Below are 72,089 nucleotides of genomic sequence, written 5' to 3'. Positions count from 1 at the left end.
AAAGTGAAGTCTTCTTATGTCCCGACGAGATTAGATTGTGTGATTGTTGTATCGAACGCTTACGCTGAAAATAATATTTACTTATTATCAATATTTTAGTATGGTTTCATACAATTGGTCTTGTCAGTACATATTAGATTGCAGCAGCATACTCTTGCTGACTTTTTTTTTCTTAATTTATATAGCTGAAAGAGAACTCGTGCAAGTTTGTTAACTAAGTAATTTATATGTCCATCCCAAGATAGTCTTTTACCAACCATAATTCCAAGTAATTTTACACTCGGACCGCAGAGACAGGTACCTTAGTGTCCAGTAATGACTGGTGTGTAGAATGACTGAATTTCGAACTTAAAAAGAAAAATATGAGGCATTGTTGAAGAAAAATCGTCGACCGGAGATGAAATACGAGGGGAAGTGGATTTCTCAATGTAATCTTAACCAAAGGTTAGTGTCTTGACGCATCTAAAGATTTTGGCTGCTGAGTGCTTCTTCTCACCGAGTACGAACAACCGACGCACTTCAGCTGGGTCAGAAGTACATCAATTTCTGCTTGAGATTCACAATAACCACGCAATTGCCCGTCGTCATCGATGCTGAACCCTTTCAGCTTTTCTCTCATTAGTCTTTCGAATGCTGAACACATAATTAGAGACGAGCAAACGAAAAACAACGCACAGGACACAAACACAGTACAATACACTTTTTAAACGCAAGGAACGCAAAACACATCTAAACGAATGGCGCAGAGCACAGCGTTACCCTGTCACAACCTCTCGAAAGTTCACAAAAGTCGATATACGGTTTCTACCGTTTTCGATGTAGCGTGTATACGTCATAATGACGTCACATCGTATCCAAGTCCGGTGAACTTAGCATCCTCCGTGCTCGCACGTCTGTAGTCTGTTGCGGCAGGTTGAGCCGCTTTGATGGTTGCGGTGTAGCTAGGGGCAGGCAGGCTCGCTAGGAGCAGAATTTGTTCACCTCTGGTCGAGTCGTTTATGCAGACGCAGTTCGCGCTGACGGCTTAATAGACGAAATTGTCATAGTTATCAACCTCTCTGTATAAGGACTTGGTCTTTCGTGGACGCAAACTCACTTACAGCAAATGTACGAGGTGTGATAAAAAAGTAATAGCAATTTTTTAATTTCGCGTGATTTTTTTTTCTATATTTCCGCTTAGTTTTATTTTGTTGCTAGACATTCTAACAATCCTACCACAACAAAGGTCAAAAATTAATTATGATCGCAGTGTTGCTCACGCTGCTAAATATTGCATTTCCAGCCAACAACAAAGTTATATTATGTGGCAGGTGTCATTGGTGCACAGTTAATAAAGTCATTTCTTGAAATGACGAATAAACTAGGCACTCATCTTTTCGTGTTTCCCACGCTGGTCTCGTTGTGAACTCGTGGCTTAATCGTCGAAAATCTAGATAGTGATGATTCCAAGCAAAGAGGCCTAGGTGTTATTCTGCGATATTCTAAAGTTTTATAGATGCGCTTCACAAACCATTCTTGAAGATTAAACTTTTGCAAGTTAGGACAATGGTGATGTAAAAAAGTAATCAGCACACCGAATTTAAGTTACACTTCTTTTTTATTACTTTTGTTGCAATATTACGTGACTGACAAAACATCACTTCGCAATATAAAACATACTTGGAAATATCTTCCTCGCTGTTAAAGTTCACATTTCATAAACTGACTACAATCTTTTCAGCATGACGGCCGAGACTTGACTCTCTCTAAAAACCGCTTACACGCCCAAAAATCAAGTACGTCAAAGATCATAGTGACAAAAGAAAGAATACACATAAGAATAATATCATTTGCAATATAAACATATCGATGTATCAAAGTACCTCTACATTAATGAAATCAAATCTGAATGTTGTCTCAAAAATATGTTAACTACTTTACAGAAACACAGTAGAATATTGCTGGTATCGAGAGGTTCAGTTGAGGTGCCGTAACGGTTACGTAATTCAAGTACCATTACAACATCCACCTGATGTAAATTTGCATATTCAGCTCTTTTGAATATATAGTTTTATGTTGACAGTCGAAAAGGTTATACGCGTTTTCGAGTGCTCTGCGGTCTTTTACTTTGGAAAAAGACGGATCAAAAAACTTGCGGTAAATTGTACTTGAGAAAAAAGAATAATGTGCAACACCGCATTCCAAATGTTGACTTTGGCTTGAGACAAGAGTTTACCGGTGGTATAAACGTTTGGAAAAGGGTAGAGAAGTTGTCGAGGACGACGGCCACTCTTGACGTCATAGCTCATTAACTACTGAGGATAATGTGGAACAATTAGAAAAAATATTTCTGGAAAATCTCCGAATCAGTTTCTTTTTCGGGCATGAAACGCGTAGCAGCAAAGTTTATTCCCAGGCCTCCTCTCTCCCTCCATTTTCCGTCTTCGTCGTTCTTACTTTGCATTTCGTTTGCCTTGTTGTTTGTCTTCTCGCCTTGTCTTTTAGGCTGGCGATTTGAATACGTTGCAGAGTGGCTGGCTCATCCTTTTATATCCTTGTGATCAGCCAGCCCAATCCATCTGGTATATCATTTTAATACCTTCCTGTACATTTCCTTTTAGTGTATGTTTCCCTCTTTGGTTCGCCGGCCTTGTGGCCGAGCGGTTCTAGGCGCATCAGTCTGGAACCGTGTGCCCGCTACCGTCACAGGTTCGAATCCTGCCTCGGGCATGGATGTGTGTGATGTCCTTAGGTTAGTTAGGTTTAAGTAGTTCTAAGTTCTAGGGGACTGATGACCTCAGAAGTTAAGTCCCATAGTGCTCAGAGCCATTTGAACCTTTGGTTCACCTCTTTCGGAGTGGTTCGCCGTTAGTTTTACACCCTTTTACTTTCCTCAACTCCTTTGTTTTTAATTGTTTTACCTCGAGATTTGTTTGCTTGAGGAACAAGTGACTGATGACCTCGTAGTTTGGTCCCTTTATAACCCAAACCAACCAACTGCTGAATAAAGTCGAGAATGGTCCAGGACTTCTGAGGAAGGTTACAGCAGGTGACGGAATATGGGTATACGGGTATGGCGTCGAAGCCGAGACACGATCGTACCAGTGGAGACTGTCTGAAGAGCTACGGCTAGGAAAAAAAATGAAAAAAAATTCGTCAAGTTCGACCACATATCAAGGTTCTTCTCACTGTTTTCTCCAATTATAATGGGATAGTGGTCACGATTTCCTGGATTATGGCCGTACAGTCAATAAGGAGTACCACCTGTGCGGCTGGTCCAGGCGGAGGTTCGAGTCCTCCCTCGGACATGGGTGTGTGTGTTTGTCCTTAGGATAATTTAGGTTAAGTAGTGTGTAAGCTTAGGGACTGATGACCTTAGCAGTTCAGTCCCATAAGATTTCACAGACTACCTGGAGGCAGGCGCCGTTTGCTTGAAGCAATCAGAGAAAAAGGACCAGAGTCGTGGCAAAACTACTCGTGGAAATTGCGTGACGATAGTGTAGTAATCAAATAGGGGTCAGCTATAGGGAGAGACGGGTAATATACACCAAGAGGCAAGATGGAATAATAATGGCGGACAACCGAGAACGAAGTGCTCGGATTCAAAAAAAAAAAAAAAAATGGTTCAAATGGCTCTGAGCAGTATGGGACTTAACATCTATGGTCATCAGTCCCCTAGAACTTAGAACTACTTAAACCTGACTAACCTAAGGACAGCACACAACACCCAGTCATCACGAGGCACAGAAAATCACTGACCACGCCGGGAATCGAACCCGGGAACCCGTGCGTGGGAAGCGAGAACGCTACCGCACGACCACGAGCTGCGGACGTGCTCGGATTAAAACGGATGTAAGACAGGTATGTAGTCTTTCGCCCCTACTGTTTAATATGCACATCGAAGAAGCAATGAGGCAAATAAAAGAAAGGTTCAGGAGTGGGACTAAAATTCAAGGTGAAAGGCTACCAATGACACGATTTGCTGATGACATTGCTATCCTGAGTGAAAGCGAGGAAGAATTACGTGATCTGCTCAACTGAATGAACAGTCTAATGAGTACAGAATATGGACTGAGAGTAAATCGAGGAAACACGAAAGGTATGGGAAGTAGCAGAAATGACAACAGCGAGAAAACATCGGGACTGATGGTCACGAAGCAGATGAAGCTAAGGAATTCTGCTACCTAGGCGGCAAAATAATCTATGACGGACGGAGCAAGGAGGACATGAAAAGCAGGCTAGCACTGGCAAAAAGGGCATTCCTGGTCGGGAGAGGACTACTGGTATCAAACATACGCCTTAATTTGAGGAAGAAATTTCTGAGGATGTACGTCTGGAGTACAGCATTGTATGGTAGTGAAACATGGACTGTGGGAAAACCGGAACAGAAGAGAATCGAAGCATTTGAGATGTGGTGCTATAGACGAATGTTGAAAATTAGGTGGACTGATAAGGTAAGGAATGAGGAGGTTCTACGCAGAATAGGAGAGGAAAGGAATATGTGGAAAACACTGATAAGGAGAAGGGACAGCATGATAGGACATCTTCTAAGACATGAGGGAATGACTTCCATGGTACTAGAGGGAGCTGCCGGCCGAAGTGGCCGTGCGGTTAAAGGCGCTGCAGTCTGGAACCGCAAGACCGCTACGGTCGCAGGTTCGAATCCTGCCTCGGGCATGGATGTTTGTGTTGTCCTTAGGTTAGTTAGGTTTAACTAGTTCTAAGTTCTAGGGGACTAATGACCTCAGCAGTTGAGTCCCATAGTGCTCAGAGCCATTTGAACCATTTTTGAACTAGAGGGAGCTGTAGAGGACAAAAACTGCAGAGCAAGACAGAGATTGGAATACGTCAAGCAAATAAGTGAGGACGTAGGTTGCAAGTGCTACTCTGAGATGAAGAGGTTAGCACAGGAAAGGAATTCGTGGCGGGCCGCACCAAACCAGTCAGAAGACCGGTGGAAAAAAAAAAAGGCTTTCATTCAAACCTCAACTCCCGTCCGTAATTTTTCTTGGTAAGAAACAAAACCGTTAAGTTGGCTCAGCCACAGTATTCGCCAGACATGGCCGAAGAGAAGCAGGAAAGGACATAGTTTTACCACCACTGATGAAATAAAAACTGAATCGCTGAAAGAGCTGAACACCATAACGAAAAGTGAATTCCAAAAGTTCTTCCAAGATTGGAAAAAGCTGTGGCACAAGTGTATTATAACAGAGGGGGATTACTTTTAAGGCAACAAAACTGATGTTGATGAATAAATAAGTAACCCTAAAGATAAACAAATATCCCGTTATTTTTTTTATCACATCTGGTATACTAGGCTGAGGCTGTTGTTTGAATAAAGTCATAGTTCGTCATTCAGTATTAATTCCAATCCTCAGCTCTTGTAAAATGGGAATTTTAACAACATATTCTGGTCAAGACTCCCCCTCACTTAAGCCGTCCGTCTATTCCCGTTTCTCCCCGATCCCTGTCGCCCAGTCCCGACCAACTCTCATGTCTGGAACACGACAACATTGGCAACACTTTGGCAATACTTCGGCAACACCCAGACACAGCCTGCTACATCGCGTACGACGTGCATTCAACTTCTGAGGCCTCCGATTTTTTTTATCCGGACTGGAAAGAGAAGAAACATGCGCATTGTTTTAAAATGAGGCCGCGTTCATTGTCAATACGTCCCAGAGATGGCAGCACCGTACGGCAGATGGAATTTTACCGCCAGCGGCGAGATTGAGAACTGTTTTAAATACTTAAATGGCGACGTTTTCCTTACTTGAACAGGGTGAAATTATTCGTTTTCTGAATTTTCGTGGTGTGAAACCAATTGAAATTCATCGACAGTTGAAGGAGACATGTGGTGATGGAGTTATGGATGTCTCGAAAGTGCGTTCGTGGGTGCGACAGTTTAATGAAGGCAAAACATCGTGTGACAACAAACCGAAACAACCTCGGGCTCGCACAAGCCGGTCTGACGACATGCTCGAGAAAGTGGAGAGAATTGTTTTGGGGGATCGCCGAATGACTGTTGAACAGATCGCCTCCAGAGTTGGCATTTCTGTGGGTTCTGTGCACACAATCCTGCACGACGACCTGAAAATGCGAAAAGTGTCATCCAGGTGGGTGCCACGAAGACGGACGACCACACGGCTGCCCGTGTGGCATGTTGCCGAGCAATGTTGACGCGCAACGACAGCACGAATGGGACTTTCTTTTCGTCGGTTGTGACAATGGATGAGACGTGGATGCCATTTTTCAATCCGGAAACAAAGCGCCAGTCAGCTCAATGGAAGCACACAGATTCACCGCCACCAAAAAAATTTCGGGTAACCGCCAGTGCTGAAAAAATGATGGTGTCCATGTTCTGGGACAGCGAGGGCGTAATCCTTACCCATTGCGTTCCAAAGGGCACTACGGTAACAGGTGCATCCTACGAAAATGTTTTGAAGAACAAATTCCTTCCTGCACTGCAACAAAAAGGTCCGGGAAGGGCTGCGCGTGTGCTGTTTCACCGAGACAACGCACCCGCACATCGACCTAACGTTACGCAACAGTTTCTTCGTGATAACAACTTTGAAGTGATTCCTCGTGCTCCCTAATCACCTGACCTGGCTCCTAGTGACTTTTGGCTTTTTCCAACAATGAAAGACACTCTCCGTGGCCGCACATTCACCAGCCGTGCTGCTATTGCCTCAGCGATTTTGCAGTGGTCAAAACAGACTCCTAAAGAAACCTTCGCCGCTGCCACGGAATCGTGGCGTCAGCGTTGTGAAAAATGTGTATATGTCTGCAGGGCGATTACGTCGAGAAGTAACGCCAGTTTCATCGATTTCGGGTGAGTAGTTAATTAGAAAAAAAATCGGAGGCCTTAGAACTTGAATGCACCTCGTATATTGCTTGACCATAACGCAGTACTGTCGAGTACTGCAGGCACATTGCAGCAATGTTTATGGCAACACCATCACGACCACATACTGCCTCAAAATGCTGCCCATGTGAACGCAATTAACATGGGCGGCTTTTACGACAAAGTGTGGCCGGAATACTTTTCCATTAATATTGCTGCAACGTAGCTGCAATGAACATTAATTCTGCGGTACGGTAGGGCAATATTGGCAATTTCGCAGGCGGTCTGAGGTAGTTGCCGTCGTATTGCCGAGGTGTTGCCGTAGTTGTCCAGCAAGGGTAGACAATACTTCGCCGGCTGGTGTGGCCGAGCGGTTCTAGGCGCTTCTGTCTGGAAATGCGCGACCGTGACGATCGCAGGTTCGAATACTGCCTCGGGCATGGATGTGTGTGATGTCTTTAGGTTAGTTAGGTTTAAGTAGTTCTAAGTTCTAGGGGAGTGATGACTCAGAAGTTAAGCCCCATACTGCTCAGAGCCATTTGAACCAATTTAGACAATACTTCGTGTTGCTAGCCCGTATCTACCTCCGTTCTTGTCTGTAAGGTTCTGTTTGCACGGGCTGTATTCTAGAATAATGTGCAACCGCAATAGCTTTTTGCCATCATCATCGCGGAAACATCTGTGAATAGTAGAGATGGCAGTTATCACTGAAACAACCTGTTTTTGGTTATATCGTTTTTTTTATTCAACGGCAGGTTAAAAGGGACAATTAAACCCTCTCAAAAGAACCGGTTTCTGAAACAAACGTTTTTCGGTTCTCTTATTCCTATTTCTCGTAATAGATGTAGAAACTGAACAAAGACTGACCTAATTTCAAGATGCAGAGAATAAAAGTACTAAATTATGTAGCCAAATGTAGGAAAGGTTAGTCCATCTGCTGTTCGCTGCTTTCCGCGAAAAGTGTTAAGTGCCTGACTACTACGAAACAATATCAGTATTAAAACTTCCTGGCAGGTTAAAACTGTGTGCCGGACAGAGACTCGAACTAGGGACCGTTGCCTTTCGCGGGCAAGTGGTCTACAAACTGAGCTACCCAAGCTGTGAGGACGGGCGTGAGTCGGGCTTGGGTAGCTCAGTTGGTAGAGCACTTGCCCGCGGAAGGCAAAGGTCCCGAGTTCGAGTCTTGTTCCAGCACACAGTTTTAATCTTCCAGGAAGCTTCATATCAGCGCACACTCCGTTGCAGAGTGAAAATCTCATTCTGGAATATCAGTATTCTCCTACTGCTTCTAATTTTTTTTTTTTAACTCTGCTCAAAAATCAAAAGTGTTAAGTGCCTGACGACTACAAAACATCATGAGTATTCTCGTACTGCTTCCATCCTTTTTTTTTTTTTTTTTTTTTTGAAACTCTGCTCAAAAATCATACCACAAATTGGTCACCATGGGTGGAGAGTGTTTTGTATGGCCAGCTCGTATTTACGTCTGTCCTTGTGTCTATGGGAGCGTAAGCGGCTGTTTTGCCTGCATGGAATTCTTGCACATGCGCGCCATTCAAACTTGTAGCACCTACGTGTGTGGTCCGCCTCAGCGCGCAGGTGCGACTAGGAGAGGAGGAGGCGGTGTCTGATGCGTTGCCATGGCAACGGGACGCTGCGCGGGTGCCGCCGGGACGGGCGGGGCGTGGCCTGCGCCGCTGCCGTCGGCCAATCGCGCGACGCGGAGAGCGCCGCTGCGCCGCCACTGAGAAGGAACAAAAAAGCGAAGGGCGGGCGTTGCGAAATGAAAAACAAAAGACTGGCGAGCGAGTTCTCTGCGCACGCGCACGGTCGCCCAGCTCTCCCCTCCACCACCGTGCCCCATTCTACCGCGCCAGACAGCTGACACTCGTGTGGAGAGTGAGAGAGAGAGAGAGAGAGAGGGGGAAAAAAAAGAGACAAGCGACTAACAAAAGAGCGTCGCGTCTGCATTTTCTGCCCCCCCCCCCCCCCGCCGCGCCTCCTCCCCGCTCGCTCTGGCGTAGAAGATGCTGGCGTAGACGTCGCGAGCGGAGGCGGAGATGTGCCGATCGATTCAGTCGTTCGCCGGCGTGCGTGCAGGGCGTCCGCGGAAAAAGGCACGGAGGGGAATCGACGATAAACATTTCGACGCCGCGCGCCCGTGTCGTGTCGCGCGTGTGTGAGTGTATAAGCGTATGCGCGTGTGTGTGTGTACACATTCGGCCGTCGCCCAGCTGCGGTGGGCCCCCCTGTTTTGACAACACGCGTCCGCCAGTCAAATGCCGCACCGGAATTTCGAGTCGAGTGTTTGGGTTCGCCGGTGACTCGGCCCGTAACAACAGACACAAATCTACAAGCCTTCTTGCACATCCGTGCTGTTCACCGAATCAAAATATCGCCATATTTCTCTTGTTATGCTCTGTCTGAAACTTCCCCCGTGTGTTTGACCGTGCGTGCGGCATTATCCATTACGCACCTCGATCTCTACTTTTTTGCTTTGCCCTTCCTAAAAGCAAATAAAGCTCCTTCGGCGAAGTAAGAAGCTATTCGCTCGATTAATCCCCTCTCGCAAGTGACGCTAAAGTAATTATTTACTTGAAACAGCACTCCGGAAAGCTTCCTCACAGTCAGAAGAATAAAATGTAGCTATCGCCCTACAAAGTATTTGGCCCTATCAAGTCGCTACTTCCACCGTTGCACATCGCGGACTAAATACGCAAAGAGAGAACATTTTCTACGTGTTTGTGTGTGTGTGTCTGCGAAAGAATTTTCAAAATCACTTACCGTTCAATAACTAGACTCTGGAGCGAATGTAGAAACACTGATATACTTGTGTATTCGATGTGCCAGTATATCGATGCATAGTCGAGCCATATTGGCCAAAAGAAAGTGATCGGCGATGCACTTTCTTCTCTTCGGTGAGGCTTTTGTTTTAAATTCCCGATAAGCTAAACAGAAACGATAGACACACTGTTGTGAGCGAGTGTTTTGGTGTTCTGAAGACGGCACTACTGAGAACCAGCCGAAACGTTAAAAGTTCACCTGCTGCTTCTTACGACGAATCTTCGCGGATCATCTGGTGAGAAAGCAATTACATATTTTTCTTCTTTGTCCATTTTAACTTTTTTGACTGGGACTCTTCGTGGAACATAATACATAATTGCACGAAATATACATACTTTATTGCCTGTTTTACACAGATCTTAGTTTTGGACAAATCATTATTACGAAACTATAGCTGTATGGTAGTTTCTTAAAAATAACAGTTTAGGTCAAATAAAAGAGTATTCTGACGCACCTCCTCGCAATGTAAAATGCCGTCATTGATGAGAATGATCGAAAACGAAACACAATCACCAAATATCCATGAAATATCCGTCCAATGAGCTACACTGACAAAAAGCGACATTAATTACGGAATAGGCGCCCGATCACCTTCATTTGGAGAATGGAAATGTCAAATGTTCTAAGTGCCAAATGAAAGAAAGCTTAGTCCATCTGCTGTTCGCTGCTTTTCGCGATAACTGTTAAGTGCCTGACTACTACGAAACAATATCAGTATTGAAACTTCCTGGCAGATTAAAACTGTGTGCCGGACAGAGACTCGAACTCGGGACCTTTGCCTTTCGCGGGCAAGTGCTCTACCAACTGAGCTACCCAAGCCCGACTCACGCCACGTCCTCACAGCTTGGGTAGCTCAGTTTGCACTTGCCCGCGAAAGGCAAAGGTCCCGAGTTCGAGTCTCTGTCCGGCACACAGTTTTAATCTGCCAGGAAGTTTCAATACTGATATTGTTTCGTAGTAGTCAGGCACTTAACACTTTTCGCGAAAAGCAGCGAACAGTAGATGGACTAAGCTTTCTTTTTTCATTTGGCTACTTAATTTAGTACTTTTATTCTCTGCATCTTGAAACTAAGTCAGTCTTTGTTCAGTTTCTACGTCTATTACGAGAAATAACAGGAATAAGAGGACCGAAAAACGTTTATTTCAGAAACCGGTTCTTTTGAGCGGGTTTAATAGTCCCTTTTAACCTGCGGTTGAATAAAAAAAAACGATATAACCAAAAACAGGTTGTTTCAGTGATAACTGCCATCCCTACTATTCACAGATGTTTCAGCGATGATTTTTCGGGAGTATTAAAATGTATCTGTTTTTGTACGTAATTTATTCGCATCCAAAGAAGTTGAGAAGGTGTTCAGGTTCCTCACGTCATTAATGTAAAAACCAGTGAGACAAATTAGAAAATAAATGGTTTGTTGAGAATGTACTAGGTGCCATAGGAGGGAAGTAACTGTTTCGAAGTGCCAAGAAGGAAGTTTTTGTTTCAAGTGTCGCTAATAACGAGACACTATTGATACTACGAGTACAGAAATACAGCAGTAATTTTGTTTAACTAGTAGAGTTGTAGCCAACAAGACATTTTCATACATTTTAAATTTATTAGAAGACAAGAACAAAATAAAATTAAAAAAAAAAAAGTTTTCCAGTACTGACTTTTGTTTCTCACACCGTCTTGGGATCGGGTGTTGCAAAGTTCACTGCGGAAATCCCGATGCTGTTGAGCAAGAAATTGTAACAACTTCAACAGGTCTGCTCCATCTTTTGAATACACTGACATTTTTCCGTTCTTCGGTTTCAGAGTTAAGGATTTTTTTATGTAGCTGTTTCAGACAGATGTATGAGACTGTCGGATCAATTTGCGTTTGGAGGTTTTACGCGCCTCGTTTGACAACAATGTTTCGGGAGCATCTCCAAAGTGAAGGAAGTCTGGTGTGTGCGTTGGAATTACACGGAATGGATTTTCATGGCTTTAGCTGACTCAATCACCTTCATACGTAGCAAAGTGTTGGGCAAAGTGCTGTTTGGCAGACAGACCATGCATGCATCTTGTAGTAATAAATGTTTAACATATTTTGTCTATGATTTGACTCTCGAAGCAGGTCTACCGACATTCAACAGAGCACCGAGAACAAAACAGCGCAGGAAACGCGTTTTGTGGAAAACGGCACTTGGAACGATTGCCGTTTTCAGTCTTCACTTGTTATACAGTAACTGCATCAAAACTGTGGAATTCGGCACGACGTAGTTTCTGGAATTCTGTAAGTGTCAAACCGTTAATGTAGGCCGTTGATCTAGATATGATACAAATGACGATCGGGGGCATGTACCTTAATTAACGTTGTGGTTTTACTAGTGTAGCCTATTTAACGTATATAATATATTAATGGTGATTCTCTTTTCTTGTGACCAGCGTGGTTAATTACGAGCTTTCCCGCTAAACGTAGATTCGCGAGGTTAGTCTGTTGTTTGCCCGAAACCGTTGTTTCCGCTAAAGACATGCACAGACGTTGTGCCGAATCACAAGTTTTGAAAAATTTTTTAAATCTATATCTCACAAAATTCTTAGATCAAAATTTATTCCCGTTACGCATAACCGAGTTTCCGTTTGTGAAAACTAGAAAACGGGCATGTATCCGCCAAACCTGGCGTCGCATAAATTTCAACAAAATTTTGTGAAACACGACGCAAAAACTGTGTTTTCTTGTGTAGTTTAATTCTGTTTTCTTCCTTCGATGCTCATATTAGTGATTAATTTTGTAATTTTTAGGATTAAAAAACTTTTTGACGCGATGGCAGCAGAACTATGGCGCTTTCCCTGTCACGGTTAGCAGGAAACTGACATATATGAAGTCCCCTAGAGCCCTTTTAACGAAAGCGAAAAAAAAAAGATTCTTCGGTTTTCGTGCAAAGATACCCGTGTACATTGCCAAAGCAGTTGTCGATAACCTAGCACGCGTGCCAAATTTTGAATTATTTGGGATATTAGACAATTGTATCTCAAAGTTATAAACATATTTTTGCTTGGTTGTTTCATGTACCTCACCGAGAGATTTTGCAATAGACAATGGTTTCTATGGCTTTCAGTTATCCATTTAAACATAGTATGAGTGTGTAACCGTAAAATCGCTTTTTGTCTACACAGATAATCAGGAAATTTTGCCTTCTGTTCATATATATGTGACGTAGGAAAATATCTGTATGCCTCTGAGTGCGGGGTGGTAAGGCAATGTTTAATATTTATGTTTATATTTAAGCCACTAGAATCCTATGTGTATTACAATTGGACAAGTTCGTGTGTGAGTATGTTTGTTTGTTACTTCTTCCCGCTGAAACGGCCGGACCGATCTGGAAGGATTTTGCAACGGAAGTAGCATATGCCTTGATTTTAAGAAACAGACTACTTTTAAAAATGTGTTGTACAAGGTATTTATTGGTTTGAAGAATATAACGCCAAACGTCGAACAATACCTACTCTTAAAAAAAAAGTTATTTACTCTTTGACTTCTGAGCTGTATAGTACAGGGTGTTTCAAAAAGAACGATCTCATTTCAAAACTCCATATTTATTGATAAAAACATGGGTTGGATTGCAAAATACTCTCAAAATCGTAAAGTTTTGGCTATGCTGTTAAAAATGGTCTGTGTGTCCAGAACAACATCCTCACGATACCCAAATTTGTCATAGGGAAGTTATGGTCGCTGTTATTCTGTTCTTCAGTTCTTTACATTATTGAGCATGAACGACATGCACCTAAAGTGAATGTTTTTCGTGCCATTTCTCGTGAAGAAGTGTACCTCGACACACACTGCCCTGCATTCTTGGCTTTCGAGATCGCCAGACATGACCCTACGCGATTTTTTTTTCTTGTGGGGATATATCTCTCCTTTAGCTCGTGACACAGGCGTGAAGAACAGATTAACTGCCGCCGTTACTTCTGTGAAACCAGATGTAAAGCTTATGAGGAATTTAGCTATCATCTCTACGTTTTTCGTGCTGACGCTTGTGGACACAGAGACCATTTGTAGTACCACACCCAGAACTTTAAGATATTGTGAGTATTGTGCATTGCTTCCCATATCTGTAGCATGTTTTTAGTAATAAATATGGAATTTTGAAATGATGTCATTCTGTCTGAAACACGCCGTATTTGTGCAAATGCTTTCGTTGTTTAATATGACCAACATAATACGATTCATCTTAATGAATACAATCCTCAACGTGTTTAAACCATACAGCACGCAGGTCCGTTGCGTGTAGAAGGCTGGATTTTATTATAATTTTTTATGATAATTATATATATATATAATTATTATAATTTATTTTATTATAATACATGACTGCACCCGCTGGTAACAGGCCCACACGTGAGTGCAGATGAAGCCGTTACACGTACAAATATTATAAAAATTTGCGCTCCACCGAACTAGAAATTATTTATTTTCTGCAATTTTGTCATATGATGACGTGATGGAGACCGTGGCTGTTGGTTGAAGACAAATGTCGATGGTGTTAGGACAGCAACCAGCCACAAATTTACTTTCAGTTCGTTTACTCAAAGGGTACCGTTACTGGTTTCGAATCGTTGTGACTCATCCTCAGACGGTTTACACGCTTTCTTTATGACATGTGGTGTGTTTTTTACAGATTAATTGTCCTGAAATGTAAATAAAACGTAATTATAAACACGCCACACACAGATTGTTGCGTTACAGATTTTCGTTGCATGTGACTTAACGTGAAACGTCTGTTTGGAGTGTTTGTTTTCATAACATTCGTCCGACAGATGTAACTGCATTCCCACTACATTCTTACTGTTGCACACGTAAATTGTTCTCACTGAACACTTTAGATTTGTCATTGAGAGGATTTCTACCACGTACCACATGTTTTGATACGGTGTTACAAAAAGGTACGGCCAAACTTTCAGGAAACATTCCTCACACACAAATAAAGAAAAGATGTTATGTGGACATGTGTCCGGAAACGCTTAATTTCCATTTTAGTTTCGTCAGTATGTACTTCCTCCATTCACCACCATGATTTCATACGGGATACTCTACCTGTGCTTCTAGAACATGTGCCTATACAAGTACGACACAACATGTGGTTCGTGCACGATGGAGCTCCTGCACATTTTAGTCGAAGTGTTCGTACGCTTCTCAACAACAGATTAGGTGACCGACGGATTGGTAGAGGCGGACCAATTCCGTGGCCTCCACGCTCTCCTGACCTCAACCCTCTTGATTTTCATTTATGGGGGCATTTGAAAGCTCTCGTCTACGCAACCCCGGTACCAAATGTAGAGACTCTTCGTGCTCGTATTGTGGACGGCTGTGATACAACACGCCATTCTCCAGGGCTGCATCAGCGCATCAGGGATTCCGTGCGACGGAGGGTGGATGCATGTATCCTCGCTAACGGAGGACATTTTGAACATTTCCTGTAACAAAGTGTTTGAAGTCACGGTGGTACGTTCTGTGGCTGTGTGTTTCCATTCCGTGATTAATGTGATTTGAAGAGAAGTAATACAATGAGCTCTAACATGGAAAGTAAGCGTTTCCGGACACATGTCCACATAACATATTTTCTTTCTTTGTCTGTAAGGAATGTTTCCTGAAAGTTTGGCTGTACCTGTTTGTAACACCCTGTATTTCCACAAATTACTTTCCAGCCTGCAAAGCAAATAATATTAGTACACCTATCTGCAGATCAAGTAGCAAATTTATATGTTACTATAAATCTCATGATGCTAAATGTAATTAAATAATATACTATTTTACCTGTACAGTTCTATATATACAGGGTGATTCAAAAATGCATGTAAATATTTTAAGGGTGTATTTGTGAGGTAAATATAAGACAAAAATGTTCTAAAATGTTTTTCCATAAACGTTTAATTCCAGAGTTATCGTTAAATACGAAAGTCATGTCCGTATCAAAACGACGGCAGTGCAAGCAGCAGGATGCCATATTCTGGTACGTAATTCACATACGTATCTCCCAACAGTTGATTCGAAACTGCGTGAATAGTGTTTGTTTTTGTTTGCACGTGATGTTTACTCCTACTGTACGGAAGATGGCGCTGATGTTGTTGGTAACGGAAAAGTACGTCCTGTCGTTCATTCATCGTCGGAAGGCCAAAGGTTTCGTGCACATGATGTACTCAAACAGTGAGTATGCTGATATGCACCTTGTGTATGGTGCAGCAGATGGAAATGCACTTGCAGCAAGACGAAGGTACAGTGAGCTGTTTCCAGGAAGACGGTTACCAAGTCATCAGACGTTTGTATCTGTGGACAGACGTATTCGTCCTGGGCCGCATTCAGGTCGACCACTTGAGCATGCAGTGAACGTCGAGGAACATGTTTTGGACCTGGTAGACCAAGATCCATCTATCAGTACGAGACAAATTAGTGCAGCTGTACGACTTCCACAATCTACTGTATGGCGGCTGCTTCGGAGACAACAGTTGCATCCATTTCACCTGCAAAAAGTGCACGAATTGACACCTGAAGACTATCCTCGCCGTCAGCAATTCTGCCAGTGGTTACAAGAGCGTCATTTGAATGATCCAATGTTCATTCGGCGGATATTATTCACAGATGAGGCCATGTTTACTCGTGCGGGTGTAATCAATTCGCATAATATGCACCAGTGGGCTGTCGAGAATCCTGGCGCGAGAATTGTGCGTGGATATCAACATCAATTCTCCATAAACATTTGGTGTGGTATTGTGGGGAATTACTTACTCGGACCTCATGTTCTGCCTCCAAGGCTGAATGGGCACGCGTACTGCGAATTTGTGGAGGGAGAATTGCCTGGATTGTTACAGGATGTCCCTCTTGCAACACGAGCCACCATGTGGTTTATGCACGATGGTGCTCCCGCCCATTACAGCCGCAACGTAAGGGCGTACCTCAATTCTGCGTATCCACATCGATGGATAGGTCGCGGAGGACCAATTGCTTGGCCAGCCAGATCACCTGACCTGAACCCTTTAGACTTTTATTTATGGGGCCGACTAAAGACATTGGTGTATTCTTCTGCAGTACCGAACAGAGAAGTGCTACAACAAAGAATTGAAGGTGGTTGTGAAATTATTCGTGGAGAGTTGAACGGACTGTGTAATGTGCAGAGATCATTGATGCGACGAGCACGGGTCTGTCTGCAAGTTCAGGGACAGCATTTTGAACATGCATTGCATTAAGATTTGTGCAAATACAGTACAGTACAGTACAGTCTGTAAAATGCTTCAATTTTCCTTAGTTATTGTGCATTGCTGTAGTTCAATCAACAGGACCTAAATTAATACAGTGTTCGCGAGGAATTGTTTCAGTTTGTTACGTCACGTTTATTTATCAGTTTGCGTTGTTAGTCCAAATGCACTGTAATTAAACTGTGAACTCTGGGAATTAAATACCTTACGTTGTATTGAATGTATTATCCTGTTTTGTTCATAACTCTGTAATAAGCCAAGTATGGAAAAAATTGTATAGAACATTTTTGTCTTATATTTACCTCACAAATACACCCTTGAAATATTTACATGCATTTTTGAATCACCCTGTATATATATATATATATATATATATATATATATATATATATATATATATATATATATGTAAAACTTTATAATTAATTTAACAATATCAACTCAGAAATTCAATGTCTCTGTACTAGTGTAAAAGGCATTACAGTTGCGTGAATGAATATATGATCCTTTCCAAACATAGGACATCATCGTCAAATGTTACGATATATCATAGCATCTGTGATACTCATATGTTTGTAAGCTTTTTGTATGTATCAAAACACGTTGTATGTGGTAGAAATCTTCTCAGTGACAAATCTAAAGTGTTCAGTGAGAACAATTTACGTGTGCGACAATAAGAATGCAGTGGGAATGCAGTTGCATCTGTTGGACGAATGTTATGAAAACAAACACTCCTAACAGACGTTTCACGTTAAGTCACATGCAACGAAAATCTGCAACGCAACAATCTGTGTGTGGCGAGTTAATAATTACGTTTTATTTATATTTTAGGACAATTAATCTGCAAAAAAAGACACCACATGTCATAAAGAAAGCGTGTAAACCATCTGAGGATGAGTCACAACGATTCGAAACCGGTAACGGTACCCTTTGAGTAAAGGAACTGGAAGTTAATTTGTGGCTGGTTGCTGCCCTAACACCATCAGTACTTATTTTCTTTGTAGGTCGACTTAGTATGTTTGTTACTTGTTTACGCTGAAGCGGCTGGACGAATTTGGATGAACTACGGAATGGAGATAGCCTGTCTGCCCTGAATTAACACAAAGGCTACCTTTTCATTTAGCTACAAAATAGCAGGTCAGCAACTGGAAGCAGTTAATTCCATAAATTATCTGGGAGTACGCATTAGGAGTGATTTAAAATGGAATGACCATATAAAGTCGATCGTCGGTAAAGCAGATGCCAGACTGAGATTCATTGGAAGACTCCTAAGGAAATGCAATCCGAAAACAAAGGAAGTAGGTTACAGTACGCTTGTTCGCCCACTGCTCGAACACTGCTCACCTGTGTGGGATCCGTACCAGATAGGGTTGATAGAAGAGATAGAGAAGATCCAACGGAGAGCAGCGCGCTTCGTTACAGGATCATTTAGTAATCGCGAAAGCGTTACGGTGATGATAGATAAACTCCAGTGGAAGACTCTGCAGGAGAGACGCTCAGTAGCTTGGTACGGGCGTTTGTTGAAGCTTCGAGAACATACCTTCACCGAAGAGTCAAGCAGCATATTGCTCCCTCCTACGTATATCTCGCGAAGAGACCATGAGGAAAAATCAGAGAGATTAGAGCCCACACAGAGGTATACCGACAATCCTTCTTTCCACGAACAGTACGAGACTGGAATAGAAGGGAGAACCGATAGAGGTATTGAAGGTACCCTCCGCCACACACCGTCAGGTGGCTTGCGGAGTTAAAAAAACACTGCTCCTGCGGGATGATGACCGCACCTGTTGTTCCCGTGGGATAGCTAAGGTGATTGAAAGGCCAGCCATGAAAGTTAACTATCAAATGAACGCACTGTGAGCGACATGCATTGTGTTAGCATCTTCCATCCTCTCAAATTTTTTATTTATTTATTTATTTACATATTCGTTTTCGATATCGCTCAGTTAGCTGTCCTGCAAAGGGCTCCCACCGTAAGACTTCCAAGATGTCGCTCGGGCGTTGACAGCTGGTTTCGGCATTAATATTAATCTATGAACAATTGTTTCACCGCGATTAAGACCGTGGGGCGCATCTAGCAGATACTGGATTCATAGCGTACGTAAGCAATTTGAAACCTGATTCTAACAAGGGAACCTCCCCATCGCACCCCCCTCAGATTTAGTTATAAATTGACATAGTGGATAGGCCTTGAAAAACTGAACACAGATCAATCGAGAAAACAGGAAGAAGTTGTGTGGAACTATGAAAAAAACAAGCAAAATGTACAAACTGAGTAGTCCATGCGCAAATTAAGCAACGTCAAGGAAATTCTGTAAAGAGCGCCGTGGTCTCGTGCTTAGAGAGAGCAGCTGCGGGACAGGAGGTCCTTGGTTTGAGTCTTCTCTCGAGTGAAAATTTTACTTTCTTTGTTTTAGCAAAGTTACGATCTGTCCGTTCGTTCATTGACGTCTCTGTTCACTGTAATAAGTTTAGTGTCTGTGTTTTGCTACCGCACCGCAAAGCCGTGCGATTAGCAGACGAAAGGACGTGTCTCTCCAATGGCAACCGAAAACATTTGATCGCAAGGTCATAGGTCAACCGATTCCTCCACAGGAAAACACGTCTGATATATTCTATACGACACTGGTGACGGCATGTGCGTCACATGACAGGAATATGTTGTCGACCCGCCTAACTTGCACACTTGGCGAATGGGTAAAAAGATTCTTCTACCTTGCCCGATTTAGGTTTTCTTGTGGATGTGATAATCACTCCCAAAAAAGTGATGAAAACATAAGAGTTTGTCACATAAGCTGCAACAAATGAATGCAACAGTTTCACAGTCGCACAGTTTTCCCTGTGCTCTGTCAAAACATATGTGCAACAAATGAATGCAACAGTTTCACAGTCGCACAGTTTTCCCTGTGCTCTGTCAAAACATATGTTTTTTTTTTTTTTTTTACGTTTTCAAATGTTTCCGTGTGTAGACCGTCAAATCCTGCATACGTCCAAGCAAATCTGAACATGTCCTGGAATTTTGGAGAGCGAAGTTGATTATGTGTGAGTGCCTGAACTTTGATAATTGTCTGAAAATAAAAAATTAAACTTTTCACTCGAGAGAAGACTTGAACCAAGGACCTCTCGTTCCGTAGATGCTCAAGCTAACCACTGGACCACGGCGCTCGTACGCTGATACTCTCCTTGATGTTGCCTATGTTACTCATGGACTACTCAGTTTGTATATTTTGCTTATTTTTTTCATAGTTCCACACAACTTCTTCCTGTTTTCTCGATTGATCTGTGTTCAGTTTTTCAACGCCTATCCACTGTGCCAACTTATAACTAAATCTGAGAGGGCTGCGATGGGGAGGTTCCCTTGTAAGTATACATTCTGCAAGTCAAAGAACGGTGCCAGTTTAAGATACTTCTAGCCGTGTTCAACACGGTTGGTTGGTTGGTTGGTTGGTTGGGGAAGGAGACCAGACAGCGTGGTCATCGGTCTCATCGGATTAGGGAAGGAAGTCGGCCGTGCCCTTTCAGAGGAACCATCCCGGCATTTGCCTGGAATGATTTAGGGAAATCACGGAAAACCTAAATCAGGATGGCCGGACGCGGGATTGAACCGTCGTCCTCCCGAATGCGAGTCCAGTGTGGTAACCACTGCGCCACCTCGCTCGGTTGTTCAACACGAATAATCAAAACTGTTATTCCCGTCGTCGTTGTTCTTGTTCTTTTGTGTGGTCTTCAGTAAAGAGACTGGTTTGACGCAGCTCTCCATGCTACTCTATCCTGTGCAAGCTTCTTCATCTCCCAGTACCTACTGCAGCCTACATCCTTCTGAATCTGCTTAGTGTATTCATCTCTTGCTCTCCCTCTACGATTTTTACCCTCCACGCTGCCCTCCAATACTAAATTGGTGATCCCTTGATGCCTCAGAACATGTCCTACCAACCGATCCCTTCTTCTAGTCAAGTTGTGCCACAAACTTCTCTTCTCCCCAATCCTATTCAATACCTCCTCATTAGTTACGTGATCTACCCACCTAATCTTCAACATTCTTCTGTAGCACCACATTTCAAAAGCTTCTATTCTCTTCTTGTCCAAACTATTTATAGTCCATGTTTCACTTCCATACTTGCCTACACTCCATACAAATACTTTTAGAAACGACTTCCTGACACTTAAATCTATACTCGATGTTAACAAATTACTCTTCTTCAGAAACGCTTTCCTTGCCATTGCCAGTCTACATTTTATATCCTCTCTACTTCGACCATCATCAGTTAATTTGCTCTCCAAATAGCAAAACTCCTTTACTACTTTAAGTGTCTCATTTCCTAATCTAATTCCCTCAGCATCACCCGACTTATTCGACTACATTCCATTATCTTCGTTTTGCTTTTGTTGATGTTCATGATATACCCTTCTTTCAAGACACGGTCCATTCCGTTCAACTGCTGTTCCAAGTCCTTTACTATCTTTGACACAATTACGAGGGTAATCCCAAAAGTAAGGTCTCCTATTTTTTTATAAATACATAGACCTGTTTATTTCTACAACAGTTTACATCAGTTTAAGCTTGCACATTTAGCTACTTTTATACATAATCACTACTTCTGTCGATGCACTTTTGTAGACGCTGTGGCAGTTTTTGTATGCCCATGTCATACCAGGTCATCGCCGTGCTGTTCAGAAAGTTATGAACCTCTTCTTTCACCTCGTCGTCGGAGCTGAATCGCTGGGACCACAACTAACGCTGAGAGGTACCGTGAGAAACTGAAAAAACTCAAACGGGCAATTCAGAACCGGAGAAGAGGAATGTTGAGCAAGGGCGTACATATTAGAATGAAATTTTCACTCTACAGTGTGCGCTGATATGAAACTTCCTGGCAGATTAAAACTGTGTGCCGGACCGAGACTCGAACTCGGGACCTTTGCCTTTCGCGGGCAAGATGGATAGAGCGTCTGCCATGTAAGCAGGAGATCCCGGGTTCGAGCCCCGGTCGGGATCTGTCCCCGTTGACGTATGTCAACACCTGTAAGCAGCTAAAGGTGTTTATTTCATTGAAATTAACACGTGCGTTACATACGCTAATAAACAATAACCAACTCTGAACATAAATTGGAATCGTTTTTGGTTGGTTGGTTCTCTCAATTGGCCAGCAGAGTAATTTTGTAACAGGTAATTTTTCATTTAATTTCATTTAAAGACAAGTTCAGTGCGTAAACACAAAACACACTTTCGCTATGTCAGAGCGACTGTGTACTGCTTTTTACGGCCCCTAACATCTCTCTGCCGCCTTATCCCGATGGTCTCACAATTCAACAGGGTTTTGCGGAAGCTGTGTGTTACGGACCGTATACGGGGCTGTTACGACAATAGCGGCACTGTCCCCTGCCTGCCTCACGACGACGCCAAATACTGCAACATTACTCTAGAATCGGTCGCACTGGCGCCTCGTATGGGATCTGCTTCACAGATGCAGCGCAATTCCCGTGAACCCTTCCTACACAACCGAGTCTCGCATTCCCCTTCCTGAACACCTGCTTTATGCGATCGCCACACTTGATATCGCTACTCACAAGGGAACCTCCACCATCGCACCCCCCTCCGATTTAGTTATAAGTTGGCACAGTGGATAGGCCTTGAAAAACTGAACACAGATCAATCGAGAAAACAGGAAGAAGTTGTGTGGAACTATGAAAAAAATAAGCAAAATATACAAACTGAGTAGTCCATGAGGAAGATAGGCAACATCAAGGATAATGTGAGCTCAAGAGGGCCGTGGTCCCGTGGTTAGCGCGAGGGCCTACGGAACAAGAGGTCATTGGTACAAGTGAAAAGTTTTCTTTCTTTATTTTCGCAAAGTTATGATCTGTCCGTTCGTTCATTGACGTCTCTGTTCACTGTAATAAGTTTAGTGTCTGTGTTTTGCGACCGCACCGCAAAACCGTGCGATTACTAGACGAAAGGACGTGCCTCTCCAATGGGAACCGAAAACATTTGATCGCAACGTCATAGTTCAACCGATTCCTCCACAGGAAAACACGTCTGATATATTCTATACGACACTGGTGACGGCATGTGCGTCACACGACAAGAATATGTTGTCGACCCACCTAACTTGTACACTTGGCGAATGGGTAAAAAGATTCTTCTACCTTGCCCGATTTAGGTTTTCTTGTGGATGTGATAATCACTCCGAAAAAAGTAATGAAAACATAAGAGTTTGTCACATAAACCGAAAATAAAAATTTGAACTTTTCACTCGAGGGAAGACTTGAACCTAGGACCTCTCGGTTGGTAGCTGCTCTCGCTAACCACGGGACCACAGCGCTCCGTGACACCCATTCTCCTTGATGTTTCCTATCTTCGCATGGACTACTCAGTTTGTATATTTTACTAATTTTTTTCAGTTCCACACAACTTCTTCCGGTTTTCTCGATTGATCTGTGTCCAGTTTTTCAAGGCCTATCCACTGTGCCAACTTGTAACTAAATCTGAGGGGGGTGCGATGAGGAGGTTCCCTTATTAGCACTCTCGTGTTCAGAAAGAAACGTTAACACCTTCAACGACGAGAGATAAAACGTCCATATTCACAGGAAATGTACGTTACTACGTTTTGCAGAAATGATAAGCATTTAAACCATGTCGGCCCGCGGGTTCGAGGTCAGCCGTCCGCTGTGGTCGAGCGGTTCTAGGCGCTTCAATCCGGAACCGCGGGACCGCTACGGTCGCAGGTTCGAATCCTGCCTCGGTCATGGATGTGTGTGATGTCCTTAGGTTAGTTAGGTTTAAGTACTTCTAAATCTAGGTGGACTAATGAATGACCTTAGATGTTAAGTCCCATAGCGCTCAGAGCCATTTGAACCATTTTCTTCCTATTTTCACAGAATCAAGTGGTTCCTCATGAATACACAATAGATTTGCAGTACTCCACACACGAGAATTTTGCGAGTTCATGTACCCGGATAAATGAAACCACGCCTCGCCAGTGAAAAACGTTTCATTAAGAATATCCCTCCCATTTTGTTAGATGAAATTTTTGAACCATTGACAATAATGCAGTCTCTTCCCATGATCGGTATTTTTCAGTCCTTGCACGACTGTCATTTTGTATGGGAAAAGGTTCCAATCTTTTTCCTTACAGCTATGTGGGGCGTTCCGACACTAACATCGACTTCCTGGGCGAGTTTTCTTACTGACTTGTTCGGACTCGTGGACATTCTATCGGAAATATCGAGTAGTTTATCCTCGGACAAAACCCTAGGATGACCACCTTTCGGTGCATCTGTCACTGAACCCGTACTTCGAAATTTGTTAATCAAACCTGGCACAGTATCGCGATGTGGGGAGTGTTGTCTCCGGGAAAACTGAATTAAATGTTTGACGAACCGAAACTGTGTATTTACCGCCAGCTTTGATCACTTGTTCGACTAAAAACACGCGTTCTTCAATGGTTAGCATTTTAGCAGTCACCAAAACGAAACGAACAAAGGAACTAAACTTAACCGTTCACGTCGAGACGTAACGACACACACCAACGATACTATTGACGCTGGCTGAGATAAGCGAAACAGTGGAATGTCGGGAGCTTCGACCATAGATACTAGTAGACTGGCCTTGCTGTGCAGAAGCTATAGGGCTGGTGTGGCTCCAACATAAACCACGTGACTGTTGGCAAAACGTGGCGGGATTTCAAATCAGCGGTCTGCCATCCTATGTTTGTATCGTATTTTACCCACATTTCTCAATTAACTGTCAAACGCTTCCTTTTTTATTTGCGAAAAATTATGGCAGAACTACATTTGATCTGGATTTGCCCAAGTATCATTTATAATATCTAACAAATACATCGAACGCCCCTCTGGTGGTCAGCGGGACGAAATTACTATAAACTATCAATTAAAGTAAAATGTAAAAATTCTTTTAAACACTAAGAGTGGGCTCGTGTCAAAACTTTAAATATTGGATTAGCCGCGTTTTGAGCTCTAGTCACTTTATAAAAGAAAATGGGATATGGGAATTATGTCAACTATAGGTGCCAAAATTGTCGGCTTTAGGAGCAGGTCCATTTTAGAGTATCAATTTTAGGAGCACTTCAAAGGTTCAGTTCCTGCTATTTTTACAAAAGTTTAAACTATCAGTTTAAAAAAATGATGTTTTAGATGAAAAGTGAGACTTTGAAGTTTCAGAAAATAATTTTGGAGCCTAGATTTATTTAATAGTATTAGAAGGTAGAAAAAAATTCTCTTCAAGTGTCGACTATAGGTGCTTTTACCTTTTTATAATCTCACTTGCATATACAAAAAGGCGCGTATGTGCCGATGGCTTAAAGTTTTTCCGTTTCAGGGCCTGTATCCAAAGCTGCCTTCGGTTTTCATCCTTAGGGAACCTATGAGTAGGAACGAGAAACAGTTATATTTACTTCTGTAACCGAATTATGACAGATAGTTTCCAAAATTTAATATGAGTATGACTTTACAGGCATCGCTTTCAACACTTTAATTTACGTGATACTCTGTTTCAAGTGTAAACAACATATAAAAGTCACTTCAGCAGATTTCAATAAACGCATCTGCACTGTCATAGAAACACACTTGAAATGTAATGCGATTTTCCCCGACAAAACGCTGAGTACAGCCATAACCGCAACACAAAACAACCATGTTTTGCCAACATTCACGTGACTTTAGCCCAGAGATGTTGGAGCCACGAAAATGACGTCAGGGCCAGTCTATTATATTTATGGTCGAAGGGCGGGAGAGTCCACTTGAAGGGGAGTAACCCAGGCAGGCGAACAATCATACGGCACGCGCGGCTAACAATCATACGGCACTGCGGAGAGATTTTTTGAACACCCACTATTCCTATGACGTGACGTGTTCAAGATGTTCAGGAACGGTCTGGTATTCAGGTTGCCACTGATTTCTTCCGCTGTATTATATGCGTTATCTTCCATTCGTCGTCTTTTTTTTTCTTCTTCCATTTCGAGGAGGGGGTGTTTGACCCGTTCCGAAACCACAGAAATTTAAGAGAACTGTTTTCTCCATCTCTTCATTGGCCGTCATGTATCGCACTTTCCAGTTGCCTCTACTGAACAAGTGCTCATAGTTACTAAAGTACGCATTTTTGAGCCCATGTCTGCTGGACATTTTTCCTTGTCTTGGTCTATATTTCCACCTCTTGCAAGTTGCCTACCCTAAAATCTTAATAACGACAGTACTGGTACGTGAATTCCAGCGTCACAGGTATCAGCATGGTTTTTGCCTATAACTTTCGACTCGTTCGTTTCCGGTACACGGACTCTTATTTATTTATTTATTGTTCCGTGGGACCAAATTAAGGAGAAGTCTCCATGGTCATGGAACGAGTCAATACATGAAATTATAACACGATAGTAGAAACAGATAAAATGAAATATAAAAAACATATTCAGGCGACATGTCATTAGTTTAAATAAAGAAAATCAAGAATGTAACACTGGAATTTGCTTAATTTTTTAGCTCTTCCAGGAGCTACTCGACAGAATAGGAGTGAGCCATGAGGAAACTCTTCAGTTTAGACTTAAAAGTGTTTGGGCTACTGCTAAGATTTTTGAGTTCTTGCGGTAGCTTATTGAAAATGGATGCAGCAGAATACTGCACTCCTTTCTGCACAAGAGTCAAGGAAGTGCATTCCACATGCAGATTTGATTTCTGGCTAGTATTAATTGAATGAAAGCTGCTAACTCTTGGGAATAAGCTAATATTGCTAACAACAAACGACATTAAAGAAAATATATACTGTGAGGGCAATGTCAGAATTCCCAAACTATTGAATAGGGGTCGACAAGAGGTTCTAGAACTTACACCACACATAGCTCGAACAGCCCGTTTTTGAGCCAAAAATACCCTTTTTGAATCAGAAGAATTACCCCAAAAAATAATACCATACGACATAAGCGTATGAAAATATGCGAAGTAGACTACTTTTCGTGTTGAAATGTCACTTATTTCAGATACTGTTCTAATGGTAAATAAAGCGGCATTTAGTTTCTTAGCTCAAAGTGATATCCTTATCCTTCTCCATGATCCTAGAAAATTTGCAACATTGTCACGTAATTGCGCTGTATACGCACGTACAGTTATAGGCACCGGCGCGTGTGGCTTTGAAGCTATGTAGCGCCGTTGGATGACGGGTTCCTATGTGAAACGCCTGTAGAAGTGTGTAATTTAAAATGTGAAACACGTTGAATACACATAATTAAGTTTGCGCGGAAGACTCCTACTCGTAGTTATACACAGCAACATAGAAATGTTAAATACGTTTTGTCCGGAACTGTGTGAAGGTCACGCTACACGATGCGAAATACAGATTAGCTAGTACATCAAACAATTCGCCTGCGAGAAAGCAGTCCGTTTCAATGAAATTTACAAATGCTACAAATCAGTCAGGTTAAAACGTTGGCCCTGACTGTCGATAATCTTCATCTTTAGACTTGCAAACACTGTACCAGAACGGTTGTTGTAATCGTAGAGCAAATGAACATAAAATTCAACGCATCTGACTTTTGCGTTAAAACTGCTTGAAAATTCATACGATAATACCTTTCTGAATTCATTTACTGATTTGAAACGCCTGAAGTCATATAATTATTTTTACAGTCGCCTTCTGTCAATCAATATGCCTTACAGTGGACATGACCTTTGCCGGTAATTAAATTTGTCAGTCAACCTGTGCGAACGGAACGCTAGTCTGTTCGGCTACCTGTTACTATTAAGATAGTGATGAAACTGTCAAGAATGGAATTTAATCTACCGTACTTGCGACGTGCAAAGCAAGATCGTATCTTATCACGTGTGCAGCATACAACTCACGATGCGCAGTGCGACTATACGAAACACACCCGTAAAGGTAAAGAATGAAAAATGAAAGACTAAACTTAACGACTGATAAAAGAGAACAAGGACTCCAAGTTAAACTATACTTCATTAAGCCATAAAAACAGTACACCCTTGGATAAAGTTCTCACACCTACACAAGTTAGCAAAATAGGTCTTAATGATTTTCCTGTGTACAATTACTTTCCTTGATAATTGTTTCTTTCCACAATAAACTTCAACCATACGTAATGTTCCAACAATAACAATTACACACACACACACATAACTATGAAATTTGTTATTGTTGGAACATTACGTATGGTTGAAGTGTATGTATATCTATACATATACATATACACAGTATACATAGTTACAAATACACCCGTATATATATATATATATATATATATATATATATATATATATATATATATATATCCAGGGTGGTCCAAAATAGGAACCCCCATTCTTTATTACATATTCGTGTAGTACGTAAACAAATATGAATGTTTTAGTTGCACCACTTTTTTCGCTTTGTGATAGATGGCGCTGTAATAGTCACAAACGTACAAGTACGTGGTATCACGTAACATTCCGCCAGTGCGTACGGTATTTGCTTCCTTATACATTACCCGTCTGAAAATGGACCGTTTACCAATTGCGGAAAAGGTCGATATCGTGTTGATGTATGGCTATTGTGATCAAAATGGCCAACGGGCGTGTGCTATGTGTGCTGCTCGGTATCCTGGACGACATCATCCAAGTGTCCGGACCGTTCGCCGGATAGTTACGTTACTTAAGGAAACACGAAGTGTTCAGCCACATGTCAAACATCACCCAGGACCTGCAACAAATGATGATGCCCAAGTAGGTGTTTTAGCTGCTGTCGCGGCTAATCCGCACATCAGTAGCAGACAAACTGCGCGAGAATCGGGAATCTCAAAAACGCCGGTGTTGAGAATGCTACACCAATATCGATTGCACCCGTACCATATTTCTATGCACCAGGAATTGCATGGCGACGACTTTGAACGTCGTGTACAGTTCTGCCACTGGGCACAAGAGAAATTACGGGACGGTGACAGACTTCTTGCACGCGTTCTATTTAGCGACTAAGCGTCATTCACCAACAGCGGTAATGTAAACCGGCATAATATGCACTATTTGGCAACGGAAAATCCACGATGGCTGCGACAAGTGGAATATCAGCGACCTTGGCGGGTTAATGTATGGTGCGGCATTATGGGAGGAAGGATAATTGGCCCCCATTTTATGGATGGCAATCTAAATGGTGCAATGTATGCTGATTTCCTACATAATGTTCTACCGATGTTACTACAAGATGTTTCACTGGATGACAGAATGGCGATGTACTTCCGACATGATGGATGTCCGGCACATAGCTCGCGTGCGGTTGAAGCGGTATTGAATAGCATATTTCATGACAGGTGGATTGGTCGTCGAAGCACCATACCGTGGCCCCCACGTTCACCGGATCTGACGTCCCCGGATTTCTTTCTGTAGGGAAAGTTGAAGGATGTTTGCTATCGTGATCCACGGACAACGCCTGACAACATGCGTCAGCGCATTGTCAATGCATGTGCGAACATTATGGAAGGCGAACTACTCGCTGTTGAGAGGAATGTCGTTACACGTATTGCCAAATGCATTGAGGTTGACGGACATCATTTTGAGCATTTGTTGCATTAATGTGGTATTTACAGGTAATCACGTTGTAACAGCATGCGTTCTCTGAAATGATAAGTCCACAAAGGTACATGTATCACATTGGAACAACTGAAATAAAATGTTCAAACGTACCTACATTCTGTATTTTAATTTAAAAAATCTGCCGGTTACCAACAGTTCGTCTAAAATTGTGAGCCATACGTTTGTGACTATTACAGCGCCATCTATCACAAAGCGAAAAAAGTGGTCCAGCTAAAACATTCGTATTTCTTTACGTACTACACGAATATGTGATAAAAATGGTGGTTCCTGTTTTAAAAAAACGCAGTCGATATCCGTTTGACCTACGGCAGCGCCATCTAGTGGGCCAACCATAGCGCCATCTGGTTTCATCCTTCAAGCTAGACAAGTTTCGTTCTTTGTAGTTTTTTCGTTTGACGCTTATTTCGTGAGATATTTGTCCTGGTCACGATCAATGGACCACCCTGTATATTTTAACTGTGTAATTTGTTATTGTTGGGACATGACGTGTGGTTGAAGTTTACTGTGGTAAGAAAGAAGTGTCAAGGAAAGTAACAGTACACAGGAAAATCATTAAGGTCTATTTTGCTAACTTGTGCAGGTGTCAGCACTTTATGCAAGGGTGTACTGTTGTTATAGTATAGTTTAACTGTAGTATAGTATAACTAGAGTTTATTAAAATCATATATATCCAAACTGGAGTGCGACAGGGTGACGGACTTTCACCATTACTCTGTAATATCATTCTTGAAAAAATTATCAGGACATGGGAAAAAGAAGTCAAAGGAATCCAAATTGGCATTAGAAAAGATAATAGATTCAATTTGAAGTGTTTAGCTTTTGCGGATGACCTTGCAATCCTCACGAATAATAGAAAAGAAGCCACTAACGCCATAGAGAAGTTGCACGAAATTGCACAAAGAACCGGCGTGCAAATCTCATATGAGAAAACCGAGTACATAGAAAGAGTGCCACAAGACAAATTGCCTATTGTGACAACCCATGGGAAAATCGTACAAGTACCACATTTTAAGTACCTGGGAGAAATCATCCAGCCATCAGGGATCAATCTATAGGCCAATGAGGAAAGAATAAAAAAAACTACAGAAAGCATATAGACTCACGTGGAACTATTATAACAAAAAGTCCATATCCATTAACGCAAAATTGAGCCACTACAACACTGTCGTACTTCCGGAGGCACTGTATGCAGCTGAAATAACACAAATAGGTGGGCAAACTAAAATCAAAGAAATAGAGAAACAAGAAAGGAAAATTCTCAGGAAAATTTTTGGCCCGATACAAGAGCTAGGAATCTGGAAGAAGAGACCAACATCGGAATTATATAAATACACAGACAAGATTACGGATACAATAAGGAAAAGAAGAATGCAGTTCTACGGACATATCCACAGGATGAATGAAAACAGAATTTCAAAGCGAATTCTTAAAGTCATCAACTCAGGCAGAGGAAAAACAAAATGGATAAAAGAAGTTGAAGACGACCTCAGACAAGCACACATAACAGTAAACGATGCAGAAAATAGAACTGAATTCAGGAACATCATCAGAAAACATAAATTTGACACCACAACACAGAAGAGACCAGGATGCCGATGGACAGCGGAGCGAAAGAAACAACACAGTGAACACACGTAGAAAATTTGGGCTCAGAAAAAACATAAACAATCACCATAAAGGAATTCAAGTTCAAACGCTTTCTTAAATGGGAATAATCGAAAATAATATATATATATACACCTTGAAAATTCCTGTTTTGACATTCTTGCATTCATACCATCTCAGTTCCACAAAATCTCTCGTCAGAATATATAATTACAAAATCCTTTTTAAATAACGCTTCCTCTACTGCACCACGGCAGGCCGGCGTCCATCGTGTTCAAACCGAGTTCATGGCCAGATCGTCTAACACACACTTAATCTGACAACATCTTTGGTCTCACAACACAGATTTACAAAGAATATGATTACATCGATACTACAGATGTTGAGTACATTTATCAGATTCGCGACTTCATTCACAATTACGGCCACAACGTCTTGAAAATCGACATGCCGAATCGGACTGTCCCTGTTCGAGACATATAAGTTTAATACTTCGCCATGCGAACTGTCTGCGCTCAAATTCTGTGTAGGCTCTCTCTCTTTTAGCTGTATGAGCCATTCATTGATATCATGAAGGTTATCTGACCGCCATTTGTGCTAGTTCATTAAGCGTTACCCACGGTGCTCCGCTGGCTGGTGTTCAGAGGCGCCTACAAAACCTTATGTAGCGTTTTTAGACTTACCTTCAGCTTATGACTATGCGTCGGTACAAGGAGTAGTGCGTAAGGTGCTTCGTGTTATTCCCTACATCTACATCTACATCTACATTTATACTCCGCAAGCCACCCAACGGTGTGTGGCGGAGGGCACTTTACGTGCCACTGTCATTACCTCCCTTTGCTGTTCCAGTCGCGTACGGTTCGCGGGAAGAACGACTGCCGGAAAGCCTCCGTGCGCGCTCGAATCTCTCTAATTTTACATTCGTGATCTCCTCGGGAGGTATAAGTAGGGGGAAGCAATATATTCGATACCTCATCCAGAAACGCACCCTCTCGAAACCTGGACAGCAAGCTAAACCGCGATGCAGAGCGCCTCTCTTGCAGAGTCTGCCACTCGAGTTTGCTAAACATCTCCGTAACGCTGTCACGCTTAACAAATAACCCCGTGACGAAACGCGCCGCTCTTCTTTAGATCTTCTCTACCTCCTCCGTCAACCCGACCTGGTACGGATCCCACACTGATGAGCAATACTCAAGTATAGGTCGAACGAGTGTTTTGTAATCCACCTCCTTTGTTGATGGACTACATTTTCTAAGCACTCTCCCAATGAATCTCAACCTGGTACCCGCCTTACCAACAATTCATTTTATACTGTCATTCCACTTCAAATCGTTCCGTACGCATACTGCAAGATATTTTACAGAAGTAACTGCTACCAGTGTTTGTTGCGCTATCATATAATCATACAATAAAGGATCCTTCTTTCTATCTATTCGCAATACATTACATTTGTCCATGTTAAGGGTCAGTTGCCACTCCCTGCACCAAGTGCCTATCCGCTGCAGGTCTTCCTGCATTTCGCTACAATTTTCTAATGCTGCAACTGCTCTGTATACTACAGCATCATCCGCGAAAAGCCGCACGGAACTTCCGACACTATCTACTAGGTCATTTATATATATTGTGAAAAGCAATTGTCCCATAACACTCCCCTGTGGCACGCCAGAGGTTACTTTAACGTCTGTAGACGTCTCTCCGTTGAGAACAACATGCTGTGTTCTGTTTGCCTGTCGTGAGGCTGCAACGTGGCTACACGATATGCTTAGCAAAGGAACATACCGAGTGATTATGCGGAGAACACGGAGCAGGCAAATGAAATTGAATAATGGTCACCCCCAAGGGTCTGTCTCAGCTCCTCTGCTCTGTAGCATGTATATTGATGATGCGACGTCCACTGTGGTCGAAAGTTATGAATTACTTCGAAACGGTTTATTGACAAATAGCCAGGACGGATTCAGAAAGCATCGTTCTTGTGAAACACAACTAGCTCTTTATTGTCACGAAGTGATGAGTGCTATCGACAGTGGTCTTCAAATCGATTCTGTATTTCTAGATTTGCAGAAGGCTTTTGACACTGTACCACACAAGCGGCCTGTAATGAAATCGCGTGCTTATGGAATATAGTCTCAGTTATGCGACTGGATTCGTGATTTGCTGCCAGAAACGTCGCAGTTCGTAATAACTGTCGGACAATCATCGAGTAAAACAGAAGTGATATCTGGCCTTCCTCGAGGAAGGGTTAAGGCCCTCTGCTGTTTCTGATCTGCATAAACAATTTAGGACACAATCTCAGCAGTCGTCTTAGATTGTGCTGTCGTTTACCGTCTTTATAGGCTAAAGTCATAAGAAGATCAAAACAGAATGAGATTTTCACTCTGCAGCGGAGTGTGCGCTGATATGAAACCGGGCATGAGTCGTGCTTCGGTAGCTCAGATGGTAGAGCACTTGCCCGCGAAAGGCAAAGGTCCCGAGTTCGAGTCTCGGTCGGGCACACAGTTTTAATCTGCCAGGAAGTTTCATATCAGCGCACACTCCGCTCCAGAGTGAAAATCTCATTCTGGAAACATCCCCCAGGCTGTGGCTAAGCCATGTCTCCGCAGTATCCTTTCTTTCAGGAGTGCTAGTTCTGCAAGTTTCGCAGGAGAGCTTCTGTAAAGTTTGGAAGGTAGCAGACGAGGTACTGGCAGAAGTAAAGCTGTCATTACCGGGCGTGAGTCGTGCTTCGGTAGCTCAGATGGTAGAGCACTTGCCCGCGAAAGGCAAAGGTCCCGAGTTCGAGTCTCGGTTCAAATGGTTCAAATGGCTCTGAGCACTATGGGACTCAACTGCTGAGGTCATTAGTCCCCTAGAACTTAGAACTAGTTAAACCTAACTAACCTAAGGACATCACAAACATCCATGCCCGAGGCAGGATTCGAACCTGCGACCGTAGTGGTCTTGCGGTTCCAGACTGCAGCGTCTTTAACCGCACGGCCACTTCGGCCGGCATCGAGTCTCGGTCGGGCACACAGTTTTAATCTGCCAGGAAGTTTCAAGATCAAAACAAATTGCAAAATCATTTAGACAAGATATCTGTATGGTGCGAAAAGATTTTTGACTATAAATAATGAAAAGTGATAAGTCATCCACTCGAGTGCTAAATGGAATCCGATGAATTTCAGTTACACGGTAAATCAGAAAAATCTGTAGGCTGACAATTTAAGTCAATACGTAAATTATGTTGTGCGGAAAACGAACCAAATACTGCGATTTATTGGCAGAACGCTTAGAAAATTTGACAGGCCTACTAGAGAGACTGATTATTCTACGCTGGTCCGCCCTCAACTGCAGTATTGCTGTGTGGTGTGGGATCCGCATCAGACATGATTGCTTCAAAATGGTTCAAATGGCTCTGAGCACTATGGGACTTAACATCTGTGGTCATCAGTCCCCTACAACTTAGAACTACTTAAACCTAACTAACATAAGGACACCACACAACACCCAGTCATCAGGAGGCAGAGAAAATCCCTGACCCCGCCGGGACTCGAACCCGGGAATCCGGGCGCGGGGAGCGAGAACGCTACCGCACGAACACGAGCTGCGGACAGATATGATTGATAAAGGATATCGAAAAAGTTCGAAGAAGGCCAGCTCGTTTTGTATTTTTGTGAAACAAAACTTCAAAAAATATTTTCGGGTTAACAGGCGAGTCAGTGCTTTTGTTCTCTGGCAACGTTTCAGCAAGTTTCTTACTCGCCATCTTCAGACGGCTGCTCAACCCGAGAAGAAATTATCATCAAGAATCGCCGAGAAAGCCTGCGTTCTCATAGAAATGAAACTTGTTTCATACTGATTGGCATCTGCTATCCCTCAATCTGTAAGCTTTCTAGAAAATATTGTCTGTCCAAGAGAAAAGTGAATGTGTTGATATCAAAAACTTTCTCCTCCTGTAACGCGTACTTTAGACATCGTATTCAGTTACTGAGCAAAACTGACTGTTAGTTGGCGCTGTCTTGCGCATTGGGACAGTGTCCTGAGATAAAACCTTGAAACTGCGTGAAATACAAAATTTGGCATAAAGGAAATGGATGTAATTAAATGCCAAAAGAAACTAATTGTGTGACAACTGTATAACTAAAACTCAGTACCGAAGTACATTATAAGTGTTCTGTGATACGAAGTGTTGTGTTACACTAGGAATATCCACAAAAAACAAATATTGCTATTCTCGGAAGAAAATAACTGTTGCAAATTAGCAATACTGTTCGCTAAAAAGTAATGTACTTGCTAGCACCAACTCTGACACACTCGACTACACACTGCTTCCTCATAATAACGCGAGGTGACCGTCTGCTCTGGAATAAAAGTGACTTAGCTCCTGCTCAGCGTGCTGTTTCTTTTTTTATTTTCTTTTTTTTGCGTCTGAGGTGCTGACAGCAAATACAAATCAGCAGGCAGCATACAAATCAGTGCTACATAGGGCAACTAAGATACGAAGCCATGCGGCTTTTCGCGGATGATGCTGTAGTATACAGAGAAGTTGCAGCATTAGAAAGTTGTAGCGAAATGCAGGAAGATCTGCAGCGGATAGGCACTTGGTGCAGGGAGTGGCAACTCACCCTTAACATGGACAAATGTAATGTATTGCGAATATATAGAAAGAAGGATCCATGATTGTATGATAGCGGAACAAACACTGGTAGCAGTTACTTCTGTAAAATATCTGAGAGTATGCGTGCGGAACGATTTGAAGTGGAATGATCGTATGAAATTAATTGTTGGTAAGGCGGGTACCAGGTTGAGATTCATTGGGAGAGTCCTTGGAAAATGTAGTCCATCAACAAAGGAGGTGGCTTACAAAACACTCGTTCGACCTATACTCGAGTATTGCTCATCAGTGTGGGATCCGTACCAGGTTGGGTTGACAGAGGAGATAGAGGAGATCCAAAGAAGAGCGGCGCGTTTCTTGACAGGGTTATTTGGTAACCGTGATAGCATTACGGAGATGTTTAACAAACTCGAGTGGCAGACTCTGCAAGAGAGGCGCTCTGCGTCGCGGTGTAGCTTGCTGTCCAGGTTTCGAGAGGGTGCGTTTCTGGATGAGGTATCGAATATATTGTTTCGCCCCACTTATACCTCCCGAGGAGATCACGAATGTGAAGTTAGAGAGATTCGAGCGCGCACGGAGGCTTTCCGGCAGTCGTTCTTCCCGCGAACCGTACGCGACTGGAACAGGAAAGGGAGGTAATGACAGTCGTACATAAAGTGCCCTTCGCCATACACCGTTGGGTGGCCTGCGGAGTATAAATGTAGATGTAGATGTGGAGGAATTTCCACTAAAATTCCTGTGAAGCAAGAAAACATGCAACAAAAAATAAATATAGTCAAGGAGATTGCAGTTCTAATGATTATACTGCTTCCATAGTTGACACAGGCTCTGAACAAAGTGAAGAAGCACGCAAACACAAAGAAAAAGACAAAAACAAATATACAATGTTCGATACATTGGCAATACATCGCAGAAGAGATAATCATGGTCCACACTCAGACTCTGGAATATACGAAGTAATATGCCAGGAATGTCCCTTGTTTCCTACTTGGGACAGACAGGTCGAAATTTCAACAGCGGGTGCGCACAGCACATTAAAGCCCACACCCACAACAGACACGCATCAGCGATAGCTACACACACAGGCCCTATGCAATACGGGACAACCATTTGGAAACGTAGAGAAAAATGTCAAACTACTCCACCGACTAAATACAGGACATAAAATGGATTCGTTGGAAGAACTCGAAATATATAGGCCTACACATTGTAACGTTGTCGCTTTAATTTGTGGTGTAAGCGGAACTGATAGACAATAAAAGCGGGTTAAAAGCTGTGAGCTGTCTGGGGAAGTTAACCTTGCATTACTGCACAACTGTTTCACCAGGTATCCAGTCTAGCTTACCAAATTCCCAACCAGACTAACATTAATTATAATCTTTTAATAATTATACGACATCCAGTGATATATATATATAAAAGAGAATTTAAATAAAAAGAAATAAATCAGTTTGTATTTGGAAATTTATTTTAACATTGATCATTGAAATTTCAGCATATTAAACGTGAGTCATAACTAAGCTGGTGCCTTATTTAGGATTGTGAAAATGTGAGTTTGTAATCTTACGGAACGCATCAAATATGGAGCCAAGGTTGGGAGACTGCGTACAACACTGCATTCAATAAAATAGCACACGAAGAACGTGGAAACATATGCAAGAGGAAATTAACCACCAACCGATTCAATTTTCACCCAAAGAAGTTACATTCGTAGCGCAATCCTGTCCGTCATGTAATTCCCACACATTGGTATACTAAATTCATACTAACTCTCTGTCAAATCTTCCTGTAAAGAATAGCTGAGGGCTACTTTGATGATTACACCACATGCTTCACGTGGTCGACTTGGTTTACACAATGAGTGTAACTCCACAATAATTTTGATAATTAAAATAAATTAGATCGAAAAGCAATTTACTAAAGAAAAACCTCAAACTGGTTACTAACGTCTTACTATCAACCTTATGGGTCAAACAATTACATAAGCACGTGGTAGTGGTCTCACAAAGTACACCCCACGTGGGTTGAACATAAAGAAAAGTTGCTATATTGAAAAATATTGTCAAGACGAGACGTTATAATCTCACGCACATTTGCATTGAAGATTGATGATCTTAGTTAGAGTTACTGATCAACACGTGGTTCCACTTTACTCACAAAGTAGTGACAAAGCAACTACCGGAATATATTTTGAACTTCACACGAGAATTACACTGCGCTGTAATTTAAGATAACATTAGATATTTTAGAGCTAAACCTGAAATAAAGGTGATTAAATTTTCAGTTAGGCTGAACTTGAGAAATTCATTGTCCTGCGGACTTAGCAGAGATGCGCTTAGCCGGAGATCTTACCACTTCAGACGCTCGCCACGGACAGACTGACCTGGTCCCTTCCTGAGGGTGGCTCCCAAATACAAACGGAAGTGGCCAGAGGGGCAGCTTCCTATACCAACATGACAAGGAACGGACAGGACCATACTAAGGATAGAAACCTCTCTGCTTTTAGAAAGCGTAGCTACCTGTTGCGACGTTGGTCCTACTGTTCTCTAGCAGACAGGCTTCTCTGCTACCCTCAGGCATGCAACTAGAAATACATTTGCTCATTCATCCTCTCACACAGAAGGCAAGGGGGATGACAGTATATCATATACAGTATATAAAAGAAAGCGGATGTAGGTTCCGCATGAGACTGTGTGACATGAATTATATATGAACTGTGTTTTAAAGTGTAGTAGTGTGACAGATCGTTCTTGTTTATGTGTAAAAGCAACACGTTCCACTACTCAGTCTCCTCCCAGATAGTCAGAAACGCCACAGTAAATTTAGAAGAGGAATTTATGCCGTAAGTGACAACATATTTTAGAAATTAACATGAAAGGAATCCAACAGAGACCTTTCAACATTACAGAAGATATAACGACAAACTGCTAAACGAAAAACTTGAAAGTGAATCGGTGAATTTCTTCAGATGCTGCGACAAAATACTTAAATAAAAGTAGTAACACTTAAGAAATCAGCACCATTCTAAAAAAAATTGTCAGCAACTTATAATCCATATCTTCAAGATAAATACCTTCTGTACAAAAGCATATCTATGGAGGACCGTCTAACAATACCACCACTTGCAAAATAGGTTAGAAATCAGATTAATAATGTTGCTCACGCAGCATATGTTCACTTCATCGGGCAACAACAAAGTTATTGACTGTGGATGGTATCGTCAGAATGGAAATAATGAAGTCACTGTAAAAAAGTCATTAATTTTGGCACTTATCTTGAATGGATTCCCACGTAGATTTCGTCGAAGTCGTTATGGCTCATCTTGTTGATTCTAGGGTGAGTCCACTTTGACTGCTACAAGGTCCAGATCTGTATTTTAGCAATATTTGAAGACATAACAAATGCGTTTTTCAGGACATTCTTAATGATCAAACAATCCCAGATCGGATCAGTAGCATGATAGAAATAATTTTTGACTTGGTGTTCACGATCCACATTTTTAATAAACTTGTAAATTGACATATACTTCTTCTTAATTGTCACATCATCAAGAAAACAGTTTTGTATCAATCTTCATATATCTAATTTCCACTTTAACCAAACACAAGACTTGACTGTTCTTCTACAAAGCGAAATAACAACATAACTTCTGCAAAGTGAAACAAAGACTGCTCTGTGCGCATTCACGCCAAAACGATTATAAAAAAGTCAAAGATTATGACAGTCTCGCAGAAATGCATACACACAAGAACCATATCACAGTAATATATAGATACATCGGAGTACCTATATATTAATAAAACCAAATGTGAATATTGTCACAAAAATATGCCTGTTCCTTCGCAGAAACGTAGTTCGATATTACTGGTATCGAGAACTGGGGTTGGAGTGCCGTAATGGTCACGTAAATAAAGAACCATTACAACCGGTAACATTATCTCTGGCAACTACATATAACAACATCTTTGTAAATGTTTGTTTATGTAAGTTATTCTCGATGTGTACTCTGCACCATTGTAAAATATATGTCAGCAAATTATAATGCATATAGTTAAGATAAATACTTCGACCATAAATATAATAGACTGGCCCTGACGTCATTTTCGTGGCTCTAACATCTCTGGGTTAAAGTCACGTGAATGTTGGCAAAACATGGTTGTTTCGTGTTGCGCTTATGGCTGTACTCAGTGTTTTGTCGGGGGAAATGGCGTTACATTTCACGTGTAAGTGTTCCTATGACAGTGCAGATGCGTTTATTGAAATCTGCTGACGTGATTTTTATATGTTTTTTACACTTGAAATAGAGTATCACGTAAATTAAAGTGTTGAAAGTGATGCCTGTAAAGTCAGACTCATATTACATTTTGGAAAGTATCCGTGATAATTCGGTTACTGAAGTAAGTATAGCTGTTTCTTGTTCCTGCTCATAGGTTCCCTAAGGATGAAAACCGAAGGCAGCTTTGGATACAGGCCCTGAAACGGAAAAACTTTATGCCATCTGCACATACGCGCCTTTTTGTATATACAAGTGAAATTGTAATAAAGTAAGAGCACCTATAGTCGACAGATGAAGAGAATTTTTTTCTACCTTCTAATACTATTAAATAAATGTAGGCTCCAAAATTATTTTCTGAAACTTCAAAGTCTCACCTTTCATCTAAAATATCATTTTTTTAAACTGATAGTTTAAACTTTTGTAAAAATAGTAGGAACTGAACCTTTGAAGTGCACCTAAAATTGATACTCTAAAATGGACCTGCTCCTAATTTTGGCACCTATAGTTGAAATAATTCCCATAACCCATTTTCTTTTATAAGTGACTAGAGCACAAAACGCGGCGAATCCAATGTTTAAAGTTTTGACACGAGCCCACTCTTACTGTTTAAAAGAATTTTAACGACATTTTACTATAATTGATAGTTTATAGTAATTTCGTCCCGCTGCCCACCAGAGTGGCGTTCGATGTATTTGTTAGATTTTATAAATGGTACTTTGAACAAATCCAGGTCAAATGTAGTTCTGGCATAAATTTTCACAAATAAAAAAGTAGTTTTTGTTGGAAGCGTTTGGCAGTCAATTGAGAAATGTGGGGAAAATCCGATACAAACATAGGATGGCAGACCGCTGATTTGAAATCCCGCCACGTTTTGCCAACAGTCACGTGGTTTATGTTGGAGCTACACTAGCCCCGTAGCTTCTGCACAGCAAGGCCAGTCTACTAGTATCTATGGTCGAAGTAATGCATATAGTCAAGATAAATACCTTCTGTACAAAAGCATACCTGTGGAGGACCTGTAACATTATCTCTGGCAGTTACATACAAAAATATCTCTGTAACTGTTTGTTTATGTGAGTTATTGTCGGTGTGTACTCTGCACCAAAAGTTGTGAGTGACGTTTAGCATTTGTGAGACTGCACAAATGGACCATAAGAAAACTGCAAGTACAAGTTGTAACGAATTTCGCCACCAACTACATGTAAAAATCGATGACTAACTAAAAATTGCGCGTTTGTTATATATTGCAGTTAAAGCAACAGAACAAAGCAGAACCTCACACGTCGCACTACATAAAAATGGCTTAGCACAAGCAAATCCAGGCTAGAAAATGCGAATCATTTCCCGAAACGCGTCGTGTAAAATATGAATAAAAGAAAATCGTGAGTGGTAGCAGAAAAGTTATTTATAAACAAACCCAGTGTTTTCACAGTCACAGGCTTAAAACAACATATATAATGGAGAAAATCAGAAGACACTAAGAATTAAAAAAAATTATCCCATTACTATGAAACTACAAACATACCTTCAATATTCCTCCAAAATCATCCCCATCAATTAAATGAACAAAAAAGCATTATATATCAGTTTTCATCTCCACAGTAAAATATTCTAAATAGCTTCTTGCAGATTCACATTAAAAAGATCCCATTTTTTAAAAAACTCAACTGCACACTGCAACAGTACTAGACCGCAGGTTCGAATCCTGCCTCGGGCATGGATGTGTGTGATGTCCTTAGGCTAGTTAGGTTTAATTAGTTAGTAGAGGGGTAATGCAGGAGTAGGTTTAATGATGAATAGGAAAATAGGAATGCGGGTAAGCTACTACAAACAGCATAGTGAACGCATTATTGTGGCCAAGATAGATACGAAACCCACACCTACTACAGTAGTACAAGTTTATATGCCAACTAGCTCTGCAGATGACGAAGAAATTGATGAAATGTATGATGAAATAAAAGAAATTATTCAGATAGTGAAGGGAGACGAACATTTAATAGTCATGGGTGACTGGAATTCGAGTGTAGGAAAAGGGAGAGAATGGAACGTAGTAGATGAATATGGATTGGGGCTAAGAAATGAAAGGGGGAGCCGCCTGGTAGAATTTTGCACAGAGCACAACTTAATCATAGCTAACACTTGGTTTAAGAATCATGATAGAAGGTTGTATACATGGAAGAACCCTGGAGATACTAAAAGGTATCAGATAGATTATATAATGCTAAGACAGAGATTTAGGAATCAGGTTTTAAATTGTAAGACATTTCCAGGGGCAGATGTGGACTCTGACCACAATCTATTGGTTATGACCTGTAGATTAAAACTGAAGAAAATGCACAAAGGTGGGAATTTAAGGAGATGGGACCTGGATAAACTGAAAGAACCAGAGGTTGTACAGAGTTTCAGGGAAAGCGTAAGGGAACAAATGACAGGAATGGGGGAAAGAAATACAGTAGAAGAAGAATGGGTAGCTTTGAGGGATGAAGTAGTGAAGGCAGCAGAGGATCAAGTAGGTAAAAAGACGAGGGCTAGTCGAAATCCTTGGGTAACAGAAGAAATATTGAATTTAATTGATGAAAGGAGAAAATATAAAAATGCAGTAAGTGAAGCAGGCAAAAAGGAATACAAACGTCTCAAAAATGAGATCGACAGGAAGTGCAAAATGGCTAAGCAGGGATGGCTAGAGGACAAATGTAAGGATGTAGAGGCTTATCTCACTAGGGGTAAGATAGATACTGCCTACAGGAAAATTAAAGAGACCTTTGGAGATAAGAGAACCACTTGTATGAACATCAAGAGCTCAGATGGAAACCCAGTTCTAAGCAAAGAAGGGAAAGCAGAAAGGTGGAAGGAGTATATAGAGGGTCTATACAAGGGCGATGAACTTGAGGACAATATTATGGAAATGGAAGAGGATGTAGATGAAGATGAAATGGGAGATACGATACTGCGTGAAGAGTTTGACAGAGCACTGAAAGACCTGAGTCGAAACAAGGCCCCCGGAGTAGACAACATTCCATTGGAACTACTGACGGCCTTGGGAGAGCCAGTCCTGACAAAACTCTACCATCTGGTGAGCAAGATGTATGAAACAGGCGAAATACCCTCAGACTTCAAGAAGAATGTAATAATTCCAATCCCAAAGAAAGCAGGTGTTGACAGACGTGAAAATTACCGAACAATCAGTTTAATAAGCCACAGCTGCAAAATACTAACACGAATTCTTTACAGACGAATGGAAAAACTGGTAGAAGCCGACCTCGGGGAAGATCAGTTTGGATTCCGTAGAAATACTGGAACACGTGAGGCAATACTGACCTTACGACTTATCTTAGAAGAACGATTAAGGAAAGGCAAACCTACGTTTCTAGCATTTGTAGACTTAGAGAAAGCTTTTGACAATGTTGACCGGAATACTCTCTTTCAAATTCTAAAGGTGGCAGGGGTAAAATACAGGGAGCGAAAGGCTATATACAATTTGTACAGAAACCAGATGGCAGTTATAACAGTCGAGGGACATGAAAGGGAAGCAGTGGTTGGGAAGGGAGTAAGACAGGGTTGTAGCCTCTCCCCGATGTTATTCAATCTGTATATTGAGCAAGCAGTAAAGGAAACAAAAGAAAAATTTGGAGTAGGTATTAAAATCCATGGAGAAGAAATAAAAACTTTGAGGTCCGCCGATGACATTGTAATTCTGTCAGAGACAGCAAAGAACTTGGAAGAGCAGTTGAACGGAATGAATGGTGTCTTGAAGGGAGGATATAAGATGAACATCAACAAAAGTAAAACGAGGATAATGGAATGTAGTCGAATTAAGTCGGGTGATGTTGAGGGTATTAGATTAGGAAATGAAACACTTCAAGTAGTAAAGGAGTTTTGGTATTTGGAGAGCAAAATAACTGATGATGGTCGAAGTAGAGAGGATATAAAATGTAGACTGGCAATGGCAAGGAAAGCGTTTTTGAAGAAGAGAAATTTGTTAACATCGAGTATAGATTTAAGTGTCAGGAAGTCATTTCTGAAAGTATTTGTATGGAGTGTAGCCATGTATGGAAGTGAAACATGGACGGTAAATAGTTTGGACAAGAAGAGAATGGAAACTTTCGAAATGTGGTGCTACAAGAGAATGCTGAAGATTAGATGGGTAGATCACATAACTAATGAGGAAGTATTGAATAGGATTGGGGAGAAGAGAAGTTTGTGGCACAACTTGACCAGAAGAAGGGATCGGTTGGTAGGACATGTTCTGAGGCATCAAGGGATCACCAATTTAGTATTGGAGGGCAGCGTGGAGGGTAAAAATCGTAGGGGGAGACCAAGAGATGAATACACTAAACAGATTCAGAAGGATGTAGGTTGCAGTAGATACTGGGAGATGAAGAAGCTTGCACAGGATAGAGTAGCATGGAGAGCTGCACCAAACCAGTCTCAGGACTGAAGACCACAACAACAAGACCTACTACGCATTGTACTTACCCACACACTTTGCAAATAGCCTCATTTTCGTTTCTTCCACGTTTAATACTTGGAAACGCATCAATATATTCTTCTCGAAAATGTCCTTTTCGTTTTGACATTTTAAATTTCAAATTCTGTGCAATAACAACACTTCGCTCAGATGAACGTTAAACTTTACACGACCAAAGAATATCAGATACCGACAGCAGAGACGTTGCAAACCAACAGCGGAAAACTAAAACAGTCGCAAATAATCGATTATTGCACTGTGTAATGGTACTTGAATTACGTAACCATTGCGGCACCTCACCTCAACCTCTCGATACCAGCAATATTCTACTGTGTTTCTGTAAAGTAGTTAACATATTTCTGTGACGACATTCAGATTTGATTTAATTAATGTAGAGGTACTTTGATACATCGATACGTTCATATTGCAATGATATTATTCTTTTGTGAATTCTTTCTTTGTCACTATGATTTTTTCGTACTTGTAACTCTGATTTCTGGGCGCGTAACCGGTTATTAGAGAGTCAAGTCTTGGTCGTCATGTAGAAAAGACGCAAAATGTGGTCAGTTCATAAAATGTGAACCTTAACAGTGAGGAAGATATTTTCAAGTATGTTTTATTTTGTGAAGTGATGTTTTGTGAGTTACGTGATATTGCAACAAAAGTATTAAAAATTAACTGTAACTTATATTCGGAGTGCAGATTACGTTTTTACATCTCCAAGGTCCTAACCTGCAAAATTTTTAATCTTCAAGAATGGTTTATGAAACACATCTATAAGACTTTTGAATATCGCAGAATAACACCTAGGCCTCTTTGCATCCGAGCTTGGAATCACCACCAGGTAGATTTTCGACGGTTGAGCCACGAGTTCACAACGAGACCAGCGTGGGAAACACGAAAAGATGAGTGCCTAGTTTATCCATTATAACATTAAATGACTTTATTAACTGTGCTCTAATGACACCTGCCACATAATGTAATTTTGTTGTTGCCCGAAAATGCAATATTTAGCAGCGTGAGCAACACTACATCTACATCTACATGTCTACTCCGCAATTCACATTTAAGTGCTTGGCAGAGGGTTCATCGAACCACAATCATACGATCTCTCTACCATTCCAGTCCCGAACAGTGCGGGCCGTGCGGTTCTAGGCGCTGCAGTCTGGAACCGCGAGACCGCTACGGTCGCAGGTTCGAATCCTGCCTCAGGCATGGATGTGTGTGATGTCCTTAGGTTAGTTAGGTTTAAGTAGTTCTAAGTTCTAGGGGACTGATGACCACAGAAGTTGAGTCCCATAGTGCTCAGAGCCATTTGAACCATTTTTGAAGCGAACTGCGCGCGGGAAAAACGAACACCTAAACCTTTCTGTTCGAGCTCTGATTTCTCTTATTTTATTTTGATGATCATTCCTGCCTATGTAGGTTGGGCTCAACAAAATGTTTTCGCATTCGGAAGAGAAAGTTGGTGACTGAAACTTCGTAAATAGATCTCGCCGCGACGAAAAACGTCTTTGCTGTAATGACTTCAATCCCAACTCGCGTATCATATCTGCCACACTGTCCCCCCTATTACGTGATAATACAAAACGAGCTGCCCTTTTTTGCACCCTTTCGATGTCCTCCGTCAATCCCACCTGGTAAGGATCCCACACCGCACAGCAATATTCTAACAGAGGACGAACGAGTGTAGTGTAAGCTGTCTCTTTAGTGGACTTGTTGCATCTTCCAAGTGTCCTGCCAATGAAACGCATCCTTTGGATCGCCTTCCCCACAATATTACCTATGTGGTCTTTCGAACTGAAGTTGTTCGTAATTTCAACACCCAGGTACTTGGTTGAATTGACAGCCTTGATACTATTGTACTATTTATCGAGTAATCGAATTCCAACGGATTTCTTTTGGGACTCGTGTGGATCACCTCACATTTTCGTTATTCAGCGTCAACTGCCACCTGCCACACCATACAGCAATCTTTTCTAAATCGCTTTGCAGCTGATACTGGTCCTCGGATGACCTTACTAGACGGTAAATTACAGCATCATCTGCGAACAACGTAAGAGAACTGCTCAGATTGTCACCCAGGTCATTTACATATATCAGGAACAGCAGAGGTCCCAGGACACTTCACTGGGGAACACCTGATATCACTTCAGTTTTACTCGACGATTTGCCGTCTATTACTACGAACTGCGACCTTCCTGACGGGAAATCACGAATCCAGTCGTACAACTGAGACGATACCCCATAGGCCCGCAGCTTGATTAGAAGTCGCTTGTGAGGAACGGTGTCAAAAGCTTTCCGGAAATCTAGAAATACGGAATTAACTTGAGATCCCCTGTCGATAGCGGCCATTACTTGGTGCGAATAAAGAGCTAGCTGCGCTGCACAAGAACGATGTTTTCTGAAACCATGCTGATTACGTATCAATGGATCGTTCACTTCGAGGTGATTCATAATGTTTGAATAGAGTATATGCTCCAAAACCCTACTGCAAACCGACGTCAATGATATAGGTCTGTAGTTAGATGGATTATTCCCACTACCCTTCTTGAACACTGGTGCGACCTTCGCAATTTTCCAATCTGTAGGTACAGATCTATCGGTGAGCAAGCGGTTGTACATGATTGCTAAGTAGGGAGCTATTGTATCAGCGTAATCTGAAAGGAACCTAATCGGTATACAATCTGGACCTGAAGACTTGCCCGTATCAAGCGATTTGAGTTGCTTCTCAACCCCTAAGGTATCTACTTCTAAGAAACTCATGCTAGCAACTGTTCGTGTTTCAAATTCTGGAATATTCCATTCGTCTTCTCTGGTGAAGGAATTTCGGAAAACTGCAACTCCGCTTTAGCGGCACAGTCGTCGGTAACAGTACCATCGGCACTGCGCAGCGAAGGTATTGACTGCGTCTTGCCGCTTGTGTACTTTACATACGACCAGAATTACTTCGGATTTTCTACCAAATTTCGAGACAATGTTTCGTTGTGGAACCTATTAAAGGCATCTCGCATTGAAGTCCGTGCCAAATTTCGCGCGTCTGTAAATTTTAGCCAATCTTCGGGATTTCGCGTTCTTCTGAACTTCGCATGCTTTTTCCGTTGCCTCTGCAAGAGCGTTCGGACCTGTTTTGTGTACCACGGGGAATCAGTTCCATCTCTTACCAATTTATGAGGTATGAATCTCTCAATTGGTGTTGCTACTGTATCTTTGAATTTGAGCCACATCTCCTCTACATTTGCATAGTCAGTTCGGAAGGAATGGAGATTGTCTCTTAGGAAGGCTTCTAGTGACACTTTATCCGCTTTTTTAAATAAAATTATTTTGCGTTGGTTTCTGGTGGATTTGGAAGAAACGGTATTGAGCCTAGCTACAACGACCTTGAGATCACTAATCCCTGTATCAGTCATGATGCTCTCTGTCAGCTCTGGATTGTTTGTGGCTAAGAGGTCAAGTGTGTTTTCGCAATCATTTACAACTCGCGTGGGTTCGTGGACTCACTGCTCGGAAACTACAATCATAATTAATTTTTGACCTTTGTTGTGGTAGGGTTGTTAGAACACTACTATACCTCAAAAAAGAACGCCCCACCGTTACGCAAATGACTGACTAGCAAGTCAATCACAAACAAACTTATTCACTACTCACGCTGTTCGCCACCGTAGCTCAGTGGACAACGCGACGGCTTGTTATGCCGGTGGGGGCCCCTGGTTCGATTCCCGGCCGAGTGGGAGATTTGCTCCGCTCAGGGAGTGGGTGTTGGTTTTGTCTTCATCATCATCATTTCATCCTCATCGACGCGCAAGTCACCGAAATTGCGTCATCTGAAAAGAATTGCACCAGGCTGTCAGGTCTACCCGATGGAAGGCCCTCGCCATACGACATTTCATTTCACCTCGCTACTCATGCTGCGTGCTTCTTCATCTTTGACCCAGTACCGTAAAGCTGAATTATTTACAATGGCCCTTAAGGGTCAATTGGGTCTAAGCACTATGAGGTCATCAGTCCCCTAGAACTTAGAACTACTTACACCTAACTAACCTAAGGACATCACACACATCCATGCCCGAGGCAGGATTCGAACCTGCGACCGTAGCAGCAACGCGCTTCCGGAGTCGCCTTTAAGGATTGGCGCTCGAACGATTGCCCCTTCTAGGTGTCTTACTTTAGTTTCCTTACCGTGGGGGGGGGGGGGAGGGGGGAGGCTAAGATGTATTCAGGATGGCAACACCTGAAGAGCGACCAGTTTATTTTTGTTTGATAGGTTGATAGGGTCACAGGTGGCGCAGCCCCGTAGGCCTAGTATTGGTTTTTTTTTTTTACCCTAGCTATCCTTAATGCGCTAATAAATACACAAAAACGTGATTAGCGGAAAAAACCGTATAAAAAAGTAAAAACAAAAAAACTGTCTTAACAGCCCCCTCCCCACACACCAAGAGATCAGACATTAAACTAAACCACACTACGCGAATCATTTCGGGCACGACAAAGAATATTCCCCTCCTCCTAGCAACCAGTCGTAAGTCATAAGCCTCCACCACAACTGCCAAGAAAGCAAGCACAACAAGCAATTTTCAAAACACTCAACAACTACCTCTTCACTCATTCTCCTATTACATAAGTATTAAACGACTCCGCTCTAGAACATACCTATTAGCGGAAGCTATACGCTCAGAAAATAACAAATTGCTCAAATGGCTCTGAGGACTATAGGACTTCTGAGGTCATCAGTCCCCTGGACCTTAGAACTACTTACACCTAACTAACCTCAGGACATCACACACGTCCATGCCCGAGGAAGGATTCGAACCTGCGACCGTAGCAGCAGCGCGGTTCCGGACTGGAGCGCCTAGAACCGCTCGGCCACTCCGCAGAAAATAACATCTTCGGTCTTGTGCAACACTGGGAGACAGCCTGGGAAAATACTGTAACTGCAGACCTCAATAAATTCATATACAGGGTGTTACAAAAAGGTAGGGCCAAACTTTCAGGAAACGTTCCTCACACATAAAGAAAGAAAATATGTTATGTGGACATGTGTCCGGAAACGCTTACTTTCCATGTTAGAGCTCATTTTATTACTTCTCTTCAAATCACATTAATCATGGAATGGAAACACACAGCAACAGGACGTACCAGCGTGACTTCAAACACTTTGTTACAGGAAATGTTCAAAATGTCCTCCGTTAGCGAGGATACATGCATCCACCCTCCGTCGCACGGAATCCCTGATGCGCTGATGCAGCCCTGGAGAATGGCGTATTGTACCACAGCCGTCCACAATACGAGCACGAAGAGTCTCTACATTTGGTACCGGGGTTGCGTAGACGAGAGCTTTCAAATGCCCCCATAAATGAAAGTCAAGAGGGTCGAGGTCAGGAGAGCGTGGAGGCCACGGAATTGGTCCGCCTCTTCCAATCCGTCGGTCACCGAATCTGTTGTTGAGAAGCGTGCGAACAAAAAATGGTTCAAATGGCTCTGAGCACTATGGGACTTAACTTCTGTGGTCATCAGTCCCCTAGAACTTAGAACTACTTAAACCTAACTAACCTAAGGACATCACACACATCCATGCCCGAGGCAGGATTCGAACCTGCGACCGTAGCGGTCTCTCGGTTCCGGACTGTTGCGCCTAGAACCGCTTGGCCACTCCGGCCGGCAGCGTACGAACACTTCGACTGAAATGTGCAGGAGCTCCATCGTGCATGAACCATATATTGTGTCGTACTTGTAAAAGCACATGTTCTAGCAGCACAGGTAGAGTATCCCGTATGAAATCGTGATAACGTGCTCCATTGAGCGTAGGTGGACGAAACTAAAATGAGCTCTAACATGGAAATTAAGCGTTTCCGGACACATGGCCACATAACATCTTTTCTTTATTTGTGTGTGAGGAATGTTTCCTGAAAGTTTGGCCGTACCTTTTTGTAACACCCTGTATATCTGTAAAAAACAGAATGGTTTTGACCTTCAGAGAAAATCCTGTGTGATTCTAAACGGAAATGAAACAACCATGGCAAAATTTCGAACTCGTAATACAAATTGGACGTAAACACGTGGCCGACGTACGACTGTGGAGCTGAAAGGTAAAAAATCGAGCGTATACTGAAAGACATGCCTGCTAACAGCCTGCACAGGACAATCTCAAGACTTCCTGAATAGAACTCACGGTTCAGTGAACTCCATTTGTAACCGAGACGTGTCTTTATGATTGATGTTCTTACTTTACATTCATTAATGTGATTTGTAATAATGCCCCTAACAACTCGGCAGATTTTGAAATATAATCACGTCAGTAGTACCGACAAGTCCCATTCAAAACTACTTAGCTGGCAGCTGCGAATATTAGTGATCCACCTGCATAATAAATCATGCTTGAAAAGTAACTGGCACGAATTATTTAAGGAAGAATGGAAAAAGAGGTAGATGCCGACCTCAGAGGGGGCGGGGGGGGGGAATAGGTTTGGGTTTCGGAAATAAGTAGGAACACGCGAGACAATATTAACCATATGACTTACTCTAGAAGGCAAACCTACGATTATAAGATTTGTAGACTTAGGAAAAGCTTTTGACAACGTTGATTCGAATACTCTCTTTGAAATTCTGCAGGCAGCACAGGTAAAACACAGGGAGCGAAAGGCTATTTACAGTTTGTACAGAAACCAGACGGCAGTTATAGGAGTCGAGTAGCATGAAAGGGAAGCAACGGTTGAGAAGGGAGTGAGACAGGGCTGTAGCCCATCCCCGATGTTATTCAATCTGTACATTGGAGAAGCAGCTAAAGGAAACTAAAGATAAATTTGAAGCACGAAATAAAGTTCAGGGAGAAGAATTAAAAACCTTTTAGGTTTGCCGACGACATTGAAATTCTGTGGGAGACAGCAAAGGACAGCAGTTGAACAGGACAGTGTGTTGAAGGGAAGATGGAAGACGGACGTAAACAAAAACAAAACAACGGTAAGGGAATGCAGTCGAATTAAATCAGGTGATAGTACAGGAGTATTGCTATTTGGGTGGTAAAATATCTAATGACAACAAAAGTAGAGACGATATAAAATTGTAGACTGGAATAGAAAGAAAAACGTTTCTGAAGAAGAGGAATTTCTTAATACCGAATATAACCAGCCGGCCGGTGTGGCCGAGCGGTTCTAGGCGCTACAGTCTGGAACCGCGCTACTGCTACGGTCGCAAGTTCGAATCCTGCTTCGGACATGGATGTGTGTAATGTCCTTAGCTTAGTTAGGTTTAAGTAGTTCTAAGTTCTAGGGGACTGATGACCTCAGATGTTAAGTCCCATAGCGCTCAGAGCCATTTGAACCATTTTCATCCTTAGGAAAAATAAAGTGTTAGACATACCAAACACTTCCGTTCTCATGAGTACTAGCACTGTAGTTTAGCTACTAATTTAAAATAGGCACAGTTGTTAGGAGATCTATACACTCTGGATGTAATGACTCTAAGTATACAATACATGGAAAGAAAAAACACCAACTATACACACAAGATATAGAATGGCTAAAAGAGTGGAGAAATTCGAGTATCGAGGGAAATATAAAGAGTGTACTTAAATTCCGTTTACAGAAATGAGCTCTGAAACGCTCACATTAAGAGCTATGAGAACCTGTTCATCTTCGTTACTCTGAAACAAATCTCTTTCACTTTAAGCTCTTTGCTTTCCATATTTTTGGAAAAGGAAGTATTTACCTAAACAAGAAAAAAGTGTCCAGTAAACATGCACTCAAAAACGCCTTTCTTAAGAGCTATGAGATCTTGTTCAGTAGTGATCATAGCTCTTGACGTACATATTTTACACCTCATGTTTACCTGACACTTGCTTCTTGGTTTCGTCCACATTACCTTCTCCCAAAATGTCGAAATAAAAGAGTTTGCTATAAGCTGCGCATTTTAGAGCCCATATTTAGCAGATGTTATTCAATCTGTATATTGAGCAAGCAGTGAAGGAAACAAAAGAAAAATTTGGAGTAGGTATTAAAATCCATGGAGAAGAAATAAAAAATTTGAGGTTCGCCGATGGCATTGTAAGGACTTGGAACAGCAGTTGAACAGAATGGACAGTGTCATGAAAGGAGGGTATAAGATGAACATCAACAAAAGCAAAGCAAGGATAATGGAATGTAGTCGAATTAAGTCGGGTGATGCTGAGGGAATTAGCTTAGGATATGAGATACTTAAAGTAGTAAAGGGGTTTTGCTATTTGGGGAGCAAAATAACTGACGATGGTCAAAGTTGGGAGGATATAAAATGTAGACTGGCAATGACAAGGAAAGCGTTTCTGAAAAAGAGAAATTTGTTAACATCGAGTATAGATTTAAGTGTCAGGAAGTTGTTTCTGAAAGTATTTGTATGGAGTGTAGCCACGTATGGAAGTGAAACATGGACGATAACTAGTTTGGACAAGAAGAGAATAGAAGCTTTCGAAATGTGGTGCTACAGAAGAATGCTGAAGATTAGATGGGTAGATCACATAACTAATGAGGAAGTATTGAATAGGATTGGGTAGAAGAGAAGTTTGTGGCACAACTTGACCAGAAGAAGGGATCGGTTGGTAGGACATGTTCTGAGGCATCAAGGGATGACCAATTTGGAACTGGAGGGCAGCGAGGAGGGTTAAAGTCGTAGAGGGAGACCAAGAGATGAATACACTAAGCAGATTCAGAAGGATGTAGGTTGCAGTAGGTACTGGGAGATGAAGGAGCTTGCACAGGATAGAGTAGCATGGAGAGCTGCACCAAACCAGTCTCAGGACTGAAGACCACAACAACAACATTTAGCGTGGCCGAGCGGTTCTAGGCGCTGCAGTCTGGAACCGAGCGACCGCTACGGCCGCAGGTTCGAATCCTGCCTCGGGGATGGATGTGTGTGATGTCCTTAGGTTAGTTAGGTTTAAGTAGTTCTAAGTTCTAGGCGACTGATGACCTCAGAAGTTAAGTCGCATAGTGCTCAGAGCCATTTGAACCATTTGAACAATATTTAGCAGACACGTTTTTCTTGTTTTTGTGTAACGCAATCACTGTAAAGGTTATTTAGTTACACCCCGTATGCACTCAATATGACTTCCAACATAGAAACAACGGAAAACTTCAGAAAGGGTGCAAACTCACATGGACATACTACGTTAAAACAAACTTATCAAGACAGGTCAAACTCAGGCACTACAATATAGTTGTACTACTACAAGCATTCTACGGTTCAGAAACGACCATAATCCGAACATCAGGCGCAATAGAGACAGAATAAATAGAACGTAAAATCCTCCGAATTTTTTGGAGCAATACACAGAGATGGTGTATGGATGAAAGATACCAACCAACGAATTAGACGAACAGAGAGACAGACAGACAGACAAAGCCACAGACACGATCAGGAAAAGCCGATGACATTCTATGGACCCATGAATGAATAACAGACTCAAGAAGAAGATTTCTGATGCAGTAAGCAGCTCAATTAAAGGAAAAGTCAATTAGCTTCAACAGATAGTAGATGAGAAACAAGCAGCGATCAGTAGTAACGTGATAAATGAAAGTCACAAATTCAGGGGTTCTGGCGATTCAGTCTGGAACCGCGTGACCGCTACGGTCGCAGTTTCGAATCCTGCCTCGGGCATGGATGTGTGTGATGTCCTTCGGTTAGTTAGGTTTAATTAGTTCTACGCGACTTATGACCTCAGAAGTTAAGTCGCATAGTGCTCAGAGCCATGTGAACCATTTTGAACTTAACATGTGACGTCATCAGTCCCCTAGAACTTAGAACTACGTAAACCTCACTAACCTAAGGACTTCACACAATGCCAGAGGCAGGATTCGAACCTGCGACCGTGGCAGCAGCTCGGTTCCGGATTGAAGCTCCTAGAACCGATCGACCACAGCGACCGGCAGGAAAATCTTTAATATTGCCCAGCCACACAACAAATTCGGTGTGTATTTCAGCGACGTCGCAGCAATATTGACGGAAACGCTGTTGCGGCCAAATATAGCCGTAAATGTGGCGTTTGCAACCTAAGCTTCAGTGCTGGCGGCTAGACACACGTACTCGGCACATGTTGTACCCTCGCAGCTAGAAACGTCCCGCGGGGCGCCTCTCCGAACAGCACTGCGGAAGAGAGCTGCGGCCGTCCCGGGTTATCGCGCCCTGAACCCACGACCCTCGGCGGTCAAGGGCGCCCTCCTATCTCAGCGCAGATGGCCGACTTTTGCCGTCTTATGGCGCCAGCTAACGCGGTACACCGATACAAGTAACCCGCAAAGACGTATGCAAACTACTACACCCCTGGCGCCAATATGCGCTACACGGCCACCAACCTACGAGGTGCATTCAAGTTCTAAGGCCTCCGATTTTTTTTTTCTAATTAACTACTCACCCGAAATCGATGAAACTGGCGTTACTTCTCGACGCAATTGCCCTGCAGACGTACACATTTTTCACAACGCTGACGCCATGATTCCATGGCAGCGGCCAAGGCTTCTTTAGGAGTCTGTTTTGACCGCTGCAAAATCGCCGAGGCAATAGCAGCACGGCTGGTGAATGTGCGGCACGGAGAGTGTCTTTCATTGTTGGAAAAAGCCAAAAGTCACTAGGAGCCAGGTCAGGTGAGTAGGGAGCACGAGGAATCACTTCAAAGTTGTTATCACGAAGAAACTGTTGCGTAACGTTAGCTCGATGTGCGGGTGCGTTGTCTCGGTGAAACAGCACACGCACAGCCCTTCCCGGACGTTTTTGTTGCAGTGCAGGAAGGAATTTGTTCTTCAAAAAATTTCGTAGGATGCACCTGTTACCGTAGTGCCCTTTGGAACGCAATGGGTAAGGATTACGCCCTCGCTGTCCCAGAACGTGGACACCATCATTTTTTCAGCACTGGCGGTGACCCGAAATTTTTTTGGTGGCGGTGAATCTGTGTGCTTCCATTGAGCTGACTGGCGCTTTGTTTCTGGATTGAAAAATGGCATCCACGTCTCATCCATTGTCACAACCGACGAAAAGAAAGTCCCATTCGTGCTGTCGTTGCGCGTCAACATTGCTCGGCAACGTGCCACACGGGCAGCCGTGTGGTCGTCCGTCAGCATTCGTGGCACCCACCTGGATGACACTTTTCGCATTTTCAGGTCGTCGTGCAGGATTGTGTGCACAGAACCCACAGAAATGCCAACTCTGGAGGCGATCTGTTCGACAGTCATTCGGCGATCCCCCAAAACAATTCTCTCCACTTTCTCGATCGTGTCGTCAGACCGGCTCGTGCGAGCCCGAGGTTGTTTCAGTTTGTTGTCACACGATGTTCTGCCTTCATTAAACTGTCGCACCCACGAACGCACTTTCGACACATCTGTAACTCCGTCACCACGTGTCTCCTTCAACTGTCGATGAATTTCAATTGGTTTCACACCACGCAAATTCAGAAAACGAATGATTGCACGCTGTTCAAGTACGGAAAACGTCGGCATTTTAAGTATTTAAAACAGTTCTCATTCTCGCCGCTGGCGGTAAAATCCCATCTGCCGTACGGTGCTGCCATCTCTGGGACGTATTGACAATGAACGCGGCCTCATTTTAAAACAATGCGCATGTTTCTATCTCTTCCCTGTCCGGAGAAAAAAAATCGGAGGACTTAGAACTTGAATGCACCTCGTACACTGGGGGACCAAAATGTCGTGACGACGGACAACAGCGAGACAGTGCGTCCTGGTAGCGTGATACGGTAGGAAAACTGTTTAAGTGGGGCAGAGACGAATACGGCATCATTTCAGCTACCATACAGACGACATCGGGACATCGCAAAACCAGTCCTGGACGATAGGAGGTGCGCACCCTGTCGTCTAGGAACACAGTATCACCACTGGCGAACGTGCACTGTGCCACTCAACGTGGACAATTTCTGTTCTGTTGTAAGGTAATTTATACTTATCCACTGAAGCTCCAAAGTAACTGGTGTAGGCACGTGTATCCAAACACAGAGATATACGATGGTGCGGTCGGTAACGCCTATATACACCACTGGTCATAAAATTGCTACACCAAGAAGAAATGCAGATGATAGGCGGGTATCCATTCGACAAATATATTATACTAGAACTGACATGTGATTACCTTTTCACACAATTTGGGTGCACAGATCCCTGAGAAATCAGTACCCAGAACAACCACCTCTGGCCGTAATAACGGCCTCGATACGCCCGGGCATTGAGTCAGACAGAGCTCGGATGGCGTGTACAGGTACAGCTGCCCGTGCAGCTTCAACACGATACCACAGTTCATCCAAAGTAGTGACTGGCGTATTGTGACGAGCCAGTTGCTCGGCCACCATTGACGTTTTCAATTGGTGAGAGATCTGAAGAAATGTGCTGGATAGGGCAGCAGTCGAACATTTTCTGTATCCAGAAAGGCCCGTACAGGACCTGCAACATGCATGCGGTCGTGCATTATCCTGCTGAAACGTAGGGTTTCGCAGGGATCGAATGAAGGGTAGAGCCACGGGTCGTAACACATCTGAAATGTACCGTCCACTGTTCAAAGTGCCGTCAATGCGAACAAGAGGTAACCGAGACGTGTAACCAATGGCACCCTATACCATCAAGCCGGGTAATACGCCAGTATGGCGATGACGAATACAGGCTTCCAAAGAGCGTTCACCGCGATATCGCCAAACACGGATGCGACCATAGTGATGCTGTAAACAGAACCTGGATTCATCCGAAAAAACTGACGTTTTGCCATTCGTGCACCCAGGTTCGTCGTCGAGTACAGCATCGCAGGCGCTCCTGTCTGTGATGCAGCGTCAAGGGTAACCGCAGCCACGGTCTCCGAGCTGACAGTCCGTGCTGCTGCAAACGTCGTCGAACTGTTCGTGCATATGGTTGTTCTCTTGCAAACGTCCCCATCTGTTGACTCAGGGATCGAGACGTGGCTGCACGATCCGTTACAGCCGTGCGGATAAGATGCCTGTCATCTCGACTGCTAGTGATACGAGGCCGTTGGGATCCAGCACGGCGTTCCGTATTACCCTCCTGAACCCACCGATTCCATATTCTGCTAACAGTCATCGGATCTCGACCGACGCGAGCAGCAATGTCGCGATACGATAAACCGGAATCGCGATGGGCTACAATCCGACCTTTATCAAAGTCGGAAACGTGACGGTACGCATTTGTCCTCCTTACACGAGGCATCACAACAACGTTACACCAGGCAACGCCGGTCAACTGCTGTTTGTGTACGAGAAATCTGTTGGCAACTTGCCTCATGTCAGCACGTTGTAGGTGTCGCCACCGGCGCCAACCTTGTGTGAATGCTCTGAAAAGCTACTCATTTGCATATCACAGCATTTTCTTCCTGTCGGTTAAATTTCGCGTCTGTAGCACGTCATCTTCGTGGTGTAGCAATGGCTCTAAGCACTACCGGACTTAACATCTGAGGTCATCAGTCCCCTAGAACTTAGAACTACTTAAACCTAACTAACCTAAGGACATCACACACATCCATGCCCGAGGTAGGATTCGAACCTGCGACCGTAATAGTCGCGCGGTTCCGGACTGAAGCGCCTAGAACCGCTCGGCTACCGTGGCCGGCCAAACATCTCCGTGGTACCGATGAAGTGCGCATTTTCCCGTATGACCGTTTCATGAGTGTACCACGAATATCAGGAATCCGGCAAGACAGCAAATATCCGTCATCGCTGCTGCCGGAAATTAGATCCTGCAAGAACGGGATCGACGACGACTGAAGAGAATCGTTCAGCGTCACAGAAATGGAGCCCTTCCACAAATTGCTCAGATTTCAGTGCTGGGCCATCAATAAAAGGCAGTGTGCGAAGCATTCAACGAAACATCATCGATATGGGCTTTCGGAGCTCAAGGCCCCCTCGTGTACCCTCCATGACTCCATGACACTCGTCTGTGCCCGTGAACACCGACATTGAACTGTTGATGACTGGAAACATATTGCCTGGTCGGAGAGTCTCGTTCCAAATAGTATCAAACGAATGGACGTGTGTAGGTATGGAGACAGCCTCCTGAATCCGTGGACCCTTCATGTCAGCAGGGGACTGTTCAAGCTGGTGGAGGCTCTGTAATGGTGTGGGGCGTGTGCAGTTGGAGTGATATGGGACCCCTGATACGACTCTGACAGGTGCCACGTACGTAAGCATCCTGTCTCATCACCTACATCCATTTTTGTCCACTGTGCGTTCCGACGGAATTGAACAATTCCAGCAGGACAATGCGAGACCCCACGCGTCCAGAATTGCTACAAAGTGGCTCCAGGAACACTCTTCTGAGTTGCTTCGGGCCACACCAAACTCCCCCGCGATGAACATTATTGTGCATATCTGGGATGCCCTGCAACGTGCTGTTGAGAAGAGATCTGCCCCTCGTACTGTTACGGGTTTATGGACAGCCCTGCAGGATTCACGGTGTCAGTTCCCTCCAGCACTGCTTCAGACATTAGTCGAGTCCATGGCACGTCTTGTTGGAGTACTTCTGCGTGCTCTCGAGGGCCCTACACGGTATTAGGCAGGGGTACCAGTTTTTTCGGTTCTTCAGTGTACTTACTCGTATTTTGCCCATGTGGTAACGTGAAGTTGAACTTGTGATTAGAGAAACAGTTAAGCTCGTACCTAAGTTCATAAGTGATCTAGTAATTCTTCAAAATTGATCAGCAGTGCAGAAGTTAATAACAAATACAACATCAAACTGTGTACTGAAATGCTCGTTGTGAGAATAAAATCTGTCCTGTTACATTTAAGAAAACTGACCTGTTAGCAATAATACAAGCAATCTGAATGCGAGAAAAGTACGAAATATAAATAACTACCAAAAATGCCCTGGCTTAAAAGTATGTCACTGTTGAAATGTTATCAGACGTGTATTAACAGTGGAAAAAACTGATTAAATTCTCTTTTCTTTCTTACAATGATGTATGCGACCCGTCTTTGAAGAAAAACCAGTAATTCACACATTGTTACGCTACCATAAAAATCTCCAATCCCGAATCCCTAACCAAATTAATTACTACGCCAAATGCACTATTACAGCGTCTTTTGAAGTTCTCTGCAAGAATTTACAAAATATCTCACTGTAAATGAGAAATAATGTAAGAAAATTATTGCCGGCACACAGCATGGCCTACACACGTATTGTGTTATTGTATTATATTTATTGTATTGTGTGGAACCGGGGACCTAGAAACGACGGAGAGTCTTCGTCCCCGCCGTAGCGCACAGTGGTTCACAACCCCACAACAGGCCACAGCAGTCCACCCACCCCACCGCCGCCCCACACCGAACACAGGGTTATTGTGCGGTTCGGACCCCAGTGGATCCCCCCAGGGAACGTCTCACACCACACGAGTGTAACCCCAAATGGTTGCGTGACACAGTAATGGTGGTGTACCCACAGACGGAGACAGTGTTTGCGGAGCGATTGCCGACATAGTGCTACTGAGGCGGAATAAGGGGAACCAGCCCGCATTTGCCGAGGCAGATGGGAAACCACCTAAAAACCACCCACAGACTGGCCGGCACACCAGAGCTCGACACTAATCCGCAGGGCGGACTCGTGCCAGAGACCGGCGCGCATTCTCGATCGGGAAGCAGCGAGTTAGGCCGCGCGGCTAGCCGGGGTGAGGTAAACACATCTTACTCCATCACAGGATACAACTCCTCTCTGTCGCACCAAGACCCATGGAGGTGAGAATAAGGGGAGATGGCGCTACGTATCCCAGCCGTACTACGTTTTGAAGCCATGGGGGCGTGGCCCGCTGCCATGACACTCTGACCAAAACATTGCCGGTGTGCTATAGCGCTGCGTGTATTACAGTCGCTAATTGCACCATGTACGCATGTAACGTCATCAGATTGGTTGTTTCAAAGTTTTTGTTTAAAATAAAATCTCGTATAGGCGAAATTCCGCGTTTCTTCTGATTAAAAATAGTTTTTAATGTAATATTACGAATAGCTAGCCTTCAATGTAAACGATACAATTTTGTTAATTCAGTAATAAACGTGTATCACAAACTAAATAATAGAAACTGAAAACCAAGTTAGCTATACCCTCCCTCCAAAGCCCCATAAATACATCTTGTTTGTAATACGTACCCCAGTACGTTACACTACTGGGAAACACTGTTCATTACCACCAATATTTACTGAAATACGGTACATAGAATGGCAAATCTACACAGTGTCCTGTTTAGGCCTATACTTTACACCAGTTAATGTAGTGTTAGCTTTTAATTTGGTACATGATGAAGACAAAGTGAGTTACTCAACACTTGGATTATCGACGATACGTACGTATTATACTGAAATGTGAACTTGAAAACTAAGAATTTAATTCTTTGAATTAACATACCTTTTGCAAATGTTTTGGGTGTGTAGGGAAAATTGATGGTACAGCATTTTCTCGGAGCCTTACTGTTGAAAGGGAAGTTCGGTCTATGTCCTCTTCTCGGAAATGCTGAGAACACATAGTGCTCCATTTAGACGCACGCCAATTCTTCATCCTCACGGCATTCTCCCACAGAGCTTTCCGACTTTCATTTTTAGGAAATATAAAATCATACAGGAGAAAAACGCGCTATAGTACAAGTACCGATGTAGCACACGTTCACTCACAATGAAGTTGTAAAATCACACTTAACGAGACAACTTACACATGAAATGTTATTCTCTTCGATTTCGCATCACAATCAGAACGATTCGTACATCCGAACACCACACAAGTCACCACAATAGCGCAAAATCCTTCCAAAAGCGAGCGACAAGCCTATGCACACAAGCTTACAGCAGCAATGTTTTGGTCGGATTGAGATGGCTACCCTCGGCTTCACATAGCTTCACAGCTGTGACGTCACGGCGTCTCCCTCTATTCTTACCTCCATGCCAAGACCGCACTGCACTCACAGGCACAGAGTAAATATCTCTGGAGTGAGCATTGCGTTCTGCGCATGTTGTCAACATTAAACCAGGATTGTCACGTGTCTTCGGGACTTCGCTGTGCGTGTGTGCTTTCTGCAGCGTTTGAAGTTTATAATACCAAGAGTTTTTGTTGAGTTTCACCGTTTGTTGATAGTGTAACAGCGACGGTGAATTACTGTTGTTGCTACGGAGGCAAAGAAAAATATGTGAAAGGAGGGATAGTAACTTTTCGTGGGTACATTCCATATAGCTATAATTATAGTTTTCATTTTATTTTTCTACGATTTTATGACTATATAATAGATATTAAGGCTCGTACAAAAGCTTACAAACAATCGCTTCCTCTCGTAAATTTGCTAGTGGAACAGGAAAGGGGATGGTTAGTTGTTTCAGTAAATACTATCCTCCATGCATTTATCAGTGACTTGTCAATTATGTATATAGATTACTCAGTCTACTATTTATTTAATGAACTGGGACCAAGTACTTAAAATGCGTTAAATAAATACCTCAAAGTGCCACCAGTAAGAAAAATTGTGCTTTAAGTCGCAAAGACGAGAAAATAAATACGCAGAAATACAAGGAAAAAGGACGAATTAGCAGGGATATAATCGCTAATGTGTGGTAAATTCGTGCGAAAGTACTAACGTACTGTCAAGTCGTTTTGCAGGACTATCACTGCAAAAATGTGGTTCAGGCTCTGTAATATTATAAAGTGCGGTATCATACCAAAAACTCGAGTATCATACCAAAAAATCGAGTGCATCTGAACTATGACACCTATCGCAAAGAAGCTGAATGTAATATCAATTGCCCTTACAAGTTACGTAGCTGGTTTATTCCCGGTATCAAATGGATACTGTTAAAATGTCTGCGCAACATATATAAATAACCCACGACACGGTCGAAAAGAATCCGTCTGCACTAGGGCTGTAGTGACATTCTAAATATACAGGGCGCTATACGGACAAACACACGACGTCCCGAGATCACGTGACCAAGCTGGCAATGTGTGTTGACAACACAAAGTCTGTTCTGCGCATGTGAATGCTTACTCCAGAGATATTTACTCTATGCTCACAGGCAAAGATTCTACTGACAGTGTCTCGCAGCGCAATCTCTTTGGCACAGATGTTGCCCGCTATTACTCAGAAGGTATTAAAGTTTTTTTTTCCCCATGACTGTCAAACATTACCAAAATTACCATTTTCTGTATAAAACAAAATTCTTGCAACGTGGGATGGACCTGATCAACTAAAATGTTCACACAGTACATGAAATGTATTCGCAGTTGCGAATGTGGACAGGTGGAATGGCGGCATTGAAAATTTATGCCGGACCCGGATACTCGATCCTGGATTTCACACTTGTGGACAGTGGTCGCTTTATCGTTAGGGTAACCGAGCATGAGCACAGCATGAACTTTGCATCGTAATTTGGAATAACACAGGGCACTGCACTATCGTATTTATCTGCCGACATCGGGCGAGCGAGTTTCAAGTGAAATGTCTTCCCTGTACGGGAATACAGGGTGAGTCACGAACATATGCTAATACTTTTATATGTTAATCTACAAGTAAAACTAAAGAAAAACGTTCAGCTAAACACAGGTCCGCAGATGTTTAGTTACGGAGTTAGGGCTGATAAAATATTTAGCCTGAAATTTACCAACTTCGATAATATGAAGCCATCGCGAAACTGTACGAGGTTAAAGTAAAGCACGATTTCCATTTATTTTGTTGTTACTGGTCTGGTGAACCTAATAAAACATGTCCCAGACGTGTATCTGCAGTACTTTTCCAGAACATCCAGAGAAGCAAAGATTATTATACTGGTAAATTTTTTTGCTTTCCATGAAGAATGTACAAACGTTTTATGTCATTGTTGGCAACCGTTAGTGACTTGTTTCAGTCGTTTCATAACCTTGAAAAGAATTAGTTTTCTCTATGGCTCAGTGAAAAAACATAACAACAACAGTGTATTTCCGGTTGAACATGGATTCACGTGTGCCACAGTATTAATAAAAGCAGATTATCTGACACATTCATACAGTTTCCGTTAACGTTATTACCATCATTTTTTCAAAATGAATTTCTCTATAGTTTCTGTTGCAAACTTTGTGCAGTTGTCTGGAATTTAAAAAACGAATTGCACTAAGTAGTTAATAAATTAAAAGCACTCCGTCTTCAGGCCACGAGTGGCCTACCGGGACCATTCGACCGCCGTGTCATCCTCAGTTGAGGATGCGCATAGGAGAAGCGTGGGGTCAGCACACCACTCTCCCGGCCGTTATGATGCTATTATTGACCGGAGCCGCTCCTCAATTGTCATCACGAGGCTGAGTGAAGCCCGAAAAATGGCAACAGCGCATGGCGGCCTGAATGGTCACCCATCCAAGTGTCGACCACGCCCGACAGCGCTTAACTTGGGTGATCTCACGGAAACCGGTGTATCCACTGCGGCAAGGCCGTTCCCTAATAAATTAAAAATTTTACGAAATCACGTCTTTGCTTCTCGGGATGTTCTGAAAAACGACTGCAGTTACACGTATGGGGCAGGTTTTATTGAATTAACCAGATCAATAACAACAAAATGAATGGAAATCGTGCTTCCCTTTAACCTCGTACAATTTTGCGATGGCTTCATATTAGCGAAGTTGCTAACTTTCAGGCAAAATCTTTTATTAGCCGTAACTCCGTAACAAAACATTTGCCGACCTATGTTTATATGACTTTTTTTCTTTAGTTTTACTTGTAGAATAACGTTTTACTGACCATGTATATACAGTGGATGTACGAGCGCATGTTGCTGACGCATGGTTCAAAACGTGTGGAAGTTTGGGTCTGGCTGTGAGGTATGATCGGATAGCCTAACCTACGGCGACTGCTAGCGATAAGCAGGAAATCCGGGTTCCAGACCGGATCCTCCACAAATTTTCATTACCATTCCATTAAACAGCTGATAGTTGTCTGCATTCACAACTGTGGATACATTTCCTGTATTTCATAACGGCTGTAGTTTCCACAGTGCCTGTTTCATTGCGAATGCATGCATGTCCAAGGAAACTTTGCAACGTACTTCTGAAGTACACAGGCATAGTCACAAATTTCTTGGCGGTAATGCGGCCTTGCACAGTACACATGGGGGCTCTGGGAATACTTTGTAAATTACAAACGTCTTACCTGTTTGCTCAGGGAATAAGTCCTGCTGCTATCTCCAAACTACTCCGGTTGCTGCTGTTATACTTCACTACTGGCCATTAAAATTGCTACACCAAGAAGAAATGCAGATGATAGACGGGTATTCATCGGACAAATATATTATACTAGAAATGACATGTGATTACATTTTCACGCAATTTGGGTGCACAGATCCTGAGAAAACAGGACCCAGAACAACCACCTCTGACCGTAATAACGGCCTCGATACGCCTGAGCGTTGAGTCAAACAGAGCTCGGATGGCGTGTACAGGTACAGCTGCCCGTGCAGCTTCAGCACGATACCACAGTTCATCGAGAGTAGTGACTGGTGTATTGTGACGAGCCAGTTGCTCGGCCACCATTGAACAGACGTTTTCGATTGTTGAGAGATCTGGAGAATGTGCTGGTCAGGGCAGCAGTCGAACATTTTCTGTATCCAGAAAGACCCGTACAGGACCTGCAAGATGCATGCGGTCGTGCGCAGGTTTTTGCAGGGATCGAATGGAGGGTAGAGCCACGGGTCGTAAAACATCTGAAATGTAATGTCCACCGTTCAAAGTGCCGTCAATGCGAACAAGAGGTGACCCAGACGTGTAACCGATGGCACCCCATACCATCACGCCGGGTGATACGCCAGTATGGCGATGACGAATACACGCTTCCAATGTGCGTTCACCGTGATGTCGCCAAACACGGATGCGACCATCACGATGCTGTAAACAGAACCTGGATTCATCCGAAAAAATGACGTTTTGCCATTCGTGCACCCAGGTTCGTCATCGAGTACACAATCGCAGGCGTTCCTGTCTGTGATGCAGCGTCAAGGGTAACCGCAGCCACGGTCTCCGAGCTGAAAGTCCGTGCTGCTGCAAACGTCGTCGAACTGTTCGTGCAGATGGTTGTTGTCTTGCAAACGTCCCCATCTTTTGACTCAGGGATCGAGACGTGACTGCACGATCCGTTACAGCCGTGCGGATAAGATGCCTGTCATCTCGACTGCCAGTGATACGAGGCCGTTGGGATCCAGCACGGCGTTCCGTATTACCCTCCTGAACCCACCGATTCCATTTTCTCCTAACAGTCATTGGATCTCGACCGATCGAGCAGCAATGTCGCGATACGATAAACCGCAACCGCGATAGGCTACAATCCGACCTTTATCAAAGTCGGAAACGTGATGGTACGCATTTCTCGTCCTTACACGAGACATCACAACAACGTTTCACCAGGCAACGCCGGTCAACTGCTGTTTGTGTATGAGAAATCGGTTGGAAACTTTCCTCATCTCAGCACGTTGTAGGTGTCGCCACCGGCGCCAACCTTGTGTGAATGCTCTGAAAAGCTAATCATTTGCGAATCACAGCATCTTCTTCCCGTCGGTTAAATTTCGTGTCTGTAGCACGTCACCTTCGTGCTGTAGCAATTCTAATGGCCAGTAGAGTAGTTTAAACTACCATAATAAATAAAAATTCAAACTACCTTCGACGCGATGTGCAATGCATGGCTTAAACTACAGAGTCCGCCTTGCAAATGTTTACACTCTTTGTCAGGCTCTATCGAGATGATATTGTCGCTCGATTTGAGATAAGAGTTTGTTGTAGTATGGTCCATTGCTCAACAGATGTCAGCACTTTCATCCCGTTATTGAGAAAACAAGGTGGCTGGAGCACGCTTCACATTCGAACAACTACAATGTACTGTTAAGTGGTTTTTAAGTTTGATAATGCCGCGAGAGTGGAGGCGGGAGTTTGAAACAGAACCGCCAACCCGCTTAGCAATTAAACGCATCATTGACAAGTTTGAATTCCATGGAACGATTTGTGGTATTCAGAAAGGAAGCCTACAGCTACGAGTCCTGCTTCGTCGGCTCTCGTGTTGGAAACGTTCGTTAATTCTCCACAAAAGTCTGCTACGCAATGCGCACGTGAAGTGGGGGCTAGCAGTACGAGGTGCATTCACGTTCCAAGGCCTCCGATTTTTTTTCTAATTAACTACTCACCCGAAATCGATGAAGCTGGCGTTACTTCTCGACGTAATCGCCCTGCAGACGTACACATTTTTCACAACGCTGACGCCATGATTCCATGGCAGCGGCGAAGGCTTCTTTAGGAGTCTGTTTTGACCACTGGAAAATCGCTGAGGCAATAGCAGCACGGCTGGTGAATGTGCGGCCACGGAGAGTGTCTTTCATTGTTGGAAAAAGCCAAAAGTCACTAGGAGCCAGGTCAGGTGAGTAGGGAGCACGAGGAATCACTTCAAAGTTGTTATCACGAAGAAACTGTTGCGTAACGTTAGCTCGATGTGCGGGTGCGTTGTCTCGGTGAAACAGCACACGCGCAGCCCTTCCCGGACGTTTTTGTTGCAGTGCAGGAAGGAATTTGTTCTTCAAAACATTTTCGTGGGATGCACCTGTTACCGTAGTGCCCTTTGGAACGAAATGGGTAAGGATTACGCCCTCGCTGTCCCAGAACATGGACACCATCATTTTTTCAGTACTGGCGGTTACCCGAAATTTTTTTGGTGGCGGTGAATCTGTGTGCTTCCATTGAGCTGACTGGCGCTTTGTTTCTGGATTGAAAAATGGCATCCACGTCTCATCCATTGTCACAACCGACGTAAAGAAAGTCCCATTCGTGCTGTCGTTGCGCGTCAACATTGCTCGGCAACATGCCACATGGGCAGCAATTCAGAAAACGAATGATTGCACGCTTTTCAAGTAAGGAAAACGTCGCAATTTTAAGTATTTAAAACAGTTCTCATTCTCGCTGCTGGCGGAAAAATTCCATCTGCCGTACGGAGCTGCCATCTCTGGGACGTATTGACAATGAACGCGGCCTCATTTTAAAACAATACGGATGTTTCTATCTCTTTCCAGTTCGGAGAAAAAAAATCGGAGGCCTTAGAACTTGAATGCACCTCGTACAAGTGTACGAAGAATTCTGAAAGCTGCAAAGTGGAAAGTTTACATTCCACGGTTACTGCACGCGATTAATGACGACGACCCTGATCTCAGAATGCAATTTTGGGAACGGTATCTGCAAATGGTAACTAATGACGAACAATTTGTGACGTAGGTAATGTGGAGAGATGACGCACAATGTAAACTTAATGGAACCGTGAATCGGCATAACAGTGTGTACTGGGCGCCGAAAAATCCGCGTTTTTATGGGGATAAAGCGGTCAATCTACCAGATGTTCATGTGTGGTTAGTAGGGCCGGCCGCTATGGCCGAGCGGTTTAGGTGCTTGAGTCCGAAACCATGCGGCTGCAGGTTCGAATCGTGCCTCGGCCATTGATGTGTGTGATGTCCTTAGGCTAGTTAGGTTTAAGTAGTTCTAAGCTCTAGGGGACTGATGACCTCAGATGTTAAGTCCGATAGTCGTGAGAGCAATTTGAACCATTTAAGGGGAGCCGTAGGTGGTCAAATCCAAAAAATTAGGATATTTTTTTTTTTTTTTTTTTTTTTTTTTTTTTTTTTTTTTTTTTGCTACCGAAAATTAATTGGAACATTCCTCTTTAATGTAAACTTTGAATTATTGTTCTACTCGCCCTAGAAGTCGAGTTATCACCATTTTCCCCCACGCCTGCAGAGGAAATGGGCGGCCGCTGAATGCATCTAACACCCTCTCGTGACTTCCAGGCGAACTGCTTGGGATTTTCTCGGCCTGTTACGCATACAGCGCCTTATGTTACGCATACAGCGAGTGTGCAAGCGTTGGCTACATTGTTTTCTGTGACAAATGAAGCGCTAAGAGCGCGGAACATCGTCTCTTTGCAGTTTACCGTTTCGAATTAGTTCAGTGTTGCGCCTGTTGTTGGTAGTATTATACTTCTTGTGTAAAGCGGGTACTATGCAGTATGTACAAGAATCGGGAGGGAACAATAAAACCAATTTTTCATGACTTAGCACTGCCACAATTGTTACACAAATGTCTACATGGAAAGACACAGAATCCTAATGAGAGAGTAAACAATTTGATTTAGAAAGTGATTCCTAAAAGGGTGTTTGTAAGCATAAAAACACTGCACTTTGGCATTTATGATGCAATAGCAACCTACAACCAAGGGAACAGTGTGAAGTGTGAAGTTCTGAAGGCATTAGGATTTACAGCTGGGGTGGACGGTGTACGAGCAGTAAGAAATATTGACAGAGAAAGGATAAGAGGAGCAGAAAGAAGAGAAAGGCATATGAAGTATAATGGAACAACAGGCCAGAAAAGAACACAGAAGAGGAAGATTTTGGAGGATGAAGAGGAAGACCCTGATAATCCATCCTATAGTGCAGGAATATATTGAGAAACTTTGATAGCCATTTCCCGTAAAGTAGAAGTTTTTGAATATAAGGAACATTTTATCAAAATCCACTCAAGCTAGAGAGATGAAATTTTTATACACCACTCCTAGTGGTCAAACTTACATTGTAACACAGCCATTTGGCAATATGTTCGGTAGTTTCATTTCAATTTAATTATAAAGGAATTATTTGTAAAAAAAAATTTGGGTCATTAATAAAAAAAATAATTGGAAGGAAACTAGAAAAGACACTAAAAATCCCTCTGTCATAACTGCAGTACTAAACCACTCTATATGTAAAAAAAATTCAAATTTTTCTATTTGGTAGTTTATTCATAAATGTTCCTCAAACTTTGTGATTTTAACACGGGCAGCATAGGCAACTCCGGCTGCCCTTAAAGAGCTCAGTAGGAGCCTTTTTCTTTTATGCTACTGCCACCGGAGAAGTGACCTGGAAATGTTACGCACATCAGTTTTGTCAGGTGTACGCGCGCTTGATGGAGCTGATGAAGAGGTCTTCTACCAACAGGACGGGTCGCCACCACACCACACTACCACCTAGTCGTACAAGCTTACTTGATGACAATTTTCCGGGGCATTGGCTTGGTCGAAGAGCGCGTATTGAGTTCCAAAAATGTTATGGGACTTAACTGCCAAGGTCATCAGCCCGTAAGCTTTTTTTTTTTTTTTTTTTTTTTTGGTCAGTCTACTGCTACTGACTGGTTTGATGCGGCCCGCCACGAATTCCTTTCCTGTGCTAACCTCTTCATCTCAGAGTAGCACTTGCAACCTACGTCCTCAATTATTTGCTTGACGTATTCCAATCTCTGTCTTCCTCTACAGTTTTTGCCCTCTGCAGCTCCCTCTAGTACCATGGAAGTCATTCCCTCATGTCTTAGCAGATGTCCTATCATCCTGTCCCTTCTCCTTATCAGTGTTTTCCACATATTCCTTTCCTCTCCGACTCTGTGTAGAACCTCCTCATTCCTTACCTTATCAGTCCACCTAATTTTCAACATTCGTCTATAGCACCATATCTCAAATGCTTCGATTCTCTTCTGTTCCGGTTTTCCCACAGTCCATGTTTCACTACCATACAATGCTGTACTCCAGACGTACATCCTAGGAAATTTCTTCCTCAAATTAAGGCCGGTATTTGATATTAGTAGACTTCTCTTGACCAGAAATGCCTTTTTTGCCATAGCGAGTCTGCTTTTGGTGTCCTCCTTGCTCCGTCCGTCATTGGTTATTTTACTGCCTAGGTAGCAGAATTCCTTAACTTCATTGACTTCGTGACCATCAGTCCTGATGTTAAGTTTCTCGCTGTTCTCATTTCTACTACTTCTCATTACCTTCGTCTTTCTCCGATTGACTCTCAAACCATACTGTTTACTCATTAGACTGTTCATTCCGTTCAGCAGATCATTTAATTCTTCTTCACTTCCACTCAGGATAGCAATGTCATCAGCGAATCGTATCATTGATATCCTTTCACCTTGTATTTCAATTCCACTCCTGAACCTTTCTTTTATTTCCATCATTGCTTCCTCGATGTGCAGATTGAAGAGTAGGGGCGAAAGGCTACAGCCTTGTCTTACACCCTTCTTAATACGAGCACGTCGTTCTTGATCGTCCACTCTTATTATTCCCTCTTGGTTGTTGTACATATTGTATATGACCCGTCTCTCCCCATAGCTTACCCCTACTTTTTTTCAGAATCTCGAACAGCTTGCACCATTTTATATTGTCGAACGCTTTTTCCAGGTCGACAAATCCTATGAAAGTGTCTTGATTTTTCTTTAGCCTTGCTTCCATTATTAGCCGTAACGTCAGAATTGCCTCTCTCGTCCCTTTACTTTTCCCAAAGCCAAACTGATCGTCACCTAGCGCATTCTCAATTTTCTTTTCCATTCTCCTGTATATTATTCTTGTAACCAGCTTCGATGCATGAGCTGTTAAGCTGATTGTGCGATAATTCTCGCACTTGTCAGCCCTTGCCGTCTTCGGAATTGTGTGGATGATGCTTTTCCGAAAGTCAGACGGTATATCGCCAGACTCATATATTCTACACACCAACGTGAATAGTCGTTTTGTTAGCACTTCACCCAATGATTTTAGAAATTCTGATGGAATGTTATCTATCCCTTCTGCCTAATTTCACCGTAAGTCCTCCAAAGCTCTTTTAAATTCCGATTCTAATACTGGATCCCCCGTAAGCTTACACACTAGTTAACCTAAATTATCCTAAGGACAAACACACACCCATGCCCGAAGGAGGACTCGAACCTCCGCCGGGGCCAGCCGCACAGTCCATGACTGCAGCGCCCCAGACTGCTCGGCTAATGCCGCGCGGCTATTGAGTTCCCTCCACGGTCGCCACATGTGACACCTACTGACTTTTACTTGCGGGGTACTGTGAAAGATAACGCCTACCGACGTAAGCCACGCACGCTGGAGGAACTTCGGGCAGCAGATTACAGCGCCATTTGCAGCGATCTCCACTGTAACACTGACTGACGTAGCTTCGTCGTTCTGTTATGTGGATAGCCGCCAATGGTGAACATTTTGAACATTTAAAGTAACCGTGTGCTAATCTGGACGTTGTACAACATGTGTGATCAATTATTAAATGTAAAACAAACACATAAGTAATACTTTTCGTTCCTTAATGTGTGTATACGTTGCTCTGGTGGACTTTACACACAGGGTGATCAAAAACACAGTATAAATTTGAAAACTGAATAAATCACGGAATAAAGTAGATAGAGAGGTACAAATTAAGACACATGCTTGGAATGATATGGGGTTTTGTTAGAACAAAAAAAAATACAGAAGTTCAAAAATGTCCGACAGATGGTGCTTCATCTGATCAGAATAGGAATAACTAGCATAACGAAGTAAGACAAAGCAAAGGTGATGTTCTTTACAGGAAATGCTCAATGTGTCTACCATCATTCCTCAACAATAGTCGAGGAATAATGTTGTGAACAGCACTGAAAAGCACGTCCAGAGTTATGGTGAGGCATTGGCGTCGGGTGTTGTCTTTCAGCATCCCTAGAGATGTCGGTCGATCACGATACACTTGCGACTTCAGGTAACCCCAAAGCCAATAATCGCACGGACTGAGGTCTGGGGACCTAAGCGGGCAAGCATGACGAAAGTGGCGGCTGAGCACACGATCATCACCAAACGACGCGCGCAAGAGATCTTTCACGCGTCTAGCAATATGCCTGCATAAACACCGTACGTTCTAGCGGGTGTTTATCAGCCAGGCTG

This window comes from Schistocerca cancellata, chromosome 11, assembly GCF_023864275.1.
Source record: "Schistocerca cancellata isolate TAMUIC-IGC-003103 chromosome 11, iqSchCanc2.1, whole genome shotgun sequence".
Lineage (NCBI taxonomy): Eukaryota > Metazoa > Arthropoda > Insecta > Orthoptera > Acrididae > Schistocerca > Schistocerca cancellata.
The sequence above is the reverse complement of the archived record's forward strand: the minus strand, read 5'-3'. Positions refer to the sequence as shown.